The following is a 67,421-nucleotide window of genomic DNA, read 5'->3' as shown; positions in this document are numbered from 1 at the left end:
CCCAGCCCCGGGGTGCCCAGCTGGCTCCAGCCCCCACGGGACCAGAACCTCCCACTGGAGCCAAATAATTGCTCGGTGCTTTGTTGTGCAGTGTCTATGGCCGCGGGGCCTTCATTTGTGGGAACTTGCTGTGGCGAGTGCCTCCCTTTTAATTACCTCCCCTCCTCATGCTCCTGCTTACTCACCGCCTGGCACCGGCGCCTCGACCCCCGCCCCGGCCCCCCAGCCCCGAGCGGGGGGTCCTGCCAGCGGCTCTGGGGGGGCCGGTGGCGCGCGAGTGGATGGGGAGAGGGCTGGCAGCGCCTCGCTCCTCGTCCTGCTGTGGGGTGCGGGCTGGCGAGGGTCCCGCTGCGGGGCGCAGGTGGATGGGGAGCGAAAGGGAGTGATGGGGAGCGATGGAGAGTGAAGGGGAGCGATGGGGAGCGAAGGGAAGCAATGGGGAGCGATGGGGAGTGATGGAGAGTGAAGGGGAGCGATGGGGAGCGAAAGGAAGCGATGGGGAGTGATGGAGAGTGAAGGGGAGCGATGGGGAGCGGAGGGAAGTGATGGGGAGCAAAGGGGAGTGATGGAGAGTGAAAGGGAGCGATAGTGAAAGGGAGCGATGGGGAGCGAAAGGAAGCGATGGGGAGCAAAAGGGAGTGATGGGGAGCAAAGGGGAGCGATGGGGAGCGATGGAGAGTGAAGGGGAGCGATGGGGAGCGAAGAGGAGCGATGGGGAGCAATGGGGATAGATGGGGAGGGAAGGGAGCGAAGGGGAGTAAAAGGGAGTGATGGGGAGCAAAGGGGAGTGATGAAGAGTGAAAGGGAGGGATGGGGAGCGAAAGGAAGCAATGGGGAGCAAAGGGGAGTGATGGGGAGCAAAGGGGAGCGATGGAGAGTGAAGGGGAGTGATGAGGAGTGATGGGGATAGATGGGGAGGGAAGGGAGCAAAGGGGAGCAAAAAGGAGCAAAGGGGAGCGATGGGGAGCGAAGGGGAGCAATGAGGATCAAAGGGGAGTGATGGGGAGCGAAGGAGAGAGAAGGGGAGCGACGGAGAGCAAAGGGGAGCAATGAGGAGTGATGGGGAGTGAAGGGGGGCAAAGGGGAGCGATGGAGAATGAAGGGGAGCAATGAGGAGTGAAGTGGGGCAAAGGGGAGTGATGGAGAGTGAAAGGGAGTGAAGGGGAATGATAGAGAGCAAAGGGGAGAGAAGGAGAGCGAGGAGGAGCGATGGGGAGGAAAAGGGAGAGATGGGGAGCGAAGGAGAGCGATGGTGAGGGAAGGGGAGTGATGGGGAGCAAAGAGGAGCAATGGGGAGTGAAGGAGAACGATGGGGAGCGGTGGAGAGTGAAGGAGAGTGATGAGGAGCAAAGGAGAGAAAAGGGGAGCGATGGAGAGCGATGGAGAGCAAGGAGAGCGAAGGAGAGAGAAGGGGAGTGAAGGAAAGTGGTGGGAAGCAAAGAGGAGCGAAGGAGAGCGATGGAGAGTGAAGGGGAGCAAAGGAGAGCAATGAGAAGCAAAGGGAAGTGAAAGAGAACAATGGAGAGCAAAGGAGAGCGATGGGGAGCAAAAGGGAGCGCTGGGGCTGGGTGTCCAGCAGGGTCCCCCAGGACCCAGCTCTGGCCAAGCTCGTAAAGACTTGGGGTGGCATCGATGCTCCCGACGCCGGCGTCGTCCTCCCCGTGGGAATGGGGATGCACGTGTGTGGGCCCTGCACCCCATTTCTCACCCCACTGCCCCAGAGCGGGACCCCCACAGCCCAGGGGGTGCCGGGATGCCCAAGCGGCATCGCAGAGGGGACCCCACGGTGGGTCTGACGGCAGCGGGGCGAACGGTGCCGCCCCTGGGATGTGGGGGGCTTGGGGTGGGGTGCGTGGGGCAGAGCTGTACGAGGGGGCTGGGGTCACGGGTGCGCCCCGAGACCCCGGTGTGAGGTCCCCAGGGGATGTGGAGCTGGCCCCCCAGCCTTGTGGGGGCGAGGGGAGCGGGACCAGCCCCACGGGGGGGACCCCCCGGGCAGGCGGGGGGTGGCAGGAGGGAGCGATGCCCAAAGGCCACCGCCTGGCTGGGTGCCCACGCGGCCTCGGCTCCGCTCCCGGCGCTCCCGCCCCGGCTGCCGGGACAAGTCCCAGCCTGCCGCTCCCTGCCTCAGTTTCCCCAGGCGGGCAGTGACGCGGCTTTCGGCTGGGAGCCCGGCGCGGACGCGAGCGCGGGCACGATCGCTGTCACCAGCCCTGGGAAAAGCCATCTGGATGGTTCCAGCCGTGTCACCGCTGTGCAGCGAGCGGGGACGAGGACGCGGGCCCGAGGGATAAGGGGCTGTGCAGCAAGAGGGGGACGGGGACCTCAGCAAGGCTGGGATGGGGACACGGGGACATGGGGCACAGGTCCTTGAGACTGGGACAGGGGCACAGAGTGGGATGGGGACAGGGACACGCAGGTTGGCACAGAAAGACTGGGATGGGGACACGGGTTGGGACAGAGGGACATAGGGACATGGTGACACAGGTCCATGAAGTGAGACTGGGATGGGGACACGGGGACATGGTGACACAGGTCCCTGAAGTGATATTGGGATGGGGACACAGGCTGGGATATGGACAAAGGGACGTGGTGACACAGGTCCATGAAGTGAGACTGGGATGGGGACACTGGCTGGGACATGGGGACGTGGTGACACGGGTCCAATGAGGTGATACTGGGATGGGGACGCTGGCTGGGACATGGGGACATGGTGACACAGGTCCCTGCGGCGAGACTGGGATGGGGACACAGGCTGGGATATGGACAAAGGGATGTGGTGACACAGGTCCATGAAGTGAGACTTGGATGGGGACACGGGTTGGGATATGGACAAAGGGACATGGTGACACAGGTCCGTGAAGTGAGACTTGGATGGGGACACGGGTTGGGATATGGACAAAGGGACATGGTGACACAGGTCCGTGAAGTGAGACTGGGATGGGGACACGGGTTGGGATATGGACAAAGGGACATGGTGACACAGGTCCGTGAAGTGAGACTGGGATGGGGACACGGGCTGGGAAGGGGACACGTACGCAGAGCGAGGCGGGGGACAGGGGCGCACGGGTTGGTACGGCAGGGTTGGGATGTCGAGATGGGGACGCAGGTCCAGCAGCCAGGACCCCCGCAGAGCCAGGTGGCACCGGGAGGACCCGGAGCGGGGACATGCCATCGCCCACGGTCCCCGAGCCTCCTGCCACCTCCCTGTGCCCCGTGCCAGCTGGATGCGCCGCGGCGGGCAGCGCGCCCGAGCCCACGCGCAATTACAGCAATTACAGCACCTCCTCAGCCGCCAGCTCGTCCCGTCCCGCGCCCGGACGAGGTCGTTAACCATTCCTAATGGTTTCTGCGCAGAATTAGAAAGTGGATTTGCCAAGGCTCTTCCCGGGGCGCAGCGAGAGATGGGGGACAGCGCTTTCCTAGTTTCATCCATGTGGCCCCTTTCCCAGTGCATCCCAGTGCCCCTTTCCCAAAGCGTCCGTGTGTCCCATCTCTAGTATATCCCAGTGTCCCTTTCCCAGTGCATCCCAGTTTCCCTTTCCCAAAGCATCCGTGTGTCCCATCTCCAGTATATCCCAGTGTCCCTTTCCCAAAGCATCTGTGTGTCCCATCCCCAGTACATCCCAGCATCCCATTCCCAATACATCCCAGTGTCCCTTTCCTAGTGCATCCCAGTGTCCCATCCTCAGTACATCCCAGTGTCCCTTTCCCAGTGTATCCCAGTTTCCCTTTCCCAAAGCATCCGTGTGTCCCATCCCCAGTACATCCCAGTGTCCCTTTCCCAAAGCATCCGTGTGTCCCGTCCCCAGTACATCCCAGTGTCCCTTTCCAAGTACATCGTAGTGTCCCTTTCCCGGTGCATCCCAGTTTCCCTTTCCCAAAGCATTCATGTGTCCCATCCCCAGTACATCCCAGCGTCCCATTCCCAGTACATCCCAGTGTCCCATCCCCAGTACATCCCAGCGTCCCATTCCCAGTACATCCCAGTGTCCCATCCTCAGTACATCCCAGTGCCCCTTTCCCAAAGCATCCGTGTGTCCCATCCCCAGTACATCCCAGCGTCCCATTCCCAGTACATCCCAGTGTCCCTTTCCCAAAGCATCCGTGTGTCCCATCCCCAGTCCATCCCAGTGTCCCATTCCCAGTACATCCCAGTGCCCCATTCCTGTTACACCCATGTGTCTCATCTCCAGTACATCCCAGTGTCCCTTCCCCAGCACATTCCAGTGTCCCTTTCCCAGTACATCCCAGTGCCCCATTCCTTTTACATCCCAGTGCCCCATTTCTTTTACATCCCAGTGTCCCTTTCCCAATACATCCCAGTGTCTCTTTCCCAGTCCATCCCAGTGTCCCTTTCCCAGTCCACCCCAGTGTCCCACCCCATCCCGCATCTCCGGGCTCTCCGTACCAGGCAGGATTTCCCCACGCGGTGACTGACAGCCGGGCCGGTTGAGCTCAGATCAAGAAACCCGATTACACGACGCTAATTAAACGCCGGAGTTCAACCTACGCCAACCCAACAGCTCCATCGCCGCGTCGTAAAGGTCGAGTCCCGACACTCATTCCTCTTCCCGGTGAGAAACGCTCCCTCGGGGCACCGTGGGCAGGGGAAACCCGTCGCGATAATCCCAGTAGATATCTCTGATGGGTGGATTCCCTACTTTTCGCTTCTCCTTGGGGACAAACGGACAGCCCCGTGCCAGCCGTCGTGCCCCCGGGGACGCAGCGGTAGCTGCGTCCCCGGGGGCACGACGGCTGGCACGGGGCTGCTCGATCATCCCCGTGATGGCACAGCTTGGGGACAATATTTTGTCCCCATCTTGGTCATGGATTGTGCTTTCCCAAGGATTTGGGGGTCTCAGTTGGGGTAGAGATGCTGGGTGCTGGTCCTTGGGTGGTCAAGGGTGCTTGGGGCTGGGGGCAGCCTATGGGGAAGGATGTGAGCATCTTATGGGGCTGGGAGACCCCCATGGGGTCTGGGAGCATCCTATGGGGCTGGGAGCATCGTATGGGGCTGGGAGACCCCACAGTGGGTCTGTGAGCATCCTATGGGGCAGCGTATGGGGCTGTGAGACCCCTCCCCACCATGGGGTCTGTGAGCAATCTATGGGTCTGGGAGTCCCTCATGGGGTCTGTGAGCATCCTATGAGGCTGTGAGCATCCTATGGGGCTGGGGGCAATCTATGGGTCTGGGAGACCCCCATGTGGTCTGGGAGCATCCTATGGGGCTGTGAGCAGTGTGTGGGGCAGTAAGACCCCCTACCACAGGGTCTGTGGGCATCCTATGGGGCTGCGAGACCCCCATGGGGGCTGTGAGCATCCTATGGGGCTGGGAGCATCCTATGGGGCTGCGAGACCCCCATGGGGGCTGTGAGCATCGTATGGGGCTGGGAGCATCCTATGGGGCTGTGGGCATCTTGTGGGGCTGCGAGCAACCTATGGGGAGGGGAGCATCCTATGGGGCTGGGAGGCATCCTATGGGGAGGGGTGTGAGCATCTTATGGGGCTGGGAGACCCCTATGGGGCTGTGAGCATCCTGTGGGGCTGGGGGCAGCCTGTGGGGCTGTGAGACCCCCATGTGGGCTGTGAGCATCCTATGGGTCTGTGAGCATCCTGTGGGGCTGGGGGCAACCTATGGGGCTGGGAGACCCCCATGTGGTCTGGAAGCATCCTATGGGGCTGGGAGACCCCCCACCACGGGGGCTGTGAGCATCCTATGGGTCTGTGAACATCCTGTGAGGCTGTGAGCAACCTATGGGGCTGGGAGACCCCCATGGGGGCTGGGAGCATCCTGTGGGGCTGGGAGCACTCGTCCTCCTCCCGCTAATCCCTGATCCAACTGGAACCATTCCCACTGTGCCAACACCAGCAGGCTCAGGGTCACCCCTAGCTCTGGCTGTGCCCCATGGGGCTGTGAGTGCCCCAAATCCCTGATCCAACTGGAATTATTCCCAGCAGGTTCAGGGTGCCCCCCTGGCTCTGGCTGCACCCACAGGGCTTCCAGCACCAGCGTCACCGCCTTGGGGCTGTCTGGGCGCAGCACCCCCAAAACCTCCCGGGAGGATCCAGGCTCTCCCTGTCTGAGCCCCACGGCTGCTCCTGGGGCTCCCCTGGGGCTGGGGCGACCCAGACGGCGCAGCCCCACGGCTCCCGGGCACCCCAATCCCACACGCGTGGGTGCATGCACGCACGTGGGGAGGACCTGGTGCAGCGTGGGGGGCTCACACCCCCCTGCACACGCGTGGATGTGGCACCCCCAGCATGCACACACATGCACACACATACACATGCATGTCTAGAGGGACCTGGTGCAGTACGGGGGGCTCAAACCCCTCTGCACACGCTTGCACATGCATGGATGTGGCACCTGCAGCACACACATACATGCACACACATGCACATGCATGTCCAGAGGGACCTGGCACAGTACAGGGGGCTCACACCCCCCTGCACACACGTGTACACGCGTGGATGTGGCACCTGCAGCATGTACACACATGCACATGCATGAAAATGCATGCACAGGGGGAGCTGGTGCAGTACAGGGGGCTCACAACCCCCTGCACACGCATGGATGTGGCACCCCTAGCACGCACACGCATGCACACACGTGCACATGCATGTCTAGAGGGACCTGGCACAGTACAGGGGGCTCAAACCTCTCTGCACATGCTTGCACGTGGCACCTGCAGCACACACATACATGCACGCCCGTGCACATGCATGTCCAGAGGGACCTGGCACAGTACGGGAGGCTCAAACCCCTCTGCACACGCATGCATGTGGCACCCCCAGCACGCACACGCATGCACACACGTGCACATGTATGTTCACAGGGACCTGGCGCAGTACCAGCCGCCCCGCTCCCACAAACACCAATTTCTTTTATGGCAGCGGAGGAAATTGCCGCCCCTTCCCCAGGCCCGTTTGAAGTTTGCTGCCCCGGGGCCAGGAGGGGCCCCTTCCACCCCCCAACATCCTCCCAGGGCCTGGGGGGGGGGGGGCGTCCCCTCCTCCTTCAGCCCCCAGGCCCGGGAGGACCAGGAGGCGCCTCTCCTCTTCTGTCTGTCCACACCTCCATCCATCCATCCATCCATCCATCCATCCATCCATGCATCCATGCATCCATCCCTCTGACCCCCTGTCCCTCTGTCCCTTTGTCCCTCTGTCCCTCTGTCCATCCATCCCGTCCATCCATCCCTCCGACCCTTTGTCCATCCATCCCCTGTGCATCCATCCCTCTGTCCTTCTATCCATCCATCCATCCATCCGTCCATCCGTCCATCCGTCCCTCTGTCCCTCTGTCCATCCATCCCCTGTCCATCCATCCCTCTCCCCTTTTGTCCATCCATCCCCATTGGGATGTCCATTAGGATGGGGTTTGGGATGGGGACTGGGATTGGGATCAGGACAGGGACTGGGATTGGGAAGGGATTGAGATGAGGATGGGGACAGGGATCACTATGAAGACTGGGACTGGGATGGGGACTGGGATCGGTATGGAGCCTGGGAGTGGGATGGGGACCGGGACTGGGATTGGGAAGGGATTGGGATGAGGATGAGGACTGGAATCGGGATGGGGACTGAAACCGCATCCTCATATCCCCATCCTGATGTCCCCATTCTGGGCTCCCCATCCCAGTGTCCCCATGCTGGTGGCCTCATCCCAGAGTCCCCACCCCAGTATCCATATCCTGGTGTCCCCATCCTGGTGTCCCCATCCTATGGTCCCCATCCAGGGGTCCTTATCCCAAAGTCCCCATCCTGGTGTCCCCATCCCAGTGTCCCCATCCCAATGTCCCCATCCTATGGTCCTTATCCTGGAATCCCATCCCAGTGTCCCCATCCCAGTGCCCCCATCCCAGTATCCATATCCTGATGTCCCCATCTTGGTGTCCTCATCCCAAAGTCCCCGTTCTGGTGTCCCCATCCCAGTGTCCACATCTTGGTGTCCCCATCCTATGGTCCCCATCCAGGGGTCCTTATCCCAAAGTCCCCATCCTGGTGTCCCCATCCCAATGTCCCCATCCTATGGTCCCCATCCAGAGGTCCTTATCCCAAAGTCCCCATCCTGGTGTCCCCATTCCAATGTCCTCATCCTATGGTCCCCATCCAGGGGTCCTCATCCCAAAGTCCCCATCCTGTTGTCCTCTCCCATTGTCCCCATCCCAGCTCCTGGCCCGAGCCGTGAGGCCACTCTCACCCCACAGAGCGCCACGTTTTTTTTGCGGCGCTGGTGGAGCCATTGCTGGGATGACGATGATGAAAACCAGGAGAGTTTTCCCTAGGGCGAAGGAGTTCCCCGCGCCCTCCTCCGCCCTGTCCAGGAGATGTGGGATCCCACGCGCCGCCACGCCGGACGCGCTCGCGGTGCTGCCGGAGAGATCCCAGCTCTGGGGAGACACCAGCACCTCGTGGTCCAAGGGGAACCCACCCCGCTCCAAAGCCCTTTGGGCTTTGGAGCGGGATGGGTTCCCCAAGGACCACAAGGGTCTCCATGGGGCTGTGGCCACCAGTAGCCAACAGGTGCTGGAATGGGGACACGACTCCTCTGGCCTCGGCGTTGCCATATGGCACCATCAGAGCTTCTCCATCCTGGAAACTCCTCGTGATGGGGTGGTCGGACACCTCCAGGATCTCCTGCCCCAACCCCAGGTGGGTGGTGGTGCCACCACCATCCTGATCCTTGCTCGGTGACCCCAAAACTCATCCCCTCCACCCGTCCCGTTTACCCCGTGGAAATGGGATGAGATGCAATGAGGGGTGACCATAGGATGGGGACATTGGGATGGGGACACCAGGATGGGGACTTTGGGATAAGGACCCCTGGATGGGGACCATAGGATGGGGACATTGGGATGGGGACACCAGGATGGGGACACCAGGATGGGGACTTTGGGATAAGGACCCCTGGATGGGGACCATAGGATGGGGACATTGGGATGGGGACACCAGGATGGGGACTTTGGGATAAGGACCCCTGGATGGGGACCATAGGATGGGGACATTGGGTTGGGGACACCAGGACATGGACACTGGGATAGGGGCTCTGGGATGGAGACACTGGAAGGGGACACCAGGATGGGGACTTTGGAATAAGGACCCATGGATGGGGACCATAGGATGGGGACATTGGGATGGGGACACCAGGATGGGGACCATAGGATGGGGGCTCTGGGATGGGGCCCATAGGATGGGGACATTGGGATGGGGACACCAGGATATGGACACTGGGATAGGGGCTCTGGGATGGAGACACTGAAGGGGACACCAGGATGGGGACTTTGGAATAAGGACCCATGGATGGGGACCATAGGATGGGGACACCAGGATGGGGACACTGGGATGGCAGGAGGGGATGTCATGGTGGGGTTACAACAGGGGTGACAGAAGGGGTGACAGGAGGGGGTGACAGAGGGGGTGACAGGAGAGGGTGACAGAGGGGATGACAGGATGAGGTGACAGAGGGGGTGACAGGAGGGGGTGTCAGAGGGGGTGACAGGAGGGGGTGACAGAGGGGGTGACAGTTGGAGGGTGGCAGGATGGGGTTACAACAGGGGTGACAGAAGGGGGTGACAGAGGGGATGACAAGAGGGGGTGGCAGGAGGGGGTGGCAGGATGAAGTGACAGGATGGGGTGTCAGAGGGGGTTACAACAGGAGTGACGGGGGTGACAGAAGGGGGTGACAGAGGGGATGACAAGAGGGGGTGGCAGGAAGGGGTGGCAGAGGGAGTGACAGGAGGGGGTGACAAGAGGGGTGACAGAGGGGGTGACAGTTGGAGGGTGGCAGGATGGGGTTACAACAGGGGTGACAGAAGGGGGTGACAGAGGGGATGACAAGAGAGGGTGACAGGAGGGGGTGAAAAGAGGGGGTGACAGGATGAGGTGACAGGATGGGGTGTCAGAGGGGGTTACAACAGGGCGACAGGGGGTGACAGAAGGGGGTGACAGAGTGGATGACAGGAGGAGGTGACAGAGGGGGTGACAGAGGGGGTGACAGTTGGAGGGTGACAGGATGGGGTTACAACAGGGGTGACAGAAGGGGGTGACAGAGGGGATGACAAGAGGGGGTGGCAGGAGGGGGTGACAGAGGGGGTGACAGGATGAGGTGACAGGATGGCGGGTCAGAGGGGGTTACAACAGGGGTGACAGGGGGTGACAGAAGGGGATGACAAGAGGGGGTGACAACAGGGGTGTCAGAGGGGGTGACAGGAGGGGGTGACAGTTGGAGGGTGGCAGGATGGGGTTACAACAGGGGTGACAGAAGGGGGTGACAGAGGGGATGACGAAAGAGGGTGACAGGAGGGGGTGTCAGAGGGGGTGACAACAGGGGTGACAGAAGGAGGTGACAGAGGGGGTGACAGGAGGGGGTGACAGAAGGAGGTGACAGAGGGGGTGACAGGAGGGGGTGACAGAGGGGGTGTCAGAGGGGTGACAGGGGGTGACAGAAGGAGGTGACAGGGGATGACAAGAGGGGGTGACAGGAGAGGGTGGCAGGAGGGAGTGACAGGAGGGGGTGATAGAGGGGATGACAAGAGGGGGTGACAGGAGGGGGTGTCAGAGGGGGTGTCAGAGGCGTGTGGGCCGGTCCCCCCCCGCTCTCTCCGCACGGGTTAAAGGCACCTGGGCCGGGCGGGGCGGGGCGGGGCGGGGGCAGCGCCGGGGCCGGGCTGGGACCGACCCGGCCATTCCTGCTCTCCCGGCCCGGTGGGTGCCCGGTCCCTCGGGTCCCTCCGAGCCCCAGCCCCAGCCCGGCCCATGCCGAGGGTCCCGCGGGGAGCCCGCAGCCTGCACGCCCGTACGTACCCGGGGAACTCCCCGAACCGCCCCCCCGGGACCCCCCCCCGGGACCCCCGAGCGCTGGGGAGAGGGTGCAGGGTGGGATGGGACCCCCCGACGGGAGACGGGTGCCCCCCAGACCCCCTTTTCCAGCCCCTCCAGCCCCGCAACTGCTGCCGGGTGCCCCCCAGACCCCCTTTTCCAGCCCCTCCAGCCCCAAAACCAGTGCCGGGTGCCCCCCAGATCTCTTTTTCCAGCCCCTCCAGCCCCAAAACCAGTGCCGGGTGCCCCCCAGATCCCTTTTTCCACCCCCCAAACTGGTGCTCTATGCCTCCCAGACTCCTTTTTCCAGCCCCCCAGCCCCCAAACCGGTGCCGTGTGCCCCCTAGACCCCCCTCTTCTAGCCCCACAACCGGTGCCGGGTGCCCCTCAGATCCTTTTTTCCAGCCCCTCCAGCCCCAAAACCAGTGCCGTGTGCCCCACGACTGATGCTGTCTGCTCCCCCAGCCCCACAACCGGTGCCGTGTGCCCCCCAGCCCCACTTTTCCCAGCCCCCCCAGCCCCACAACCGGTGCTCTATGTCCCTGAGACTCCCTTTTCTAGCCCCCCCAGCCCCACAACCGGTGCTGTGTGCCCCCCCAAACCCTCTTTTCCAGCCCCCCAGCCCCACAACCAGTGCTCTATGCACCTCAGACCCCCTTTTCCAGCCTCACAACCAGCACCGTAACCCCCCCCCGCCGGATTCTCTCTGCTCCCCCAGCCCCATAACCGGTGCCGTGTGCCCCCTACACCCTCTTCTCCCCCTCCTTCTCTCCTCCCGACCTTGAAAACGTTGCCATGTGCCCAGAAGCACCCCCTCCGACCCCCCGTCGGATGCCGCAACTGGTGCCGTTGTCCCCCTAGCCCCCATTTTCCAGCCCCCCAGCCCCACAACTGGTGCTGTGTGTGTCCCCCCCGCCCCGTCCAACAGAGCCCCGGGGAGTTTCGCTCCGGCCCCGGGCAGCTTTGCTGTGGGTTGGGCGGTGGGATGAACGGGCGGCATCGCCCTAAACCCAGAACTTCATCCCCTAAACCTGAATTATCACCTCCCCCAATCCAAAACTTCATCCCCTAAACCTGGAGCATCACCCCCAAACCCAAAACTTCATCCCCTAAACCTGGAGCATCACCCCCAAACCCAAAACTTCATCCCCTAAACCTGGAGCATCACCCCCAAACCCAAAACTTCATCCCCTAAACCTGGAGCATCACCCCCAAACCCAAAACTTCATCCCCTAAACCTGTGGCATCACCCCCCAAACCCAAAACTTCGCCCCCTAAACCTGAATTATTACCCCCCAAACTCAAAACTTCGCCCCCTAAACCTGAATTATTACCCCCGAAGTCCAAAACTTCACCCCCCAAACCTGAGGCATCACCCCCCAAACCCTAAACTTCACCCCCTAAACCTGAATTATTACCCCCCAAATCCAAAATCTCACCTCCTAAACCCAAATTATCATCCCCTAAACCCAAAACTTCATCCCCTAAACCTGGAACATCACCCCATAAACCCAAAACTTCACCCCCTAAACCTGGAGCATCATCCCCGAAACCCAAACCTTGGCTCCCTAAACCCAAAATATCACCCCCCAAACCCCAAACATCCCTCCCTAACCCACGACTTCACCCCTAAACCCACAACTTCACCCCTAAACCTGCGTTATCGCCCCAAACCCACGGCATCGCCCCTAAACCCGCAGAATCCCCCCACCCCAGGGGTCCCGTTCCCCAGCCACGCGTCGGGGGCTCCCCGAAACCCGCTGGGGCTGCGGGTAGCACCCGTTCCCAAAGCCGCCGTGGGGCGAGGCACTTGTGGGGCTGGGAGACGGGTAAAGCCGCCTCTGCCCAGCCTGGACCGTGACTCACGGGACGCAGCGCTTGCCCCGTGCCTCAGTTTCCCTGCGGTGAAATGGCCAGCGCGTCGCCAGGGAGGAGGAGGAGGGGGGATGGGGTGGGGGGAAACACCTTGGGGATTTTTGTCATCATTCCCGGATGGAAAAATGCTCCGGGAGGTTCCGTGAGTGGCTGCGGCAGGTGGACAGGGTAGGGACGAAGTGAGGGGATCCCTCCCAAAAACTCCATCCCAGAAAAAAACCATCCCCAAAAAACACCCCCATCCCCAAAAAACGTCCCAGCACCCCCCCATCCCAAAATCCCCATCCCAGCACCCTCCATCCCAAAAAACCCATCACCAAAATCCCCATCCCAGCACCCTCCATCCCAAAAATCCTGTCCCCAAAATCCCCATCCCCAAAATCCCCATCCCAGCACCCTCCATCCCAAAAAACCCATCCCCAAAATCCCCATCCCAGCACCCTCCATCCCAAAAACCCCATCCCCAAAATCCCCATCCCAGCACCCTCCATCCCAAAAAACCCATCCCCAAAATACCCATCCCAGCACCCTCCATCCCAAAAATCCTGTCCCCAAAATCCCCATCCCCAAAATCCCCATCCCAGCACCCTCCATCCCCAAAACCCCCTCCCCAAAACCCCGTCCCAGCACCAGGTTATTCCCTGGTTATGGGATGAATTTCCAGCAGAGCAGGACAGGATGCGACCCAGCTGGGGGGGGGTGTCTCAGTCCCAGTGGCACCCCCAAACTGGAAGGGATGTCGGGGTGCACTGGGAGGGCTGCAGCAGTCAGCTCTGCGATGGGAGGGTCCCTCTCCTCGGGGTTGGGGGGCTGGGGGACATCCCTGCCTGATCTGGGGGGCCCCGTGAGGCGCTGGCTGCCACCCCGTATTCCCATAAAGGGTCAGGACTTTGGGGGTTCACGGTTGTGACCCCAATCTGGCACCTGGAGGGGGGGTTGGGGGCTGGAGAGGGAGCTCAGGACCCCGCTGGGGTGAGAGCTGGGACCCCCAGGAGGCAGAGACGGTCCCCACCCCCCAAATTGGCACCAAGTCCCCCCCCAGGGTTGGGGTGGGCAGAGCTGACCCCCCCCCACCATGAGGAGCAGCACCCCAAAACCTGCCCTGACCCTGGGGGGCTCATCCTGGCACTGGTGCAGGACCAAGCCCCCCTGGCATTGGTATCACAGGTGGGGTGCATCCCTTTGGGGGGGTTTGGCACCCCCCGACTCCCACCCCAATCTTTGGGGTCCCCCCATCCTCCCCAGTGCAGCCTGGCAGGGAACAGCAGTGCCTGCACACAGCTGGGGGGGTCTTCGGTATCGGGGACCCCCTCCCTGCCCTGGGCGCACTGTGCTGGGGTTTGGGGGGGTCCGAGCCCCTTGGGGCAGGGGAGTTCCCCCCCCCCCCCAAAATGCTTCATCCCCCCTGGGTGTCCCCCTGGGGTCTGCGCCGTCCTGCGTGGGCTGGGGGTGTCGGGGAGCTGGTGGGAGGGTCTGGGGGGGTTCTGGGGGGTGGGTGGGAATTTGGGGGGCGGGAGCCGGTGGCGGCAGGTGGATTTCGACACCGGGGTGCGGCTCGTCCCCAGTGGGGTTTGCGCAGCTCCCGGTGAGTCACGCTCTGCCGGGGAGGCAGCGGCTGCCGGGGGGTCCGGGGGGGGCTGGGGGGGCCAAGGCAACTAGAACCTGGCTTCGAAGGGCTGCTGGGGGCTAAGCCTTGGGGGTTCACTGCCTCCCCGCAGCCTGCTCTGCGCCCCATCCCGCCGCCAGCACATCTCGGGGTGCAAATCCACCCCCTCGATGCCTTTCAGCCCCCCCCCCCCCCAGCAGCCTGGGGGTCTCCCTGTGGGGCTGGGGGCTCGGGGAAGGATGGGGGATGGCGAGGGTTTCCCAGCAGAGCTGAGGTGTTGGGGAACAGGGGGCTTGGGGACCCCCTTGGGGACCCCAGCTTGTTGCGGAGCCGCGATGGGACGTTGGAGGTGACGAGGCAGATGGTGGCAGCTTCTTTAGGGTTTGGAATCATGCACAATCCCTTTGGGGCTGGCACGAGGGTCCGCAGGGCGATGGGTGCCAAGGGGGGACCCCTGCCTGGTGCCACTGTCCTGGGGTCACGCGGGGCTGCGGAGCAGAGAAAACTGCTTAGTGGGGCAAGGGTGTCCCCAAATCATGGGTGTCCCCAAATCATGGGTGTCCCAAAATCGAGGGAGTCCCAAAATTATGGGCATCCCCAAATCATGGATGTCCCCAAATCCATGAGTCGTGGGGACCTCATGCCAGTGCAGGATGGGAATCGGTGCCAGGTTCGCCCTGGTGCCAAACCTCTCCGTGTGCCAACGCGCACCGGGGAAAAGAGTTTTGGGGGTGCCCCCCCTTTTCTCACAGCTCTCCTCTCCCCCCCCCCCCCACTCCTCTTTGGCCCCTCCAGGTGTGTCTGCGCCGCCGCCCCGCAATGCTGACAGCGGTCTGCGGCTCTTTGGGGACCCAGCCCTCCGATGCCCCCCGCGCCTCCCCGACCCACCTGGATCTCCAGCCGCTCCAGCCCTTCCAGCCCCACGGCAGCGCCCCGCTGGGGGCCTCCCCGCACCCCGACTTCTCCTCCCCGCTTCCAGCCCCGGAGCTGCCGCTGGCAGGGCCCGACGCCACCGCCGCCTTCGCCAACCCCGGCACCTTCGAGCCCCATGGCGCCGCGCGGTTAGAGCTACCCTCCGAGGGCGCTTACGCCAAGCTGCTCCCTGCCACGCCGGACATGGCGCATCCCTACGATTCCTGGTTCCGACCCCCCCATCCCGGCCCCCCAAGTGAAGAAGGAGGCATCAACTGGTGGGATCTCCACGCTGGAGCCAGTTGGATGGAGCTACCCCCAGCTCAGGGCGCGGGGCTGCAGGTACCGGGGCACCCGGGGCTGCCGCCGGCCCTAGGGGGGTACGGCGGGGGGGAGCCCCAGCTCTGTGCTCCCCCAAGCCACCTGCTGCCCCCTCCGAGCCAGCACCTCCTGGGAGCCGAGGGGGCGAAGGCGCTGGAGGGGCCCGCGGAGCCGCGGGGGCCGGAGGCGGAGGGCGGGGGGCGCCCCAAAGGTGCCCGTCGCGCGGTGCCGCGGGGCGGGGGGCAAGCGGCGTGTCGCTGCCCCAACTGCCAGGAGGCGGAGAGGGGGGGGGCCGTGCCCGGAGGGGGCGAAACGCAAGCACCTCCACAACTGCCACATCCCGGGCTGCGGGAAGGCGTACGCCAAGACGTCGCACCTGAAAGCTCACCTGCGCTGGCACAGCGGAGACCGACCCTTCGTCTGCAACTGGCTCTTCTGCGGCAAGCGCTTCACCCGCTCCGACGAGCTCCAGCGGCACCTCCAGACCCACACGGGGGCCAAGAAATTCGCCTGCCCCGTCTGCGGCCGCGTCTTCATGCGCAGCGACCACCTGGGCAAGCACGTGAAGACGCACGACGCCGCCAAGGAGGGCGGCGAAGGCGAAGCCAAAAGCGCCGGGGAACCCAGCGCCGCCAAGGGAGGAGGCAAGCGGGAGGCCGAGGGGGGCAACGCCGCCCCCACAAACTGAGCCACCCAACCCCTGGGGGGGCGCGGGTGGGGAGCACCCCAGGGTGGGAGCCGCTTGGGGGGGGACCCTTCGGGCTGGTCTCTGAAGGGCGTCGGGGTGTTTGGGGGTGCAGGGCTGGCACCTTGTGCGTGAAGTCGGGGGGGACGAGGCTTGCGGCCGATGTGGGGCTCGGGGAGCGCCCGGAGGTGCCCGGCGGCGGTTTCGCTTGTCCCGTTCCCCTTCTCCCGCCCCGGTTTCCCCCTCCCTGTCCTCCCCCGGTTTCCCAAATCCCTTTTTTATTTTTTTTTGGTTTATTTTTTTTTTTTTTCGGGAGGCTGCTGGCAGGCGTGGGGCTGCTTGGGAGGAACATCAAGGGGAGCCGAAGGAGCGGGCGCTGCCCGGGCACGTCCAGCCCGGAGGGGAGGAAGGAGACGGAGAAAGGGAGCGAGGAGAAACCCGGGAGCCTTCGCTCCCGCGGCCCCCGTCTCCCTCCCCGTGATCCCCACAAAATCTTGGCCTAACTCCCCGCTCTTGTGTCACCCGTGAGGTTTCAGCACCCTCGGGGGGCTCCGTGGTGCCCGCGTCCCACACCCCAACTGGGGATGCTGGGCTGGCGCGGGTGCTGGGGGCTTGGGGGTGGCCAAAGCCTTTTTTTTTTTTTGGCCCAAACGAGGGTCCGAATGGGGCAAAAGCGAAATGCTGCTGGGCCGGGGGTGGCGGGGGCCGCAGCGGGCGCGTGGCGTGACGGAGGGTGGTTGCCCAAGCGCACACCTGCAGCTTTCCCACACCCACCGCCGCGGCCCCGGGAGAGCCGGGGAGGCCACATTCCTCCAGCCTTGGCACGGGCGCCACGCGGACACCCCTCCTGGGGACCCCGGCATGGTGGGGGGACCCTCTGATGGTGCCATCCCTCTTTGGGGATCCCATGAAGGCGGGGGGACCCTCTGACCGTGCCATCCCTCCTTGGGGACCCTGTGAAGGCGAGGGGACCCTGGTCATGCTGTCCCTCTTTGGGGATCCCAGGATGGTGGGGATCCCCCTGGCCATGCCGTCCCTCTTTGGCGACCCCGGGATGGTGGGGAGACCCTCTGACCATGCCATCCCTCTTTGGGGACCCCATGAAGGCTGAGGGACCCTGGTCGTGCTGTCCCTCTTTGGGGATCCCAGGATGATGGGGATCCCCCTGGCCATGCCATCCCTCTTTGGGGACCCCGTGAAGGCGAGGGGACCCCGGTCGTGCTGTCCCTCTTTGGGGATCCCAGGATGGTGGGGATCCCCCTGGCCATGCCATCCCTCTTTGGGGACCCCATGAAGGCGAGGGGACCCCGGTCATGCTGTCCCTCTTTGGGGACCCCAGGATGGTGGGGGGACCCCATTGATGTCCCTCTTTGGGGATCCCAGGATGGTGGGGATCCCCCTGGCCATGCCGTCCCTCTTTGGGGACCCCAGGATGGTGGGGGGACCCCACTGATGTCCCTCTTTGGAGATCCCAGGATGGTGGGGATCCCCCTGGCCATGCCGTCCCTCTTTGGGGACCCCAGGATGGTGGGGGGACCCCACTGATGTCCCTCTTTGGAGATCCCAGGATGGTGGGGATCCCCCTGGCCATGCCGTCCCTCTTTGGGGACCCCGGGATGATGGGGGGATGCCTGGCTTTGCTGTCACTCCTTGGGGACCCCAGGATGACGGGGGGATCCTGGTCACACTGTCCCTCTTTCAGGACCCCGGTGATGTCCCTCCTTGGGGACTCTGGGATGGTGGGGATCCCCCTTGGCATGCGGTCCCTCCTTGGGGACCCCACTGATGTCCCTCCCCAGGGAGCCGGTGATGGTGGGGGGACCCTGGCCATGCTGTCCCTCTTTGAGGACCCCAGGATGGTGGGGGGACCCCACTGATGTCCCTTCTTGGGGACCCCAGGATAGTGGGGGGACCCCAGCCATGCCATCCCTCCTTGGGGACCCCAGGTCAGTGGGGGGACCCCGGCCACGCTGTCCCTCCTGGGGACCCCATGAAGGTGGGGATCCCCATGGCCATGTCATCCCTCCCTGGTGACCCCACTGATGTCCCTCCCCAAGGACCTGGTGATGGTGGGGGGGACCCCTGGCCATACTGTCCCTCTTTGGGGACCCTGTGATTGTGGGGGGACCCCACTGATGTCCCTCTCCAGGGACCCTGTGATGGTGGGGATCCCCCTGGCCATGCTGTCTGTCCTTGGGGACCCTGGGATGGTGAGGGGACCCCAGCCATGCTGTCCCTCCTGGGGACCCCACTGATGTCCCTCCTTGGGGACCCCATGATGGTGGGGGGACCCCTGGCCATACTGCCTGTCCCTGGAGACTCCTGGGGACCCCGGTGCCATCTCCTGGGGACCCCATGACTGCAGGGGACCCTCCCAGCCATGCTGCTTATCCCTGGGGACCCTTGGGGACCCCGCTGCCAGCCCCCCCCCTTGGCCATTGCTGTCCTTCCCCAGGGACCCCTTGGGGTCCCCCCATCTCCAGGGGACCCCGCCCAGGTCCTCCTGGGGACCCCCTGGGACACCCCCACCAGGGACCCCAACTCTCCCCTCCTATGGGGCTGCCCCCCCCCCTCATTCCCCAGGGGACCCCAGATCTTCCCTCCCTCCCCCCCCCAGGGATGTCAGCCCATGAAATTTGGGGTTTGGACCTTTTTTGGGGTCTCATCACCCCCCCAAAATCCCAGTTTAACCCTTTGGACTCCGAAGACGATGCTGATCTGGGGGGGGGGCGGCGAGATGAGGCTCACAGGGTGTGTGTGGGGGGGTGGGTGTCGCCCCCCAGTCTGCACCAGTTCACACCAGTTGGGAATCCGGGGAGGTGGGGGGAGATTTGGGGTGCGGGGGTGTGTGTGATCTCCTGGCATCCTGGGGTTTGGGGGGGCCCTGGGGGGGCTTGGAGCCCCCCGGGGGGGGGGAAGGGGTGGAGGTGAAGTCGATGGGGCCGTAGCCAGAGAGTGCCCTGATGCCTTTGGGTTTGTTTGTTTGATTATTAATTATTATTATTAATTATTATTATTATTAATATTATTAATTATTACTATTTTATTAAGATGAAGCCAGGCTTTGCCACTCGGGCAGAGGGGGCGTCTGGGGGAGGGGGTGGGGACCTCGCACCCCAAAACCCAGCTGGGATATTGGTAGCCAAGCCGGGATTTTGGTAGCCAAGCCAGGTTTTGGGTAGCTGAGCCTGGCTTTTCGGTAGCCAAGGCAGGGTTTTAGTAGCTGAGCCTGGATTTTGGTAGCCAAGCCAGTATTCTAGTAGTCAAACTAGTTTGATTTTGGTAGCCAAGCCTGGATTTTGGTCGCCGAAGCTGAGGTTTGGTAGCTGAGCCTGGATTCTGGTAGCCAAGCCAGTATTCTAGCAGCCAAACCACTTTTATTTGGGTAGCCGAGCCTGGATTTTGGTAGCCAAAGCTGAGGTTTGGTAGCTGAGCCTGGATTCTGGTAGCCAAACCACTTTTATTTGGGTAGCCAAGCCTCCATTTTGGTAGCCAAAGCTGAGGTTTGGTAGCTGAGCCTGGATTCTGGTAGCCAAGCCAGTATTCTAGTAGCCAAACCACTTTTTTTTGGGTAGCCGAGCCTGGATTTTTAGTAGCCAAGCCTGCGTTTTGGTAGCCACACCTGGGGTTTGGTAGCTTGAGCCTGGATTCTGGTAGCCAAGCCAGTATTCTAGTAGCCAAACCAGGTTTTTTGGTAGCCAGGCCTGTCTGCGGCGGCAGCCCGGGGCCCTGGCGTGTTTCGGGGGGCTCCTCGGGGCTCAGCGCCACCGAGCTCGTCCCCCGCGGCCCCCGGGGCATCGGCTTGCCGCGATGGGGCAACCGAGGCGGTAAAACCGGGTGGGGAAGGCGGGTGCCGGGCTCCCAGCGCCGAAACCAGTCCAGCCGGACGCCAACTGGGGCGCCTGCACCCCGACCCGCGCCCCCACCCCAGGGCGAGCCCCGCGGGGGCCAGCGCACCTCGATCCCAGCCCGAGGGTGACGGGGGGGCCCCCCACCCTGCGAGGGGCGTCGAGGGGGGCTGCGGGGATGGGGGGGTCAGATTGGAATAAACGCCGCGTGTTTTCCATGTGCCGGTGCTCTGGGTGCGTCAATGAGGGGGAGCGGGCACCCCCACCCTGGGAAAAGGACCCTGGGGACACCACCCAGACCCCCACCCTGGGAAAAGGACCCTGGGGACACCACCTAGACCCCCATCCTGGGAAAAGGACCCTGGGGACACCACCTAGACCCCCACCCTAGGAAAAGGACCCTGGGGACACCACCTAGACCCCCACCCTGGGAAAAGGACCCTGGGGACACCACCCAGACCCCCACCCTGGGAAAAGGACCCTGGGGACACCACCTAGACCCCCACCCTGGCCAAGGGATCCCAGTGATGGCACCATGACCCTCATCCTTGGAAAAGGACCCTGGGGACACCTCCCTGACCCCCACCCTGGCCAAGGGACCCGGGGGACACCACCCAGAGCCCCACCGTGGGAAAAGGACCCTGGGGACACTCCCCAGACCCCCACTCTGGGAAAAGGACCGTGGTGATGCCACTCAGACCCCCACCTTGGCAAAGGGACCCTGGGGACACCCCCCTGACCCCCACCCTGGGAAAAAGGACCCTGGGGACACTACCCAGACCCTGGTCGATGGACCCTGGTGACACCCCCCTGACTCCCACCCTGGGAAAAGGGACCCTGGGGACACCACCCTGAACTAAGGGACCCTGGGGACACCCCCTTGACCTCCATCCTGGCCAAGGGACCCTGGGGACACCATCCCGACCCCCACCCTGGGAAAAGGACCCTGGGGACACCACCCTGCCCTCAGAGGGGGGGGTGTCTCTGCCCTCAGAGGGGGGGTCTCTGCCCTCAAAGGGGGTGTCTCTGCCCATAGAGGAGGGGTCTCTGCCCACAGAAGAGGGGTCTCTGTCCACAGCGGGGGGTGTCTCTGCCCTTGGGGGGGGGTCTCTGCCCTCGGGGGGTGTCTCTGCCCACAGAGGGGGGGTCTCTGCCCACAGAGGAGGGGTCTCTGCCTACAGAGGGGGGTCTCTGCCCATAAAGAGGGGTCTCTGCCCATAGAGGGGGGGTCTCTGCCTACAGAGGGGGGTCTCTGCCCATAAAGGGGGGTCTCTGCCCATAGAGGGGGGGTCTCTGCCCACAGAAGAGGGGTCTCTGTCCACAGCGGGGGGTGTCTCTGCCCTTGGGGGGGGTCTCTGCCCTCGGGGGTTGTCTCTGCCCACAGAGGGGGGGTCTCTGCCCACAGAGGAGGGGTCTCTGCCTACAGAGGGGGGTCTCTGCCCATAAAGGGGGGGTCTCTGCCCACAGAAGAGGGGTCTCTGCCCTCGGGGGGGTCTCTGCCCATAGAGGGGGGGTCTCTGCCCATAAAGGGGGGTCTCTGCCCATAGAGGGGGGGTCTCTGCCCACAGAAGAGGGGTCTCTGCCCAGAGGGGGGGGTCTCTGCCCTCGGGGGGGGGTGTCTCTGCCCACGGAGGGGGGGTCTCTGCCCAGAGGGGGTGTGTCTCTGCCCTCGGGGGCGCTCTCTGCCTACAGAGGGGGGGTCTCTGCCCTCGGGGAGGGGTCTCTGCCCTCGGGGGGGGTGTCTCTGCCCTCAGAGGGGGGGTCTCCGCCCCCGAGGGCCCCTCCCGCCGCCGTGCGCCCTCCGGCCGCGAGGAGCCGCCACCGGGAGCTCGGAGAGCGAGAGCCGGAGCGGGTTTGGCTGCGGGAGCGGGTCGGTGCGGGGGAACCGGGGCCGGGGGGGGGGGGGGGGACCGGGACCGGGGAACAGGAGGGGCTGGGGGGGCTCCGGACCCGGGGCTGAGCAGGTGGGGGTCCCAGGAGCCAGGTCTGTGGGGCTGGGGGTCCCTGGACCCGGGGCTGAGAGGATGGGGGTCCAGGAATGGGGTCCACGGGGCTGGGGGTCCCTGGGACCGGGATGGATGGAGGTCCTGGGATCCAGGTCCATGCGGTGGGGACCGGGACAGGTGGGGGTGAGGGAACAAGGTCCATGGAGCTGAGTTTCTAGGAATAGGAGGTGAGCGGGTGGGGGTCCTGGGAAATGGGTCCATGGGGATGGGGGTCCCAGGGCTGATCCCGGGGGGCTGGGAACTGGGTCTGTGCGTATGAGGGTCCCACCTGCCATGGGCACAGGGAGGGGCTGGGAGCTGGGGTGCTGCGGGTGGGGGGTCCCGAACGCCAAGGCTGAGCGGGTGGGGGTCCTGGGAACCAGCTCTGTGGGGTGGGTGTGGGTCCTAGGTGCTCAGTTTTGCAGGTGGGGGTCACATTCTCCATGGATGCAGGGGGTCCCAGTTACTCAGAGTGTGCAGACAGGGGTCCTGGGGCAGGAGGTGCCACCTGGGGGGGTTATTCCTGATGTCCCCCCACATCCAGGGACAGCATCATCCCCTCCGAGAGCCCCGTATCCTCAAGGTTGCCAGCCCCACAGGGACCCTGAGGTCCCCCCGTCCAGGAGAGGGACAAGGGGGTCATTCCCCTCGGTGCCCCCTGTGCTGGTTTAGGATGGAGGGGTGGGAACCCTCGTCCTGCAACTGCTTTGTGGCACTGCCGCCACACACCGCGACCCCCGCCGTCATCTTCGCCAAGAACGCCGACCGGCCACGCCATGAGGTCCAGGAGATTGTCTACGTCCCCGCCGCCGTCCACCAGCCCGGGGACAAAGTCCAGGTGAGGCTGCAGGGGACGGTTCAGCGAGAAGGACCTGGGGGTGTTGGTTGACAGCGACTGACCATGAGCCAGCAGTGGCCCAGGTGGCCAAGAAGGCCAATGGCATCTTGGCTTGGATCAGAAACGGCGTGACCAGCAGGGCCAGGGAGGTTCTTCTCCCTCTGGACTCGGCACTGGGGAGACTGCTCCTCGAATCCTGGGGTCAGTTCTGGGCCCCTCACCACAAGAAGGATGTTGAGGCTCTGGAGCAAGTCCAGAGAAGAACAACAAAGCTGGTGAGGGGGCTGGAGAAGAAGAGGAGCGTCTGAGAGAGCTGGGAGTGTTTATCCTGGAGAAGAGGAGGCTGAGGGGAGACCTCATTGCTCTCTGCAACTCCCTGAAAGGAGGTTGTGGAGAGGAGGGAGCTGGGCTCTTCTCCCAAGGGACAGGGGACAGGACGAGAGGGAATGGCCTCAAGCTCCACCAGGGGAGGTTCAGGCTGAACATCAGGAAAAAATACTTCATGGAAAGGGTGATTGGGCCGTGGCAGAGGCTGCCCAGGGAGGGGGTTGAGTCCCCTTCCCTGGAGGGGTTTAAGGGACGGGTGGACAAGACGCTGAGTGACATGGTTTAGTGATTGATGGGAATGGTTGGACTTGATGATCCGATGGGTCTTTTCCAACCTGGTGATTCTATGAGTGCACCAGGTCTCAGCCCTGCTCTGCGTTCCCCCCGCCCCAGTGCACCTACCTGGAGATCGAGCAGGCGGAGAAGACCCACGCGGTGGTGCTGAGCCGCCCCGCCTGGCTCTGGGGTGCCGAGATGGGCGCCAACGAGCACGGCGTCTGCGTGGGCAACGAGGGCGTCTGGACCCGCGAGCCTTTGGGCAAGGATGAGGCGCTGCTGGGCATGGACCTGGTGAGGTGAGGGCAGCGTCGGGTCCCCCCCAGCTGCCCCCACGCCGTGCCCCACGGCTGACCCACGGCGTGGGCAGGTTGGGTTTGGAGCGCGGCAGCTCTGCCAGGGAGGCCATGGAGGTGATCACGGCGTTGCTGGAGCGCTACGGCCAGGGTGGGAGCTGCAAGGAGGAGCCGGTGCCCTTTGTCTACCACAACACCTTCCTGCTGGCCGACCGCACCGAGGCCTGGGTGCTGGAGACGGCCGGGCGGTACTGGGCAGCCCAGCAGATCCGAGGTGAGCCAGCACTGGTTATACTGGGAAAAGCGAGTCCAGAGAAGAGCAACGAAGCTGGTGAGGGGGCTGGAGAAGAAGAGGAGCAGCTGAGAGAGCTGGGGGTGTTTAGCCTGGAGAAGAGGAGGCTGAGGGGAGACCTCATTGCTCTCTACAACTATCTGAAAGGAGGTTGTGGAGAGGAGGGAGCTGGGCTCTTCTCCCAAGGGACAGGGGACAGGATGAGAGGGAATGGCCTCAAGCTCCACCAGGGGAGGTTCAGGCTGGACATTAGGAAAAAATATTTCATGGAAAGCGTCATTGGGCACTGGCAGAGGCTGCCCAGGGAGGGGGTTGAGTCCCCTTCCCTGGAGGGGTTTAAGGGACGGGTGGACGAGGTGCTGAGGGACATGGGTTAGTGTTTGATAGGAATGGTTGAACTTGATGATCTGATGGGTCTTTTCCAACCTGGTGATTCTATGATTCTGAGACGGGGAGCCCTGCTCCCCCTGTAGCCTGACTCCCTCCGCCTTCACAGAGGGCAGCCGCAACATCTCCAACCAGCTCAGCATCGGGACGGAGATCACAGCCGAGCACGCGGGGCTGCGGCAGCGAGCGCGCAGCCAGGGCTGGTGGAGCAGGGACAGCGAGTTCAGCTTCGCCGAGGTCTTCTCCCTGGCACAGCAACCCCCTCGCATGGAGGCTGCCAAGGCTCGCTACCATGCCGGGAAGGAGCTGCTGCGGCAACACGCAGGTGGGAATGGGGACAAGGGACACGGATGGCCACCCGTGGCTCACCCCGGCATCACCACGCTGCCCGGAGAAGCTGTGGTTGAGCTGCCGGTGGTGACGTGGTTGCCCCTTGCCTGCCAGGTCACATCACAGCAGAAACGTTCATGGCCATCCTGCGGGACAAGAGCAGCGGGATCTGCGTGGACTCGGAGGGTTTCCGCACGGAGGGCAGCATGGTGTCCGTGCTGCCCCAGGACCCTGCGCTGCCCTGCATCCACTTCTTCACCGCCACCCCGGACCCCTCCAGGTGAGCACACTGAGGGGACACTGAGGACTACTGGGTGAGGGAAAGGCTGTGGATGGATCTTCTGGACTTCAGGAAAGCCTTTGACACAGTTTCTCCCAGCATTCTGCTTCAGAAACTGTCACCTCTGGCCTGGACAGGCGCACACTCTCCTGGGTGGAAAACTGGTTGGCTGGAGGGCCCAGAGAGTGGTGGGAAATGGAGTTAACTCCAGCTGGAGGCCAGTGACAAGTGGTGTCCCCAGGGCTCAGTGCTGGGTCCAGCCCTGTTCGATGTCTTTATCAATGACCTGGATGAAGGCATCGAGTGCACCCTTAGCAAGTTTGGGGATGACACTGAGCTGGGTGGAAGCTGGATCTGCTGGAGGGTCGGGAGGCTCCAAAGGGATCTGAACAGGCTGGACCCATGGGCTGAGACCAACGGGATGAGGTTTAACAAGGCCAAAGGCCGGGTCCTGCACTTGGGGCACAACAACCCTGAGCAGCTCCAGACTAGGAGAAGTCTGGCTGGAAACTGCCTGGAGGAGAAGGACCTGGGGGGGTTGGTTGACAGTGACTGAACATGAGGCAGCAGTGGCCCAGGTGGCCAAGAAGGCCAATGGCATCTTGGCTTGGATCAGAAACGGCGTGGCCAGCAGGGCCAGGGAGGTTCTTCTCCCTCTGGACTCAGCACTGGGGAGACCGCTCCTCGAATCCTGGGGTCAGTTCTGGGCCCCTCACCACAAGAAGGATGTTGAGGCTCTGGAGTGCTGGCTGAGCCCCGGTGCTCCTCTCTGGCAGGTCCGTCTTCAAGCCCTTTGTCTTCGTGGCCGGCCTCAAGCCTGTGCCGCAGGTGAGATCTCCCACCTTTGCTGATGACCCTGCCAAACAGATCCCACGGTTCCAGCGCGTGGTCGATCGGCGGCACGAGCTCTATCGACGGCATCAGGCGGCGTTGGAGCTGATGGAGAAGGACCAGGTACTGCAGACCCTTCCCCAGCCCCCCAGGACCCTCACGCTGCCCCTTGGTGATGTGGGAGGCCGATGAATTCCCTGAAAGCACCCGGTCTCAGCTCTCCTCCCTCCCCGACCCCACCAGGAGCAGGGCCAGAAGCTCCTGGAGACGCTGCGGGAGCTGGAGAAGCAGGGCCTGGAGGGGATGAACGCGCTGCTGGAGGGGGTGGTGGCCCCTCACCCTGAGGAGCTGGCCGACCTCTTCTTCGACTGTGTGGAGGCAGAGATGAAGTTTTACACATAAACCCCACGCAGGCGGGTGGGATCTCATCCCTCCCAGCATTGCTCCTGGATAGGGGATGAGAAAACCTTCCCGGTGCCCAACCCTGGCTCCTTGCCTCTTCCCAACACGGATCAGCTGAGTGGTGAGGAATGGCTGGACCAGCATCTCCAGCCCTGCCTGGAGCCGCGGAGCCTCCAGCCCCCCTAACTTGCCCCGGAGGAATCAGAACTTTCGAGAGGTGGCCATGCCCTGAAAGACGGGTGCGGTGGGAAAGGAGGAGGACTTGGAGAGGGATTTGGAATCCTGCCTGCAGCACGAGGTGTCTTTTCCCACCACCGGGCCCCTCTGGGGCTGGCTGCAGGGCTGGGGCTCTGTGGCAGACAGGTGGATTGCTGTAGGAATAAAGAGGCTTTAATCCCAGCCGCGCGGTGCCGTGCTGCTGCGGGGTATTTTGGGTAACAGCCTATTTCTAGCTCCTCTGGCACGAATCTCCTCCTCCAGAGCCTTGGCCCGGGGCTGGCTCTTGCTGGGACCTTGCTGGGGCTGCAAGCAGGCGTGTTGTCCTCTGGCTCCCGGCAGCAGTGGCAGCCGCGTCTCCAGGTTCGCGTGGGTCCAACGCTGAGACCGTTGGGGTCGTGGGGCTGCGATAGCAGCTGCTCCCTCCCTGCCTGAGCTCAGCGGTACCGGAGAGAACAACAGGCCCTGATGCTCCTGAAGCTCTTCCAGCTCCTCCAGACGGCTCTGGTGTTCCTCCAGGGCTTCCTTCCGCCTCTGTCGCGAGCGCTCAGCCAGCTCCCGGGGCAGATCCACAAAGAAATCTGGGATGGAGAGAGGGAAGGAGAATTACAGGAGAGCCAGCATGGCCACACAAGCTCCCTGTCACCCCTGGGGACAGAAGGATCATCCTGCTTAACCCCCAAGCGTGCATCGTGTCCTGCCTCCATCTGGGCACCTTTGTCTGCAGTGAAAGGGCCGCTGGGCTCAGTGAGTGACTCGTCATCTTCATCCTCACTGCTGGAAGAGCCTCCTTCCTCCTCTTCCTCCTCCTTGCTGCCAGGGATGGGCTGGCCGTCCAGCTGCAGGAGCTGAGGCAGGGCTCCCACCACCAGCTCTCTGCAAGCACCAAAGGAAGGTCAGATGTTCCCCTGCCACGGGGCATCACCGGTTGTGCCCTGCTGTGGGGCTCGTGGGGTTTGGGGGGCTGCCTCTCCCCCTCCGCTGCCCCCGTGGCTGCCCCCTCACCCACCTGTATCCACGCTGCTGGGTGCAATTGTTTCCCCTTAAGTCGAGGAGACGGAGGCTGCGGGGCAGCTCGTCTGCGGAGATGGAAAGGAAGGCAGAAAGGTGCTGAGGTGGGGCCTGAGCACCCCCCTCCACCAAACCCCCGTGCCCCCCATCTCCTGCAGCTCTTCACCCACCCCCAAAGCAGCAGCCCTGCTGTGCGAAGCCGTCTCTTGCCTCGCAGCTGGGGAAACTGAGGCAGGGAAGGGGGCAACACGTGTTGCACGTGTTTCTGTGTGAGAACAGAGGGTTTTCCTCTTCCCAGCCTCTCACCATTCCCTTTCTCGCCCCTGTCTGCCAGCAGAGGGGCTGGTGCCACAACAGCAGTGCTGCAGAGGTGGGGAGGGAGTTGTTATCCCTCCCTCTCGGGTCAAAAATCATCCCCAGGAGGAGCTGGCTGAAAGATGCACGAAGCAGTGGCAGGGCTGGAGCGGCTTTGCCTCAAGATTGGAACCCTCAGGTCTGCTCTGAGCCGCTGAAATGTTCTGCTGAAGCAGTACACAAGGTGGAAGCAAACCCTTGGAGTCTGCTGACACAAGGACAGCTCAAACCTGGCCACGGGGCTCCTCAGGTGTGACACTGGGACACGCAGGAAAGCCCCAGGGTGGCTCCATTGGGAGCTGAGGGTCAGAGGCTCTGGTGGAGCCTGCACCAAAGGTCTGTTGGTGTTTCCCTGGTAGCCAAGTCACCTCTCAGGCAGCCCCAGGTCACGCTGGGACCCGTTCCTGCCTCTCACCTGGGTCCAGCGTCTCTATCCTGTTGTGGGCCAGGTCCAGGACACACAGATGTCGCAGGGGCTGCAGGTTCTCCACTCTGCGGATGCGGTTTCCAGCCAGGGAGAGGAACCTGTGGAGCAGAGGGGGAGCAGCGGTGTGACAAGGGGGACACTGCAGCCCCCAGGGTCACAGCCAGCGGCAATGGGCGACCAGGGGCTGCAGCTCGGACCCCCTGAGCTCTGCCAAGGGAAGGAACGAGCTCTGCTCTCCTCTGTCCACAGAAAATGATCTTGGAGCAGGAGCTGCCCGTACCGCAGGTTGGGGAAGCAGGCCAGATTCTCAATCTTCTCAATTTGGTTCTGAAAAACAAAAACAGTCAAAAAAATAAGACACACACACCCTGCAGAAAAAAAGGAACCCTGCTGAAGGAAAAAATCAGGGTTTGGGAGCACCCTGGAATCACTCCAACCTCATGCAGGGAATGGGATGTTCCACTGCTGCCACAGGAGCTTTATGGAAAGGGTGTGGGGCTGAGGCAGCAGAGATCAGGAGGACCCCAATGCTCCTCATGTGGGTTTGAAAAACACCAAAAGGGTCAGCCAGCCCCTCACTCCAATGCAGTCGGTGGTGTAGCCATGGGAGGGGAGCGCTGCAAGCTCCCCTGGCCATGCAGGGAGGCAAAACGCTGGAGCAGAACTGAAAAAATCCTCCTTGAGGAGGGCTTCACCCTTTTTTTACCCCCTTTTTTTTTACCTTTATGGGGGCTGAGTTCCGCTGTAGCATCTTACCTGTTGCAGGTAGAGGCTGTGAACCCCTGGCAGGCTCTGGAGCTTCCCAACAGCGCAGATGCTCTGCCGGTCCAAGCGGAGGGTTGAGGGGAGCGGCAGGTCGATGGATCTGGAGGAAAAGGGATGCTCAGGGGGTCCGAGTGCCCAGACACCCTCCCTACCAGCCTGGGCGGTGGAGGTGGGCTCTGCGTGGCCCCTCACCGTCTCTCTGGGCATGGGGGCTCCCCCAGGTTCCTGATGGTGGGGAGGCTGTCGGAGAGGGTCACCCCCGGGGACGTCTGCTCGCAGCCTGTGGGAAAACCAAGGTGAGGGGGCTCAGGTGAGTGGGGTCCCCGTATCCCCCCCGCCTGACCCCTGAGCAGCCCCCGCAGTGGCTCCCTCACCCCCAGGCAGGGTCTCCGCCTGCCCAGGCATGGCAGGAGGGTGGTTCAGGTCCTCGTCCCCTCCTTGAGCTCCCTGGTGGGTGCGCGGTGGGCGCTGGGCTGGCCCTGCAGTGCTCTGCAGCAGGGATGGGGCTGGGGCGATGGGGGGCAGGAACCTGTGGGCTGGTGGGGGTGGTGGGGACATCACTGCTGGGCTGGGGGGCGTCAGCGCTGGGACCCCTGTGTGGGGCTGAGGGACCCCAGAGTCTGCGGGGACCATGGGGCTGGGATCTCCAGGCGGCAAAGGGGTGCTGGAGGGTGCAGAAACCCCTGGGCTGGGACTGGGGGGGTCACAGGGACCAAGTCCTTGGGGCTGGGGGGCACAGAAACCCCTGGGCTGGGATGGGGGGGGTCACTGGGACCAGGTCCCTGGAGATAGACCTCAGGGCTGGGGCAAGGAGGGGGTCACTAGGACCAAGTTCTTGGGGGCTGGGATGGAAGCGGGTCACAGAGACCAAGTCCCTGGGTGCTGGGGGGGCACAGAGACCCCTGGGCTGGGGGAGGGGGGGCAGTGGAACCAGGCCCTTGGGCTGAGGGGGGTCACCAGGACCAGGTCCTCGGGAGTTGGGCGTGCAGAGACGCCCAGGATGGGACAAAGGGGGGTCACCGGGACCAGCCCCCCAGGGCAAGGGGTGTCCCTGGGCCTGGGTCCCCTGGGCTGGGGTCACAGGGCGCCCCGGGCAGGGCCACAGGCCGCGGCGTCCCCGTTGCTAGGAGACGGGAGGACCGGAAGGGGCGGGGCGGGTTCCGCCACCTTCCCAGAGGGCTTTGCGCCGCCGCCGCCGGTTCCTCCGCCTTCCCAGAGGGCTTTGCGCCGCAGCCAACATGGCGGCGCTGCGAGGCGGCGGGGGGGCGCCATGGCGGCGCGGTGAGGGCTCCTTACCGGGGCCAGGCGGCTCCACGGGGCTCGGAACGGGGCTGGGTGGCGGGTTCGGGTGTGTGTGCGGCCCGGCCTGGCCTCCCCCGGGTCCCGCTACCCACCCCCGGCTCTGCTGCCGTGCCGTTCTCGCCCTCTCCCCGCATCCCCGGTCCCGTTCTCGGCCCCCCCCTATCCCCGGTCCCGTTCTCGCCCTCTCCCTCAATCCCTGGTCCCGTTCTCGCCCTCTCCCCCCCATCCCCGGTCCCGTTCTCGCCCTCTCCCCCCATCCCCGGTCCCGTTCTCGCCCTCTCCCCCCATCCCCGGTCCCGTCCTCGCCCTCTCCCCCAATCCCCGGTCCCGTTCTCGCCCTCTCCCCCCATCCCCGGTCCCGTTCTCGCCCTCTCCCCCCATCCCCGGTCCCGTCCTCGCCCTCTCCCCCAATCCCCGGTCCCGTTCTCGCCCTCTCCCCTCATCCCCGGTCCCGTTCTCGCTTTCTCCCCCCATCCCCGGTCCCGTTCTCGCTTTCTCCCCCCATCCCCGGTCCCATTCTCACTCTCTCCCCCCATCCCCGGTCCCGTTCTCGGCCCCGCCCCCGCCATCCCCGGTCCCGTTCTCGGTCCCCCCCACCCCATCCCCGGTCCCATTCTCGCCCCCATCCCCAGTCCCGTTCTCGGCCCCCCCCCCATCCCAGGTCCGTTCTCGGCCCCCCAGTCCCGTTCTCGCCTCCCCCCGGTCCCGTTCTTGGCCCCTCTCCGTCCCGTTCTCGCCCCCCACCGGCCCCACTGCCCTCCCGTTCTCACCCCCCAGGCCCCTCACCGCCTGGGTTCTGCTCCCCTCTAGGTCCCCCACCCCGGGTCCTGCCCCACCCAGTGCCAGCCCTGAGTACCATCTGTGTCCCCTCTGTCCCCAGGCTGGCTGCCCGCCCTGCAGCTCGTCCGCCGCAGCTCCAAGGCCGTCACCCGGCACTGGAAAGCCATGCACTTCCAGCGCCAGAAGCTGATGGCTGTGACCGAGTACCTGCCCCCGCGGCCGGCCATCCCGCCGTGCTGCCTGCCCCGCGCAGAGGAAACCCGACAGGAGGTAAATCCCGTGGCTGTTGTGAGACCTCGGTGTCCGAGGAGCTTTTTCAAGCCCTGTCTGTGCTTTGCTCTGCGGGTTTAACAGAGGCTGCGCAGTCCCCACCGAGCCCCGGGACAGCCCTGCCCTGGGATTAGCACATCTGGCCTCTTCCTGAGGTGTTTATGCTGGTTTTCATAATATCACCAGGTTGGAAAAGACCCATTGGATCATCGAGTCCAACCATTCCCGTCAGTCACTAACCCATGTCCTTCAGCACCTCGTCCACCCGTCCCTTAAACCCCTCCAGGGAACGTGACTCAACCTCCCTCCCTGGGCAGCCTCTGCCAGTGCCCAATGACTCTTTCCATGAAATACTTTTTCCAGGCTGACCCTCCCCTGGTGGAGCTTGAGGCCATTCCCTCTCGTCCTGTCCCCTGTCCCTTGGGAGAAGAGCCCAGCTCCCTCCTCTCCACAACCTCCTTTCAGGAAGTTGGAGAGAGCAATGAGGTCTCCCCTCAGCCTCCTCTTCTCCAGGCTAAACACCCCCAGCTCTCTCAGCCACTCCTCTTCTTCTCCAGCCCCCTCACCAGCTTCGTTGCTCTTCTCTGGACTCGCTCCAGAGCCTCAACATCCCTCTTGTGGTGAGGGGCCCAGAACTGAACACAGGATTCAAGGAGCAGTCTCATGCTGGGGGTAGCTGGGAGAGGCACCAGCTGGTAGAGAAGTGCTGGAGACCCGGTGTGTCCCCATCCACGGCAGCAGGTCCGTTTGCAGGGTTGGAGCTGGGGGAGGCAGCAGCCGTTGCCGCTTCCCCTGCATCCGCATCGCTGCTCGCTCCCTGCAGGACGACGGTTACGCTCGGCTGTTGCGGCGGCAGGTGGAGGAGGCGTTCCGGGAGAACCGGATGATCGCTGTCTGTCAGTACAACTCCATGCCTGGTGAGGACGTGGTGATGATGAGGCACTACCTCCGCAAGCACAACATTGAGGTCAAGTTCTTCCTAAACGAGGTAGGGGCACGGTGGGATGGCAGGCAAGGGTCGGGACGAGGAGATGAAAAGCAGCCTCTGTGCTCCCTGCTGTGTTTTGAGAGCTCTCTCTCTTCCACAGATTGTCAGACCGGTGCTGTCGCAATCCAAATACAAGAACCTCCTCCCTCTCTTCGTGGGGCGCAATGTTCTGCTGGTGAGCCGGGAGACAAAGGCGAAGGAGATGCTGCGGGTGCTGAAGGGAGTTCCGCAAATCAACCTCCTGGGTGAGCGCCTTCCCTGCATCCCCGCTGGCTCGCGCTGGCCTGGGGGCTCCATCCAGTGCTGGGGAGAGGGGATCCATCCAGCAGGATCCACACTGATGGAGCCGTATCTGCGGGATCGCTGTTGTGTCCGTTAAAATGAAGAGAAGGTTGGCAAGGGGCAGGCGTCCTTCCTTACCTGTCCATGAGTCTGGGTGCCCTTCCCTGCTTCTCTGTGGGTGCCGTTCCTTGCCTCTCTTTGTACCGTGGGAGTCCTTCTCGGCCTCTCCATGTGCACAGGACGCCTCCCTCCCTTTCCCTGTGCTCCTGTGGGAGACCGAAGGACTCTGGCTCTCGCACCCGTGCTGAGCTCTGCTCCTCTGTTTAGGCTGGAGAAGAGGAGGCTGAGGGGAGACCTCATTGCTCTCTCCAACTCCCTGAGAGGAGGTTGTGGAGAGGAGGGAGCTGGGCTCTTCTCCCAAGGGACAGGGGACAGGATGAGAGGGAATGGCCTCAAGCTCCACCAGGGAAGGTTTAGGCTGAGCATTAGGAAAAAAATTTTCATGGAAAGGGTGATTGGTCCCTGGCAGAGGCTGCCCAGGGAGGGGGTTGAGTCCCCTTCCCTGGAGGGGTTTAAGGGCCGGGTGGATGAGGCGCTGAGGGACATGGGTTAGTGTTTGATAGGAATGGTTGGACTCGATGATCTGATGGGTCTTTTCCAACCTGCTGATTCTCTGATTCTCTCCCCCAGGCGCCTGCATCGATGACACCATCCTGAGCAGGAAGGGGGTGGAGAACTTTGCCCGGTTGCCACCGCTGGAGGCTGCCCAGGGGCAGACGGCGGGTGCCCTGGCGCTCCTGCCCTCCCAGACGTCCTCCCTGCTCCAGCGCAGCTCTGCGTACCTCACGGCTCTCCTGGATCGGCACATCCAACACCTGCAGGCAGCGGAGACGGGGAGCCCGGCTGAGCCCAGCCCTCCCCAAAGCTCCAGCGATCGCTGATGCTGGCTCCCAGCCGGGCCTGGGAGTCATCTCCTTCCTGGGCCTTGGTCAGGGGGGGATCAGGGATGGAAAGTGGCTCCGTGGAAGGAGGCTGCGATGAGACCGAGGGTCCCGAGTGTCACCAGCCCTGTTAGGGAGCTCCGGCCTTTCCTTTTACTCCCTGCACCTACAGCACCCGCAAACATCCTGGCTTCTTTTTTTTTTGGCTCTGTGGGGCCGTGCTTGGAAGTCACTGGGATCAGCTGGAGTGTGGGGGGAGCCGTGGTGGAGCTGGTGGGGAGGGGATCCAGCGCTGCGAGCCGCTGTGCCCTCTGGAACTGGAGAGCGAGGCAGAGCGGGATCTAACATCTGTGGAATCACCATTAAAGGGCTGTGCGTGGCGGTGGAGATGCTGGAACCCGCGTCTTGGATTTGGGGAGTGGCTGGGGGGGCTTCCTGCCCTTCGGTGCTGTGAGGAGAGGCTGGGGGTGTCTGAGAGTTGGGGGCAGAGTGGGACTTGGGGGCCTGAGTGAGGGGAAACCTGGAGGTGTTCAGTTGTGGGCCCCTCACCACAAGGAGGATGTTGAGGCTCTGGAGCGAGTCCAGAGAAGAGCAACGAAGCTGGTGAGGGGGCTGGAGAAGAAGAGGAGCGTCTGAGAGAGCTGGGGGTGTTTAGCCTGGAGAAGAGGAGGCTGGGGGGAGACCTCATTGCTCTCTGCAACTCCCTGAAAGGAGGTTGTGGAGAGGAGGGAGCTGGGCTCTTCTCCCAAGGGACAGGGGACAGGATGAGAGGGAATGGCCTCAAGCTCCACCAGGGGAGGTTTAGGCTGAATATTAGGAAAAAAAAATCCCAGAAAGGGTGATTGGTCCCTGGCAGAGGCTGCCCAGGGAGGGGGTTGAGTCCCCTTCCCTGGAGGGGTTTAAGGGACGGGTGGCCGAGGTGCTGAGGGACATGGGTTAGTGATTGATGGGAATGGTTGGACTCGATGATCCGGTGAGTCTTTTCCAACCTGGTGATTCTATGAATGAGCCTCCCCCGCCCCTTTTCCCATAGGATTGAGCCCCCCCTTTTCCCAGGAGGTAGCAGGGGTGGGTCCCCGGGAGGGTCCCGGTGGCTCCGGTCCTCCACGGAGCAGGGGGCAGAGCCGAGCGCCTCCCGCCCGGTGCCGCCTCCTCCCGTTCCGCTTCCTGCAGCCGCGGGGCAGGATGCGATCGGTGCCGGTCCCGCTGCTGCCGCCCGGCCAGGTGAGCACGGGGACGGGAGGGGGGTTCCATCCCCGAGACCCACCCCCCCCCCCGTCACCCCTCCGGGACCCCCGGCTGCCCCGAGCATCCTCCGCCCCTCGGAGCAGGGATGCTCCTTCCTTTGGCTGCGATGCCAGCGTTATCCCTGGATAACCGTGATGCCCGGGGGTCCCCCCCATCTCCCCGTGCCTCAGTTTCCCCCTCCGGTACTTGAGAAGGACACGGAACGGCCTGCTGGGAGGGTGTGTTGGGGTTTAGGGGGGTCACTCCCTGGCTTGAGGATGTCAGAATGGACCAGGACTGAGCCCGGTTTCTGCTGGGATGCGCTGGGAATGATCCGTGTCCCTTTTCCCAAGATCAGGGGATGTTGGGATGGACCAGGACTCATCCCGGTCTCTGTTCCCTGGATCAGGGGGTGTCAGGACTGATCCTGTTCCCTTTTCCCCAGATTAGGGGATGTTGGGATGGACCAGGACTGATCCCGTTCCCTTTTCCCCAGGTCAAGGGGTGTCAGGATGGACCAGGACCGATCCCAGTTCCTTTTCCCCACATCAGGGGATGTTAGGATGGACCAGGACTCATCCTGGTCTCTGTTCCCTGGATCAGGGGGTGTCAGGACTGACTGGGACTGATCCTGGTCCCTTTTCCCCAGATCAGGGGGTTTCAGGACCGATCCCGGTCGCTTTTCCATGGATCGGGGTGTATTGGGACTGATCCCAGTCCTTTTTTCCCAGATCAGGGGGTGTCGGGATGGACCAGGACAGATCCCAGTCCCTTTTCCCCAGACCAGGGGGTGTCAGGACTGATCCTGGTCCTTTTTCCCCATATCAGGAGGTGTCAGGATGGACCAGGACTGATCCCAGTCCCTTTTCCCCGGATCAGGGGGTGTCAGGGATGATCCCATCCCTTTCCCCACGCTGCCCTCCGTCCCGTGCCCGCTGTGGGGCCGCCCCATGGCACGGAGCCCGTGTGGCACTGGACTCTGGACCCGCCAGGCGGGCGATGGCGATAAGGCTGGGTGCGTCGAGGGCTCCATCCTGCGCGGGAGCTGCTGGATCCCTTCTCGGGGGGTTGAGGGTGGCCAGGGTGATCCCCCCACCCCAACTTCTCGGGGTCCCTGGTGGGGCAGGAGAGCTGCGGGCACAGTGGGTGATGCCCTCCTGCCCCCCCTTGACGTGTCGTTCCCTCCTTGCAGCATCTCCCACCACCCGGACCGTGACGGCCGAGCTTGGACCCCCAGCCCCCCCAGCACAGGCAGGAGAGGTGGGGTGGGGGGCTTAGCTTTGCCCCCCAAACCCCTCTCTGCTCCCCAGCCATGGGCAGCCACGAGAAGGACCCATCCTCTCCAAAAAGAGCCCCGTCGCGCTCCAGCAGCACCGTGTCCTCCAAGCACAGCAGCGTTCAGCAGGTTTGGGGGGCTCTGAGCTGGGGTGGGGGGCACTCAGTGGGACCCCTGTGGTGCCAGCGGGATGGTCTGGGGGGGCTGAGGTGCCTGGCGGGGGGCACTTTGGGAAGGATGATAGAGGGATGCTCTATCCCCTAGGGTGTCCCTGCCTGGGGATGAAGTGGGGAGCGCCCCGGGGACCCCCACGCTGATCCCTGTTCCCTCCAGGGCTCCGAGAGCTGGGAGGTGGTGGAGGAGCCGAGCGTGCGGGGCAGCCCGGGGCAGGAGCCGCCGCGGCACGAGGGCTACCTGCTCAAGAAGAGAAAGTGGCCACTGAAGGGCTGGCACAAGGTAATGGGGGAGAGGTGGCCCCGAGAGCCACACGGCTGGTCCTGGGCTCCATCCCATCCTTGGGGTGATTTGGGATCAGTCTCTATCGTAAATCCACACAGATCTGTAAAAATACTGACGCCCACAAAGCCAAAAATATAAACTCAAAGAGCAAACAATATTTACAGGCAAACATGGGAACAATATACTGATTATATATTATAATATATACTTTATATATATATAGACGTTATATTATAATATATATTATATTCTATGATTGCTTGGTACAGAGCACACGCGTTTGAAGGACCTAACTTTCATAAAGTTTCCATTTCCCCAATAAACAGTTAGTTCTAGGTTAGGAAGTAATTTCTGCAACAAATTTGGAAGAGGAGCCAAAAGGAAAAACCAAGTCAAGTCGTAAATAAGTTGTCACAGAAAGTATCATCAAGAAATAATACGCAGGATGTAAAAACATCATCAGCAGTTGATAGGAATGGTTGGACTCGATGATCCAGTGGGTCCTTTCCAACCTGGTGATTCTATAATTCTATGATTTTACCCCCGCGATGTCCCTCTCCGTCCCCAGAGATACTTTGTGCTGGAAAACGGGATCCTGAAATACGCCACCACGCGCCAGGACGTGAGTGTGGGGCTGGGCTGCATCCACACAGCCCCCTTGAGACCCCAGGACCCCCGTGGGGTTTTGTGAGGGGGTCTTCCCCCCCCACCCCCTCCTTGACAGGGCTTCCCGGGCTCCCCCAGGTCCTCAAGAGCAAACTGCACGGAGCCATCGACGTCCGTCAGTCCGTCATGTCCATCAACAAGAAGGCGCAGCGAGTGGACCTGGACACAGAGGACAACATCTACCACCTCAAGGTGCTGGAGATGGGGGGCTTGGCTGGGGCCGGGGGCATTGGGGTGTAGATTGAGATGAGATCTTGGGGAGAAATGTTTTCCTGTGAGGGTGGGGAGGCCCTGGCACAGGTTTCTCAGAGCAGGGGTGGCTGCCCCATCCCTGGAGGGGTTCTAGGCCAGGTTGGATGGGGCTTGGAGCTCCTAATGCAGTGGGAGGTGGATGGAACTGGATGGGCTTTGAGGTCCCTTCCAACCCAACCCATCCCATGATTCCATCACCTTATCCCACAGATCAAGTCCCCGGAGCTCTTCTCCAGCTGGGTTCGCAGCCTCTGCTCCCACCACCGCGGGGCGAGGCCGGAGCTCTGTCCCTCGGGGAGGACGCCCCCCAGCACACAGGTGAGTGTGGATCTGCTGGAGGGCAGGGAGGCTCCAAAGGGATCTGAACAGGCTGGACCGCTGGGCTGAGACCAATGGGATGAGGTTTAACAAGGCCAAATGCCGGGTCCTGCACTTGGGGCACAACAACCCTGAGCAGCTCCAGACTAGGAGAAGTCTGGCTGGAAACTGCCTGTAGGAGAGGGACCTGGGGGTGTTGGTTGACAGCGACTGAACATGAGGCAGCAGGGGCCAGGGGGCCAAGAAGGCCAATGGCATCTTGGCTTGGATCAGCAACGGCGTGGCCAGCAGGGCCAGGGAGGTTCTTCTCCCTCTGGACTCGGCACTGGGGAGACCGCTCCTCGAATCCTGGGGTCAGTTCTGGGCCCCTCACCACAAGAAGGATGTTGGGGCTCTGGAGCGAGTCCAGAGAAGAGCAACGAAGCTGGGGAAGGGGCTGGAGAACAAGAGGAGCGTCTGAGAGAGCTGGGGGTGTTTAGCCTGGAGAAGAGGAGGCTGAGGGGAGACCTCATTGCTCTCTCCAACTCCCTGAGAGGAGGTTGTGGAGAGGAGGGAGCTGGGCTCTTCTCCCAAGGGACAGGGGACAGGATGAGAGGGAATGGCCTCAAGCTCCACCAGGGGAGGTTCAGGATGGACATCAGGAAAATTTTTTTCACGGCAAGGGTGATTGGTCCCTGGCAGAGGCTGCCCAGGGAGGGGGTTGAGTCCCCTTCCCTGGAGGGGTTTAAGGGACGGGTGGACGAGGTGCTGAGGGACATGGGTTAGTGATTGATGGGAATGGTTGGACTCCATGATCCGGTGGGTCTTGTCCAACCTGGTGATTCTATGATTCTATGACACTTTGGGGTGACCCTATGAGGCTGCTCAGGGCTCCTGATGGCCCCTTCTTCACTGCTGCAGGGCCCCTGGACGCGGATCCTGCCCTCGGGCAGCGCCCCTGCTCTCTCCACCCTGGCGCGGGACGAGGTGGGCGCGTGGCTGGAGGACAGCGAGGGGCTGGAGCGCTGCTCGGCCGGTGAGTGGGGGGCTTGGAAGGCTTGAGGGGGGGATGATGCCTGGTGACCCCTCACTGATTGCACTTGCACAGAGCTCTCGGCGTGCCAGGCGAAGCTGCAGGAGCTGACGGCGATGCTGCAGAGCCTGGAAGCGCTTCACCGCATCCCCTCGGCACCCCTCATCTCCGGCAGCCAGGTAAAATGGGGGGGTCCTACTGGGTGATGCCCCCCCCTTTCCTGGGAAGGGTCTGATTCCAGCCCCCTCCTCATCCTCACAGCCTTCAGCCGCCCCCGAAAGGCCGAAGAAGGGCAGGAGGAGCACCAAGATGTGGTGCACGCAGAGCTTCGCCAAGGATGACACCATGGGCAGGGTGAGCGGCACCCCCCGAGCTCTGCCCCACGGATGGAGCCCCCCCAGGGCCACGCTGACCCCCGTGGTGTCCCCCCCAACTCAAGGTGGGGCGCCTGCACGGCTCCGTCCCCAACCTCTCGCGCCACTCGGAGCAATCGCAGAGCCACCTGCCCTTCAGCCTCCCCCCGGAGTACGGCCAGCTGCAGCGGAATTTCTGGGTCCTGGCCCAGAAGGGTGAGTTTTGGGGGTTACTGAGCCCTCCTGGGGACGCACAGCAACAGCTCAGGGGGTGCTGAGCCCCTCTTGGGGTACCACAGCAGCAGGGGGGGTGCTGAGCCCCTCTTGGGGGTCCCACAGCAACAACTCAGGGGGTGCTGAGCCCTCTTGGGGATCTCCTTGGCAGCCTGGGGGGTGCTGAGCCCCTCTTGGGATACCATAGTAGAACAGGGGGTGCTGAACCCTACTGTGGGTCCCACAGCAACAGATCAGGGGGTGCTGAGCCCCTCCAGGGGTCTCGCAGCGGTACAGGGGGTGCTGAGCTTGTCTAGGGGTCCCACAGCAACAGCACAGGGGGTGCTGAGCCCTATTGGGGGTCCCATAGCAGCAGGGGGGATGCTGAGCCCTTCTTGGGGTCCCACAGCTGCAGGAGGGGTGCTGAGCCATACTGGGGGTCCCACAGCAGCGGGGTGTGGGGGGGGTGTGGGTGTGGGTGTGGGGCCACATCCTGACCCCCTGAGTGTCTCTCCTGCAGTGCACGGCTCGCTCAGCAGCGTGGTGGCCGCGCTGGTGGCCGAGAGGACCCGTCTGGAGGAGCTGCAGCAGGTGCTGGACCGGCGGCGTTCGGCCCCGTGCGCCCACGGTGACGGCAGCGCCAGGGTGAGAAGGGGGGTGTTGGGTGCAACGAGTGCACGGGGTCTCAGCCCCTCGGTGGGTGCAGCGAGTGTGCAAGGTCTCAGCCTCTGAGTGGATGCAATGAGTGTGTGAGGTCTCAGCCCCTTGGTGGGTGCAGCGAGTGTGCAGGATCTCAGCCCCTCGGTGGGTGCAGCGAGTGTGCAGGGTCTCAGCCCCTCGGTGCAGCGAGTGTGCGGGGTCTCAGCCCCTGGGTGGGTGCAACGAGTGTGCAGGATTTCAGCCCCTGGGTGGGTGCAGCAAGTGTGCAAGGTCTCAGCCCCTCGGTGCAGCGAGTGTGCGGGGTCTCAGGCCCTGGGTGGGTGCAACGAGTGTACAAGGTCTCAGCCCCTCAATGGGTGCAGTGAGTGTGCAGGATCTCAGCCCCTCAGTGGGTGCAGAGAGTGTGTGGGGTCTCAGCCCCTGTGTGGGTGCAGCGAGTGCGTGGGGTCTCAGCCCCTCAGTGGGTGCAGCGAGTGTGCAAGGTCTGAGCCCCTTGGTGGGTGCAGCGAGTGTGCAGGATCTCAGCCCCTCAATGGGTGCAGCGAGTGTGTGAGGTCTGAGCCCCTGGGTGGGTGCAGCGAGTGTGCAGGGTCTCAGGCCCTGGGTGGGTGCAGCGAGTGTGCAAGGTCTCAGCCCCTCAATGGGTGCGGCGAGTGTGCAAGGTCTCAGCCCCTCAATGGGTGCAGCGAGTGTGCGAGGTCTGAGCCCCTGGGTGGGTGCAGTGAGTGTGCAGGGTCTCAGCCCCTGGGTGGGTGCAATGAGTGTGCAAGGTCTCAGCCCCTCGGTGATTGCAGCGAGTGTGCAGGGTCTCAGCCCCATGCTGGCCAATTCCCCCCATCCCAGTCAGGGGTTGGGGGGCACGGGCTGGGCTGGGGGGCTCAGCTCAGCATTGTCCCGCCCCCCCCCAGGCTACCCTGCGCCACATCCACTCGCTCTCGGTCTCCTCGGACACCACGCTGGACTCCTTCTCCTCACTGCACCCCGATGAGGTCAGGGGGTGCTGGGATGGGTTGGGGGGCTCGGAGGGGTCCTGGGACGGGGTGGCTGAGGCGATGTGTCCCCCCCTGCAGCCGGACACGCTGCCAGCCAAGGGCCGGGAGCCACAGCTCTCCAATCGTAGCATGGTCTCCCTGGCTGATTCCCACACCGAGTTCTTCGACGCCTGCGAGGTTTTCCTCTCCGCCAGCTCCTCCGAGAACGAGGTGTGTGGGGTCGGGGTGGGGGGCTGTGCTGGTGGGGTGCTCTGCAGACCCCCCCCACCTCTTGTTTCTTTGGGCTCATCTCTCCCTTCTCTTTCCCCATCCTGTCCTTGTTAGCCAGCCCGCGAGCTGCCCCCCCAGCTCCCTATGTCCCCCCCAGCCCCTGTGTCCCCCCCCAGTCCCCATGACCCCCTAGTCCCCACATCCCTCCGCAGCCTCTGTTTTCTCCTTGTCCCCCCCAGCCCCTGCATCCCCACATCCCCCCAAAACCCCGTGCCCCCCGTAGCCCCCCTCATCCCCCCTGTAGGCGCTCAGGGTCTCTGCAGTCTCTGACCCCCCCGTACCCATCTCTTGTGCCCCACCGGTACCCCCCACCCCCTCCCCATCCTGGCCCCCCCATCCCATCCCTTCCCATTCCAAATACCCAGGTCCCATCCCATCCTCCAGGGGGGCCCTGCTGGTACTGCCCTGCCTCCCCAACCCTTCCTATGGGGTAACCCCCCAAGCCCCCACCCCCCCCTTCCCTCCTTCCGAGACCCCCGACGGCTCCCCTGCGCCTTCCCAGCCCTCGGGTGATGAATCCTGCATCAGCGAGGTCCCCAGCGCCTGCGAGGACACGGCCGAGCCGGGGGGGCCAGGGGACCCCCCAGCAGGTACAGGGAGAGGAGGGGGGACACTGATGTGGGGAGGATAAGCAGGGATGGAGAGAGATGGGTTGGGGACAAGGAGCGGGGGCAAGTGGGGATGGAGACAGATGGGATGGGGACAGGGAGTGGGAACAAGCAGGGATGGGGACAAGGAGCGGGGACAGATGGGATGGGGACAAGGAGTGGGGACAAGCAGGGATGGAGACAGATGGGATGGAGACAGATGGGATGGAGACAGATGGGATGGGGACAAGGAGTTCAGACAGTTGGGATGGGGACAGGGATTGGGGACAAGCAGAGATGGAGACAGTTGAGATGGGGACAAGGAGTGGGGACAAGCAGGGATGGAGACAGTTGGGATGACAACAAGGAGTGGGAACAAGCAGGGATGAAGAGAGATGGGTTGGGGACAAGGAGCGGGGACAAGCAGGGATGGAGACAGATGGGATGGGGACAAGGAGTTCAGACAGTTGGGATGGGGACAGGGATTGGGGACAAGCAGAAATGGAGACAGTTGAGATGGGGACAAGGAGTGGGGACAAGCAGGGATGGGGACAAGGAGCGGAGACAAGCAGGGATGGAGACAGTTGGGATGACAACAAGGAGTGGGAACAAGCAGGGATGAAGAGAGATGGGTTGGGGACAAGGAGCGGGGACAAGCAGGGATGGAGACAGTTGGGATGGAAACAAGCAGGGATGGCACCAGTTTGGGGTGATGGGGTTGGCAGGAGCAGCTCAGGGGGGCACTGGGGTGGGATGTGACCGGTTTAGGGTGGCTTGTGGGGCGCAGGCGGTGTGGGGTGGGTCACCCCTGGCACCCCTTCCCGCAGGCTCCCAAGCCCCGGTGCCCTCTGAGCCGCCGCCGCTGGAGCTGCCGGGGCCGGTGCCGGTGCCAGGACGGCGCAGCCGGCTGCCCGCGCCCCCCGCGCCGCCCGCGGACCTGAGCCTGTGGGGGCTCCTGCGCAGCAGCGTGGGCCGCGACCTGGCGCGGGTGGCACTGCCCGTGCAGCTCAACGAGCCCCTGGGCGCGCTGCAGCGGCTCTGCGAGGAGCTCGAGTACAGCTGCCTGCTCGACCGCGCCAGCAGGGCCCCCGACCCGCGCCAGCGCATGGTGAGGGACAGCGGGGACACCGGGGGGATCGAGGGGCACGGGGGGATACAGGGGGATCGGGGGGCACGGGGACGTCAGGGGACTCAGGGGGATCTGGGGGATAGAGGAGGATCGGGGGGCACGGGGACACCAGGGGACCCAGGGGGATCTGGGGGATAGAGGAGGATTGGGGGGCATGGGGACACCAGGGGACCCAGGGGGATCTGGGGGATAGAGGAGGATTGGAGGGCACAGGGGCACCAGGGGACCCAGGGGGATCTGGGGGATAGAGGAGGATTGGGGGGCATGGGGGCACCGGGGGACCCAGGGGGATCTGGGGGATAGAGGAGGATCAGAGGGCATGGGGACACCGTGGGACCCTGGGGGATCTGGGGATACAGGAGGATCAGGGGGCACGGGGACACCAGGGGACCCTGGGGGATCTGGGGGATAGAGAAGGATTGGGGGATATGGGGACACTGGGGACGTGGTGAGGATCAGGGGACACAGGGATTGGGGGCATGGGTGGGTTGAGGGGTACACAGGGGGATTGGGGGGACACAGAGGGATCAGGAGACACGTGGGGACATGGGGATTGGGGGGACACAGGGGGATCAGGGGGATGGGGGACACAGGGCTATAGGGGGACACAGGAGGATTGGGGGGACATGGGTGGATTGGGGAGGACAGAGAGGGGTCAGGGGACACATGGGGACACGGGGATTGGGGGGAGGATTGGGGGACATGAGTGGATTGGGGGACACAGGGGGACACGGGGATTGGGGGGACATGGGTGGATTGGGGGATATATAGAAGGATTGGGGGACATGGTGACTGTGGGACATGGGGAGACATTGGGGACACGGTGAGGATCGGGGGACATGGCAGGGACTGTGGGACACGAGGGTGATGGGGAGGACATAGGAGGATCAGGGGACTTGGGGCGATTGGGAGGGTGGATTGAGGGGCTTGGGGGTCACGGGGAAGCCTGGGGCCGGGGGGTCCTGGTGGCCGTGGTGGCCGCAGGGTGACGGTGGCCGTGGTGGCCATGGTGGCCGCGGTGCAGGTGTACGTAGCCGCCTTCGCCGTGTCCGCCTACGCCTCCACCTTCTACCGGGCGGGCAGCAAACCCTTCAACCCGGTGCTGGGCGAGACCTACGAGTGCGTGAGGCCCGAGAGAGGTTTCCGCTTCATCGGCGAGCAGGTGGGACAGGGACACGTGGGGACAGGGGATGAGGGGTGATGGGGATGGAGGGGATGGGGACAAGGAGTGGGGACAAGCAGGGATGGGGACAAGGAGTGGGGACACGCAGGAATGGGGACAGATGGGATGGGGACAAGGAGTGGGGACAAGCAGGGATGGGGACAGATGGGGTGGGGACAAGGAGTGGGGATGAGCAGGGATGGGGACAGTTGGGATGGGGACAAGCAGAGATGGGGACAGATGGGATGGAGACGAGCAGGAATGGGGACAAGGAGTGGGGACACGCAGGGATGGGGACAAGGAGTGGGGACAAGCAGGGATGGGGACAAGCAGGGATGGGGACAGATGGGATGGGGACAAGCAGGGATGGGGACAAGGAGTGGGGACATGCAGGGATGGGGATGGATGGGATGGGGACAAGGAGTGGGGACAAGCAGGGATGAAGACATGAGATGGGGACAAGGAGTGGGGACAAGCAGAGATGGAGACATAGGATGGGGACAGATGGGATGGGGACAGGGAGTGGGGACAAGCAGGGATGGAGACATGGGATGGGGACAGATAGGATGGGGACAGGGAGTGGGGACAAGCAGGGATGGAGACAGATGGGATGGGGATAAGGAGTGGGGACGAGCAGGGATGGGGACAAGCAGGGATGGAGACAGGTGGGATGGGGACAAGGAGTGGGGACAAGCAGGGATGGAGACAAGGAGTGGGGACAAGTTGGGATGGAGACAGATGGGATGGGGACAAGCAGGGTTGGGGACACTTGGGGTGGAGACAGAGTGGGGACGAGCAGGAATGGAGACATGGGATGGGGACAGGGAGCAGGGACAGAAGGGGACAGGGATGGAGCTGGCTGGGAAATGGAGAGATGGGATGGGGGTGGATCGAGACGAGGACGGATGGGACAGGGACAACAAGTGGGCACAGTGATGGGAATGGATGGGATGGGGATGGATGAGGTGTGGGTGGGGAGCAGGGACAGATGGGGACAGGGCTGGAAGGGATGGGGAGTGAGGACAGGATGGGGACGAGGACAAACAGGGCGGGATGGAGCTGGATGGGGAGCAGGACCAGGGATGGAGAGGACAGGGAGCAGGGATGGAGCTGGATGGGGATGGAGCTGATGGGATGGGCACTGGGTACCACGTCCCTCTCCATCCCTCCAGGTCTGCCACCACCCCCCCATCTCCGCCTGCCACGCCGAGTCCGACAACTTCATCTTCTGGCAAGGTGGGCGCCCAGGGAGGCGTTTTGGGGAGGGGGACACACGGGGACCCGCGGATCTCACCTCCTCCCACCCCCCCAGACATGAGGTGGAAGAACAAATTCTGGGGCAAATCTCTGGAGATCGTCCCGGTGGGCACCGTGCACGTCCAGCTGCCCAGGTGAGGCTGCGGGTGGTGGTCCCCATGTGTCCCCCCCCCCTACACCGTGTCCCCCCCCGCATCCCCAGCTGATGCTCGGCGCTGCCCGCAGGACCGGGGACCACTTTGAGTGGAACAAGGTCACCACGTGCGTGCACAACGTGCTCAGCGGCCCCCGCTGGGTCGAGCACTACGGGGAGGTGCTGATCCGCAACACGCGCGACGCCTCCTTCCACTGCAAGATCACCTTCTGCAAGGTGACCCCCCCCTTCCCTGTGAACCCCCCCATTTCCCGTTGCCTCCCTACGTTAGGACCCCCCCCTTTCCAATTCCCCACTCCCCCTTTTCCCAATACCCCCTTCCCCCTTTCCCAATGTCCCCCTTTCCCAATGTCCCCCCCTTTAAGACCCCCCTTTCCCAATGCCCCCCTCCCTTTCCCAGTGCCCCCCACTTTACGACCCCCCCTTTCCTATTGCACCCCTACTTTGGAACCCCCCCCTTTCCCAATGACCCCCACTTTAAGACCCCCCCCCTTTCCCAATGCTCCCCCCCCCTTTCAACCCCCTTCCCCAATGCCCCCCCACTTTAGGGCACCCTCCCTTCCCAATGCCCCCCCACTTTTGACCCCCCCCTTTCCCAATTTCCTCCACTTTAACACCCCCCCTTTAAGATTCCCCCTTTCCTAATGCCCCCCTACTTTAAGACCCCTCCCTTTCTCAATGCCCCCCCACTTTAGGATCCCCCCCTTTCCCCAATGCCTCCCCACTTTAGCCCCCCCCCCTTTCCCAATGCCCCCCACTTTAGGAACCCCCCCCTTTCCCAATATCCCCCTCCCTTTCCCAATGCCCCCCCACTATAAGACACCCCCCCTTTCTCAACGTCCCCCTCCCCCTTTCTCAACGTCCCCCTCCCCATTTCCCAATGTCCCCCTCCCCCTTTCTGAATGCTCCCCCTCCCCATTTCCCAATGTCCCACTCCCCATTTCCCAATGCCCCCCAATTTTAGGACCCCCCCCCTCTTTCCTAATGCCCCCTCACTTTAGTAACCCCCCCTCACTTTAAGACCCCCCCCCCTTTCCCAATTCCCACCTTCACTCAGGACCCTCCTTTCCCACTACCCCCTCCTTCACTCAGAGCCCCCCCATTTCCCCATACCCCCCCCCTCACTCAGCCCCCCCGTTTCTCCCCGTCCCCCCCCACCCTTGCAGGCGCGGCCGTGGGGCGCGGGGGGCACGGAGGTGCAGGGCGCGGTGCTGAGCCGCAGCGGGGCCGTGGTGGAGCGCCTGGTGGGCAACTGGCACGAGGGGCTGAGCCGAGGGCCCCCCCCCGGGCGCTGCGTCTGGAGAGCCAGTGAGGACAGGGGCTGGGGGCATCTTATTCTGGGGGGGGGGGGGGCAGATAAGCCATCCGAGGGGGGATACCCCATCTTTTTGGGGGGATACCTCATCTTTGGGGGCGGATGTCCCATCTTTGGAGGGGCGATACCTCATTGTTGGGGGGACACATCCATCCTGGGGGGGCGGATTCCCTGCTCTGGGGGGAAATTTCTGCTCTAAAATGGGGTTACCCCATCCTGGGGGGGGCAGATAACCCATCCTAGGAGAAGATTCCCTGCCTGGGGGGCAGATAACCCATCCTGGGGGGCAGATAACCCATCCTAGGAGAAGATTCCCTGCCTGGGGGGCAGATAACCCATCCTGGGGGGCAGATAACCCATCCTAGGAGAAGATTCCCTGCCTGGGGGGCAGATAACCCATCCTGGGGGGCAGATAACCCATCCTAGGAGAAGATTCCCTGCCTGGGGGGCAGATAACCCATCCTGGGGTCAGATAATCCATCCTGGGGGAGGATTCTCTGCCTGGGGGAGGTGTTCCTGCCCTGGGGGGGCAAGATACCCCATCCTGGGGGGCAGATAACCCATCCTGGTGGGGCAGATAACCCATCCTAGGAGAAGATTCCCTGCCTGGGGGGCAGATAACCCATCCTGGGGGGCAGATAACCCATCCTGGTGGAGGATTCCCTGCTGGGGGGTCAGTTCCTGCCCTGGGGGGGCAAGATACCCCATCCTGGGGGGCAGATAATCCATCCTGAGGGGCAGATAACCCATCCTGGGGGAGGATTCCCTGCCTGGGGGGGGAGTTCCTGCCCTGGGGGGGCAAGATAACCATCCTGGGGGGCAGATAACCCATCCTGGGGGGGCAGATAACCCATCCAGGGGGGTCCCCGTCCTGGAGAGGGATTCCCTGCCCTGGGTAGAGGGGGGTGCACCCCATCCTGGGAGTTGATTCCATGCCCTGAGCTGGGGGGACTCCCTTCCCTGGGGTTGGGGGGGGGATGTCTCAGCATCACTTCACCCCCCACCACCCCAAGACCCGATGCCCCGTGACTACGAGAAGAACTACGGCTTCACGCAGTTTGCGCTGGAGCTGAACGAGCTGACGCCCGAGCTACGACGCGTCCTGCCTTCCACCGACACCCGCCTGCGCCCCGACCAGCGGTGAGTGACACCCCCCCCACCCCAAACCCCCCAGCACCCCGGGGTGCTGAGGCCGCCCAGCTCGTGCCACCCAATTCTCAGGTACCTGGAGGAAGGGAACGTGGCGGCGGCCGAGACGCAGAAGCGACAAATCGAGCAGCTGCAGCGCGACCGACGCCGCGTGATGGAGGAGAACAACATCACCCACCAGGCTCGCTTCTTCAGGTCCTGCACGGGGAGGGGGGGTTCGAGGGGGCTCTGTGGGGCTGCTGGGGATGGGGGATGGGGCACAGAGAGATGGAGGGGTCTTGAGGAAGGGAGGAGACCCTTGGGGGTCTTGATGGCACAGACGTGACCCCCACACTCCATCCCTTGGAGGAGAACATCACCCACCAGGTTTGCTTCTTCAGGTCCAACATGAGGGGGTTGGGGGAGCTTGATGGGGCATGGGGCATCTGGATGGGGCACGGGGAGATGTGGGGCTCTTGGGGAATGGAAGAGGCTCCTGGGGGTCTTGATGGCACAGACATGACCCCCACACTCCATCCGTTGGAGGAGAAGAACATCACCCACCAGGCTCGCTTCTTCAGGTCCTACACGGTGGGGCTTGGGGGGTACTGTGGGGCAGGGGGGGCTGGGGCAGTGGATGGGGCACAGAGAGATGTAGGGTTCTTGAGGAATGGAGGGGTCTTGAGGAATGGAGGAGACCCCTGGGGGTCTTGATGGCACAGACATGACCCCCACACCCCGTCCCTTGGAGAAGGAGAACATCACCCACCAGGTCTGCTTCTTCAGGTCCGACATGTAGTGCCTGGGGAGGTTCTGTGGGGCTCCTGGGGCATGGGGAGATGTGGGGCTCTTGGGGAATGGAAGAGGCTCCTGGGGGTCTTGATGGCACAGACGTGACCCCCACACTCCATCCCTTGGAGGAGGAGAACATCACCCACCAGGTTTGCTTCTTCAGGTCCAACATGAGGGGGTTGGGGGGGCTTGATGGGGCATGGGGAGATGTGGGGCTCTTGGGGAATGGGGGAGACCCTTGGGGGTCTTCAAAGCACCGACATGACCCCCACACCCATCCCTTGGAGGAGAACATCACCCATCAGGCTCGCTTCTTCAGGTCCAGCATGGGAGGCTTGGGGGGTCCTGTGGGGCTCCGGGGGCTGGGATATGGGGCAGGGGGGGATGCGAGGAGGGGTCTCAAAGCCACCCAGACTTGGCACTCCCCCATCCTCATCCCCTTCCCATGGAGGAGGAGAGCATCGTGCACCAAGGTCACTTCTTCAAGTCCAACACAGGGATGGTGGTGGGGGGTTGTCTTGGGGCGGGGGTACAGGAGGAGGGGATGCGGGGCTCTTGGGGGATGATGGGGACCTCTGGGGGTCTTGATGGCACCCAGCCGTGACCCCTACTCCCCATCCCATGGAGGAGGACATCATCCCCCACCAGGCTCGCTTCTTCAGGTCTGGGACGGGGGCAACACGGGGAAGCTTGAGGGACGTGAGAGTAGGGGGAGATGAGGGGATTGGGGGACAGGGAGGAGTTTGAGGGTGTCGGGGAGTTCGAGGACTGGTGAGGAGTGGGGGACTTGGGGAGTTCAAGAACTGGGGGGACAGGAGGGGTTCAAGAACTGAGGGGACTTGGGGACATCAAGGATGGTGAGGATTGGGAGACATGGGGGGGACTCAGGCATGGGGCAATCCAAGGGGCACCCCACGGCTTATGGGAAGGTGGGGCTCTCAGGGGGATGGGGGAACCCCTTGGGGGGTATTCCTGGACTCCCTAATCCAGCTGTGACCCCCCCCCCAACCCCACGCAGGCGGCTGACGGATGCCAGCGGCAAGGAGTCGTGGGTCACCAACAACACCTACTGGAAGCTGCGCCTGGACCCTGGCTTCGCCCACCTGGACAGCGCGGTGCTCTGGTAGCACGCCCCCCCCCCATTCTTTGGGCTGAACCCCCCACTCCCTGGGCTGAGCCCCCTCCTCATCTGAGCATCCCCCCCAAGCTGAGCCCCCCCCCAGCTCATCACAGCAGTGGGGCTGGTACCCCGGTGTCATGCCCCCCCCAAGCCATTTTAGCCATGTTTAAACCCAAACTGTGCTATAAAAGGGGGGGGGGGGTGCTGGGGTGCCCGCAGGCGGGAGACCCCTCTGCCCCCCCCCCCAACTTTGCAAGAGGAGCTTCTCTATAATAAAGGCTGCAACGAGCTGGGGTATGTGGAGAGGGTTCTTTGCCCCCCCCCCCCCCCCCCCCCCAGTGCTCAGCAACCCCTTCCTCGCTGAGGATGCTTGGGTCCCCCCAGCAAAGGGGTGGGGGGGGCCTCAATTCCCTTTCCTCCCCTCCTCTGCCTCAGTTTCCCCTCCCGCGTGCACCCAGAGACCACAAAGCCGTGCCCCACAGTGTCCCCTTTATTGCGAGATATGCTGCTGCCCCCCCCCCAAGCTGGGCACGCGGGGGCTCAATAAATACTTCAGCGTTAACCCCCCCAACCCCCCAAAACTAAAAACCACTGACAACAAAAAAAAAAAACCTGCCCCCCACCCCCATATCCCCTCCCTGCTTGCCCCCCCTGGCCCCACCGGGGCGGCACTGGGGGCTGATTGTCGGCTGCAGCCCCCCCTCTGCTAGATATTAAACTTGGGGGGGCACCCAGGACCCCTTCCACCCCACTTCCATGGTCTTGGGATGCCTGGGGTGGGGGTTTGACCCCCCCAAGGTGGCTCAGGTGCCATAGAAGCCATAGTTGGGGGGCACCAAAGCCCCCTTGCACCCCACTTCCATGGCCTTGGGGTGCTCAAAGTGGGGGTGCAAGCCCCCCAGGGCGGCTCGGTTGCCATAGAAGCTGTAATTGGGGGGCACCAAAGCTCCCTTGCACCCCACTTCCATGGTCTTGGGGTGCCTGGGGTGGGGGGTCCAACCCCCCAAGGTGACACAGTTGCTGTAGAAGCCGTAGTTGGGGGGCATCAAAGCTCCCTTGCACCCCACTTCGATAGCCTTGGGGCGCCCAGGGTGGGGTTGCAAGCCCCCCACGGTGGCTCCGTTGCCGTAGAAGCTGTAGTTGGGGGGCACCAAAGTCCCCTTGCACCCCGCTTCCATGGTCTTGGGGTGCGCGGGGTTGGGGTTTGAGCCCCCCAGGGCGGCTCAGTTGCCGTAGAAGCCGTAGTAGCTGCTGTCGGTGCCCGGGTCCTTGTCGTAGAGGTCCCCGTTTCGGGGTGGGGGGGACCCCTCGCTGCTGGAGGGGTACGGGGACACCCGCCGCCTCTTGCACTCGTAGAGCCCCGAGTCCGAGGAGTCTCCCGAGACGGGGGGCTCGGGGTTCCAACCCTCCTTCTCCTCCCGGGGGTCCCGGTACCAGCCCAGCGCCCCGGGGCTACCCTTGGGGCTGAACTGCCCTGGGCTCCAGCCCCCACCCCCGGCCCCAAAAGCCCCCCCTGGCCCCTCGGGGTAATAGGGCAGGGGGGGATGCGGGGCGGGGGGCAAGGGGAAAGGTTTCACCCCGTAAGGTACCAGCTTGCCCCCCCCGTACCCCGCTTCGTAGCCGCCGTATTCCAGGGTCCCCGCGGCGGCGGCTGGAGGCTGCTGGGGGGGGAAGAACCAGCGGGGGGGGTCCTTGGGGGGCAGGGGCAGCGCAGCCCCCCGCTCCCCCCCGAAGAAGCGCCCCGGGGGCAGCGGGTACTGCTCGGGTAAGAAGGGTTGGAAGCGGGGGGCTGGCAGGAGCTGCTGGCACCCGGCACCGTCCGGAGGAGATGGGGTGAAGCGGTCGCTCTCCGAGGCTGCGTACATCCTTGGGGGGGGGGGGGACATGGGGGGGATTAGAGGTTGGGGGGGGACACACACAAACCCTCCTGCCAGCCAGGGTGGGAGAATTGGGGGGACACTCACGAGTCAAAGTTGTCCCGGAAGCCTTTGGCGAAGGGGTTGTGGTCGATCTTCAGCTGGGTGATCTGGGGGGGTCACAGGGGTCGAGGGGGGGGGCTGTGACCAACATGACCCCCCCCACACACACACACACGCCAGGGAGGGACCCTCATCCCTCAAGCGGCACCCACCCCACCAGAGCCCCCTGCCTGTCCCAGGATGCCCACCCCAGCGCTGGGGGGGGGACTGGGATACTGGGGGGTATTGCAGGATGCTGAGGGAATTGGCGGGGGGGGTTACTGGGATGCTGAGGGGATTCAGGAGGAGGTACTTGGATGGGGGGATGCAGGGGGTTACTGGGATGCCAAGGAGATTTAGGAAGAGGTACGTGGATGAAGCAATGTGGGGGGGTCACTGGGATGCTGAGGGGATGCAGGAAGTTACTGGGATGCTGAGGGGATGCAGGGGGTTACTGGGATGCTGAGGGGGTTACTGGGATGCTGAGGGGATGGAGGGTATTACTGGGATGCTGAGGGGATTCAGGGGGTTACTGGGATGCTGAGGGGATGCAGGGGGTTACTGGGATGCCAAGGAGATTTAGGAAGAGGTACATGGATGAAGCAATGTGGGGGGGTCACTGGGATGCTGAGGGTATGCAGGAAGTTACTGGGATGCTGAAGGGATGCAGGGGTATTACTGGGATGCTGAGGGGATGCCGAGTGGGTTACTGGGATGCTGAGGGGATGCAGGGGAGTTGGTACCAGGGGGTTGCAGAGATGCTGCAGGTGGGTGGTGGCAGAGAGGGGACCTGGGGAGATGCTTTTGGGGTTTCCTTGATGCTGGGGGCCCAGCGAGGAGGTCCTCGGGGGGACTACCAGGCGCTGCTTTGCGGGGTGGGTCCAGTGTTGTGATACTGGGGCCATACTGGGGCTGTAGCACTGGTTTCTGTGGCCCTGGGGGGAGGGATGCTGGGGCTCTTGTGTTGCTGGTGGGCTGCTCAGGGGAGGGGAATTGCGTTTTGGGGTGCAGAGAGGGGGGTCCCCACTCACGTCGGCGTTCTGGTAGGCCGTGACGGCGATGAACTGGGTCTCGGGGAAGGCGAAGGTGTGGGTGTGTGGCGAGGGGTGCCCATCCTCGCTCTCGCCCTCCTTCACCTCCGTGACGTGCAGCCGGGGCTGGTACTTGTGCAGCGACTGCAGGACGATCATCTGGGGGGGGCAGCGGGTGGTTATGGGGGGGATGGACACAGGCGTGGGGACGCGGCACAGCCCGGCGAGGCGGTGAGACCCTCACCTGGCCCATGTTGTTGGCTGCACCCTTGTTGTTGGTGAGCTTGAGCTTGCCGAAGGAGACCTCCTGGCGCATCCAGTGGGCACCGGTGTTGGGCGAGTCGGGGTGCAGGTAGAGGCGGTTCCCTAGGGCGGGGGGCGCACAGGATGGGGATGGAAGGGGGGGTTACCCCTTTTTCTCAGCCCTTGGAGGATGAGGATGGGGATGAAGGCGCCGTACCTGGCATGTTGCCCTCGGCTTTGCCGCACTGCACCCACTTGCCACCCTGGTAGCGCCAGTGGTGCTGGTCGACCAAGACCACGTCCACGCAGACGCTGTAGTGGGCGACGGGGTTGAGCCCCGACAGGTTGAAGCTGAGGAATGGGAACATGCGCCTGCAGAGGGGACAGAGATGGAGATGCTGTCACACCCCCCCAACCCGGGTACCAAAGCCTGTGGGAGGGGGGGGCACAGCTCTTGCCTCGCAGATGGGGAAACTGAGGCAGGGCAATCGCAGCCTTCGTGCAGCTGGGTGCCTGCGAGGAAGTGAGTGACCCTGGCAGCTGAGGGGCTGCTCTCGGGGCCCAAATATCCCCCCCTACACCTCCTCGGCATCTTCCTCCCCCCCCTCCCCAAGCACCTTCCGGATCGGAAACCAACACCGCTGCTATTTCGGGCTGGGCGCCAGCCTGCGCCAAGGACAGGAAGGGGACAGGACGGGATGGCCAAGACGGGGGGGACAAGGACCCTGCGGCTGCAGCTGCCACCCCCCCTCCTTGGGGCTGCGCCCCCCTGTCCCCCCGCAGCTCAGGGAACTCCCAAATCCCAACCCTGGGGTGCGAGATCTCCCTCAAGCCCTTCTGAGTTCAGTCCCTCTTTTTCCATCAGGAGCTCCAGTAGCCCCAGTAGCCCCAGTAGCCAGCTCGGGGTCGCACTGGGACCTCGAGTTGTGGTTGGGGGGATTATTCAGCTCCCCCCGGCAGCAGGACTCAGCTCTTCAACCTCAACATTTCTGCACACGTGGAGTTTTGACGTGGCCAAAGCTGGAAACCAGCCCCAGCGCTGGCACCGCCAGCCCCACTGTCCAGCTGCCCCGATAATATCACCCGCGTTAACGAGCTGGTGGGGAGCTGGATGGATCCCCCGCCCAGACCAATGTGGGGGACACAGAGGGACTCAGCTCCTCTCCCTTCGCATGGGTCGGTGCATACGGGGGGGATGGTGGGATTCATCCTGCACCCCCCCTGTTCAGAGGGAGAGGGCTGGGGGGCTGCAGCCCTGCACCCCCTCCCTCTCTCCTCCTCCTCCTTTCCTTGAGCTTTGTCGCTTCCCACCTGCCAGTGCTGGTGGTTGAGGGGAGGCCTGGGTTTGCCCCCTCATTTCCTCGAAGCGCTGGCATTTCTCATAAAGCAGGTGCTGGGGCTTCTCCGAAAGAGCCCCAGAAAAAAAACCAACCTCCTCCAGGGGCTGGGAGTAATGCGGGCACCTAGATGGAGTTTGGGCTGCTCCTCAGAGCTGGCAGCGCTGCTGGGGGGCAGGAATCACCCCTGGAATGGGGGACAGTGATGGATGGGGGTGTGGCGGGGGTTATTTGCCTCCCCCAAAGGGTGGGAAGGGTTTTATAGAATCATAGAATCACCAGGTTGGAAAAGACCCACCAGATCATCGAGTCCAACTATTCCCATCAATCACTAACCCATGTCCCTCAGCACCTCGTCCACACGTCCCTTAAACCCCTCCAGGGAAGGGGACTCAACCCCCTCCCTGGGCAGCCTCTGCCAGGGACCAATCACCCTTTCTGGGAAAAATCTTTCCTGATGTCCAGCCTGACCCTCCCCTGGTGGAGCTTGAGGCCATTCCCTCTTGTCCTGTCCCCTGTCCCTTGGGAGAAGAGCCCAGCTCCCTCCTCTCCACAACCTCCTTTCAGGGAGTTGGAGAGAGCAATGAGGTCTCCCCTCAGCCTCCTCTTCTCCAGGCTAAACACCCGCAGCTCTCTCAGACGCTCCTCTTGTTCTCCAGCCCCTTCCCCAGCTTCGTTGCTCTTCTCTGGACTCGCTCCAGAGCCTCAACATCCTTCTTGTGGTGAGGGGCCCAGAACTGACCCCAGGATTCGAGGAGCGGTCTCCCCAGTGCCGAGTCCAGAGGGAGAAGAACCTCCCTGGACCTGCTGGCCACGCCGGGTCTGATCCAAGCCAAGATTTTCCCCCAGCCCCAAGGCAGAGACCCATGAGCTCATGACACAGATGGCATCCACAGGGCTGCTGAGCCCAGATGAGCCCCTTGGGCCACTAGCCTGCTCCGTGCAGTAGCCAAAGGGTCCAAATCACGGGCGAGGGGCTGGGGGCATTGTGGGGCAGCAGCGTGGCCCCAGCAGGAAGCGATGGCTCGGGCAATGGTGTGCGAAGAGCGGTGGAAAGAGCGCTCATAGCCTGAGCCGCTGACTCAAAATTGCCAGAGAGAGAGAGAGAGAGAAGGGGGAAAAGAAAATGAAAAAGAAAAAGAAAGCAGTGCTCATGGTGAGGAGCTGCACACGTGCTCCCCGGGGCTGGTGTGGATGCTGGCCCCGAGCATCCTGGGTACCAGCAAAGCCCTCGCAGACCCCATCTCACCATTGGTGTTGAGTCCCCTTCCCTGGAGGGGTTTAAGGGACGGGTGGATGAGGTGCTGAGGGACATGGGTTAGTGATGGATGGGAATGGTTGGACTCGATGATCCGATGGGTCTTTTCCAACCTGGTGATTCTATGAAAGCAGGCGGCCTCCGGGGCTGCAATCTCCGCCGGGCGCGAGCGAGACGTGCCAAGGGCGAGGGACGGTGGTTCCTGCCACTGATTCAAAGCTGCAGCCACATCAAAGGGTGGCAGCGAGGGGCTGCGCTGCCTCCAGCCCCCGCCGAGCGCTCGCAGGGTGCTGCCGCGCCACCGCAGCGCTGCGGGTGCCAGCGCTGGGCACGGGCAGTGCCCGGTCCCGGGCTGTTGCACCAACCCTGAGCTGCTGCAAGGAGCAGGGAGGAAGAAAAACAGCCTTTTTTTTTTTTTTTTCTGGTGGTTTTGGTTGCACCTTGCTCCGCGAGCCTCGCGCTGCTGGCAGAGCTGAGACCGAGTCGCAGCTCGAACGCTGCCGCGGTGCAAACCGCAGGGCCCGGCCGGGGCACGGGAGGGTGGGGGGGGTCAGACCCGAAACCATGCACGCCTCGCATTTATTTTTACATCCCGCAGCGCTCGCAGTCCCGGGGCTGCTGCGTGGGCAGGACCTGGCAGCCCTGGCTTCGGGCGGCACCGCAGTGAGGTGCCAGCTCACCCCTCCTTCCCCCGACACCCCCTCGAAAGCCGGTGGGAACCTCTGGTTTCCCCTCCCTTTGCATCTTTGGTTTTGGAAGGGGCTCTCAGGGTGCCTCGAGGTTTGTCCCTGTGTGAACCCCTCAATTGGAGGGGTTGGAGCGAAGAAACGGGGCGTGTGGACATGGGGCAGGGGACCCAGGGGGTGCATCCAGGGGACGTGGGTGGCAAGAGGATGCTAGGTGACACGGGACCCTGGTGACACTGGGGTCATGCGGACGGCACAGACAAGGAAAGGGGGTCCAGGATAAACCCAGAGGATGGGAAATCTGGGGGCCAGCTGCATGCAAACCTGCTGAGGGGGCAGAGGTGCCCCCCCTGCCCAGCCCTGCTGCTCCCTTGCTGCGCCACCTCCTCTCCCAGTGCAACCCAGTGCAACCCAGTGCATCCTAGCCTGAGCAGCCACAAGAATCGTGGCCACGGGCCCCATCACACGGTGCAGCTGCATGGCACGGCTGCACAGCATGGCACAGTGCTACGGCGTGGCTGCACGGTGCCGCTTGGCACCGCTTCGTGGTTGCGTGGCACAGCTGCTCAGCTCGGCACGATGATACGGCACGGCACGGTGCTGCCAGCCTGCTTGGCACGGTTGCACGGCATGGCACAGGGACATGGCGCGGCTGCATGGCACAGCGTGGCTGCACGGTGCAGCTCGGCACCGCTTCATGGTTGCATGGCATGGCACGGCTGCTTGGCACAGCTTCGTGGCTGCACGGCCTGGCTGCTTGGCACGGCACGATGCTGCGGCGTGGCTGCACGGTGCCGCGTGGCTGCATTGCACACAGCACGGCATCGGCGCACGGCACAGCTACACGGCACGGCTGCACCGCTGCCTCCCAACTTGCAGAGCTGCCAGCCGGGCACCGGGTCCCCCCAACCCATCCTAGAATCATAGAATCACCAGGTTAGAAGAGACCCACCAGATCATCGAGTCCAACCATTCCCATCAATCACTAACCCATGTCCCTCAGCACCTCGCCCACCCAGCCCTTAAACCCCTCCAGGGAAGGGGACTCAACCCCCTCCCTGGGCAGCCTCTGGCAGTGCCCAGTGACCCTTTCTGTGAAAAATTTCTTCCTAATGTTCAGCCTGAACCTCCCCTGGTGGAGCTTGAGGCCATTCCCTCTCGTCCTGTCCCCTGTCCCTTGGGAGAAGAGCCCAGCTCCCTCCTCTCCTGCATGGGAAGAGCAGCTGCCAGCCTGGCCAAACCATCCCCGAGTCCCCCCAGAAAGGCAAAACCAGCCCTTGGGTTCCCCAAATGCGCAGCCACTGCCCGCACCCCTCAAACCAAAGCCAAGCTTCCCATTTGCTAAATGCAAACCCTGCCTTTGTGTCCCCAAATCCATGTCCCACGTCCTCCTCAAGAGCGGCACCAGCCCTCGTGTCCACCAAGCGCAAACCATCCTCAGAGTCCTCTCCAAAGTCGGTGCCAGCCCTTGGGTCACCAAACGCGGAGACAGACCCTGCTCCCCCTGAACAGCAGCACCAAGTGCTCCCCACAAAGCCAAGGCAGCCGCCACGTTCTCCCAGAAGACACCAGCTCTGGCTCTGCCGCAAAACCCATGGCAGGAATTCCCCGGACCCCTCGCAGCGGGCACGATGACGAGTCCTTTTTGGGGGTTTCCGCAGAAATCCTGCCCCGGTGGAGCCGGAGAATTGCAGGGGTGAAGGAAGGACCCGCGTGGGACACCAGCGGGAAACCAGTTGGGCTGGGGATGAGTGGGTGCGGGATGGTGTGGGATGACAGCGTGGGACGGCACGTCAGAGGGTGGGAAGGTGGCAGGGGGGGTAAATCCCAGCACCTAATCGCACCCCAGTTCCATCACCTCCCACCCAGGCTCAGCTCCTCGCTGTGGGGGCGCAGCGGGCTGCACCCCAGAGACACCAACCAGCCTGGAGAGACCCACGTAGCCCAGCGAGATGGGTACCCACAGCACCAGTGGCACAGGATGCGCCCCCTGCGCTGCCCTACAGCCCCCCAGGTGCCTGTTTTGGGGCGCACACACCCCCCCGAGCCCCCACTGTGGGGGTTTTCCTGTGTCTCAGCCCCGCTGCAGCCTGGCCCTGCACTCAGATCTTTGCAAAAGCAGCTCAGGGTCAGGTGAAACGGATGTTTTGCGGCTCTGAGTTCGATGTCTCCCTGGAGCTGGGTTTGCTGTGAGCTCCCCCCGGTACAGCACAACCCCCCAGCCCCTCTGCAGGGTCTTCGACAGGGAGGGAGCTGCAAAAAGAGCCCTAAAACTGCCTGGTTTGGGGCTGGGAGCTGCAAAAAGAGCTCAGACGTGTGCAACGGGGCCGAGAGGATGAGATTTCTAAGGGCACCCCAGTTTGCAGACCCTCAGCGCTGGCTCCTGAGCAGCCCTGATGCAGCGGGGATGGGCACCACGGCCGGGAAAAATAGAGGAGAGAAAGCAACTAGGCAAATTTTAGCAGGTTGCCCTAGGATGCGAGCGATGGTGGTTGAGAAATTAAGATTTTGGGGGCCCAGCACCCCTGCCCTCCCCTTGGTTGGGGCTGGGGACCCATCACCCGATCCGTGCCGGTGCCCGCTGGCTGCCGCAACGCCCCGAGCCCAGCGGGAGCAGCAGGACTGGGAAGGGCCGTGGCAAACGAAGCGACCCTAACGCGTTTAGACTTCCAACACGTTACGCAGGTTGGTCGCAGCATCGAAGTGACACCGTCTGTCTCAGCCTAGGGAAGGAAAGGGGAGAGCGCGCGGAGCATCGCTGCCGGGGCACAAAGAGCCCCCCTTGGGCAAGGGATGATGGCAAGGGGGTGGGGGGCACTGCAGGAGGAGCTGGGGGGGCTCTGAATGTGCCCCACCTGCACCGCTTGCCCCTTGGCATGGGGTTTGGGGAGCCAGGGCATTGCCCCAGAGCCCGATCTGGAGGGTGCTGAGCATCGCTGCTGGGGCAGAAAGAGCCTCCTTGGGTGAGAAATGATGGCAAGGGGGTGGGGGGCACTGCAGGAGGAGCTGGGGGGGCTCTGAAGGTGCCCCATGTGCACCGCTTGCCCCTTGGCGTGGGGTTTGGGGAGCCAGGGCATTGCCCCAGAGCCCGATCCGGAGGGCGCTGAGCTCCGAGCCCAGTCCTGCCACACTCACAGCCCCCTCCTCACCCCAGCAAGACCCCAACGACACCCCCAAACTGCAGCCCCACACATAAACCAGCATTTCGGGCTCGCCTTGCTCCAAGCCAGGGGGACTCCAGGGCCTCCCAGAGCTCCTTTTCGCACCCAGTTCCCCCCAGACGCTACAAGAAGAACTGTTGGTAAACGTGTGGGGGGGACTTTAGCTCCCCAAACATCCCACAACCCTGCCCCACAGAGTCGGGGGGGGGGGTTGTACCCCAGCGGGGGTGTCACCCACCCACCCACCGTGCTCGTAGGGTGGCAACAACCTGGTTCTCGCTACTTGTTGCGCAGCCCGTGGGTCGAAGCCGGATAAACGGTGTCTCCAGACCCCCAGCACCATCTCTGCCTGGCACGACAAGGGGGTCTGGACCCTCTTCTCCCCCCTCCACACCAGTGGGGACACCCCCAGACCCCCTTCTCCTTCCAACAAGCCTCAACTCCCCTAGAAAACAAGACCTGGAGGGTCTGGTCTGCTTTGCCCCCCCAATTTTATCCTTGCATCCCAAACCCATGGGGATGGGGATCCCTCCCCTTGTTGAGTGGGACCCTCAGACCCACAAACACCCTCCCCGCAACCTCCACCCCTTTGGGGTGAGCACGAAGGAACCTCCAGCCTCTTGAGGTGACAAGGAAGGATCCTCCAGTCCCTCAACTTGCCGGCCACCCCGCAGCACCCCCAAACCTGTCCCGCACCCCTCTCAGCCCCCCGCTGCTGGCACATCCACCCCAGCATCCCCAGGGACCCCCACACTGGACCCCCAGCCTCTCCTCTTCTTTGGGGGGACAATCTAGGAGCCTCCAGACCCTTTTGGGGGGACAACGTGGGAACATCCAACCCCTCTCTGTGCCTTCTACCTCCAACTCACCCCGAAGCCCCTTCAGCTCCTCCACCTGCCTGTCCCCCCCAGCATCCCCAGTGCCCCCTCACTGGACTCCCACTTTGAGGGGTCAAACAGGAGCTTCCAGCCCCTTTTAGGGGGGACAACACGGGAGCCTCCAACCCCTTTTGGGGTGCCACCTACCCACAATCGACCCCAAAGCCCCCACAGCTCCTCCACCTGCCTGTCCCCCCCCAGCATCCCCAGTGCCCCCACACCGGACCCCCACTTTGAGGGGTCAAACAGGAGCCTCCAGCCCCTTTTAGGGGGGACAACACGGGAACCTCCAACCCCTTTTGGGGTGCCACCTACCCACAATCGACCCCAAAGCCCCCGCAGCTCCTCCACCTGCGTGTCCCCCCCCAGCATCCCCAGTGCCCCCACACCAGACCCTCACTTTGGGGGGACAACACAGGTGCCTCCAGCCCCTTTTGGGGGGGACAACACGGGACCCTCCATCCCCTCCCCCTGCCCCCCACCCCACCTTGCAGCCCCCTCGGTTTATCCCGCATCCCCCCAGCATCCCCGGTGCCCCTATCCCCACGCTCTCCGGGGCTCGGGGGTGGGGTGCGGGTCCCACCAAGGTGTCGTGTCCCCCCCCCCCCAAAAAAAAAAGAAAAATCTCACCTGCCCTGCTTGGTGATGATCATCTCGGTCTGATGCTTGTGGAACTTGGCCCAGAGAGGGAAGTTGTTGAGCATCACCTGCACCTTCCCGGCCGCTCGGTACCCGGGGAGGGCGCAAAGGGCTCCGGTTCGGGGGCACAGCGGAGCCGACCCCCCCCCGAACCCCCCCTCGCCGAACCCCCCTTCGGAGAACCCCTCCCCGGGGGCTGCGGGGGGCGGCGGAGCCCGGTAAGGGGGGCAGGGACCCAAAAACCGGTTCGAGAAACCCCCGGGGGCTCCGTAAGGGAGGTGCGGGGGGGGGTCCGGCTCCCGGGGTCACCCCCCCGTCCCCGAAATAAACGGCGTCGCGGGGTCCCGGGGCTTCCTTGGCACCGCTGAGCATGGGGGCGGCGGGGAGGGGGGGTCCGGGACCCGCTTCCAACGCTCCCATGGACGGGGGGGGGGGGGCACCGGCCCCCGCTTCAGCCGCTCATGGGACAACGCGGGGGGGGGGGGGGGTCGGGGGTCCTGGGAAGTGGAGCCGCTCAACGGTGCCCCCCCCGCCGGGGTCCCACCGCCCCCTCCATGCCCGGCGATTTTTTTTGGGGGGGGGGGGATGCTGGGAAAAGCCAAAAGGGGGAAAAAAAAAAAAAAAGGTAAAAAAAAAAAAAAAAGGTAAGGAAAAAAAATACCCGAAAAGACCCCAAAAAGTGCAGCTGGAGGGAAGGGGGGGTTGGAAATCGCCGTGGCCGCCGCCGCCCGGCGCTCACACGCTCCACCTGCCCATCCCCGTGGCCCCGCGCCTCTTATCCAAAGAAGCGGCTCCGCACACAGAGCTCCGCCCCCCCCCGAGCAGGAGCGGCCCCCCCCGGGAGAGGGGAGAGGGGTGGGGGCACTGGAGGGCATGGGGGATATGGGGGACATGGGGGGTATGGGGGACATGGGGCACTGGGGGGGAACGGGGGGGGTGGGAGGGGATGGGGACACTGGGGGAGCATGGGGGTGTGGGAAGGGATGGGGATACTGGGGGACATGGGGGACATGGGGCACTGGGGGGGCACGGGGGTGTGGGAAGGGATGGGGATACTGGGGGACATAGGGGACATGGGGCACTGGGGGGAGTGGGAGGGGATGGGGGACATGGGGGGCATGCGGGGGTGGGAGGGGGTGGGGACACTGGGGGACATGGGGGATATGGGGGACATGGGGCACTGGGGGAACACGGGGGTGTGGGAGGGGATGGGGACACTGGGGGACGTGGGGGACATGGGGCACTGGGGAGGCAGAAGGGGAGTGGGAGGGGATGGGGGACATGGGGAATTGGGGGACATGGGGGGCATGCGGGGGTGGGAGGGGGTGGGGACACTGGGGGACATGGGGGATATGGGGGATATGGGACACTGGGGGGAGACTGAGGGGGCACTGGGGGGCTGGGAGGGGTTAGGAACATGGGGGGCATGGGGGACAGGGGGCACTGGGGGGCACTGGGGGGAGTGGGAGGGGATGGGGGATATGGGGCACTGGGGGGCACTGGGGGGCACTGGGGGTGTGGAAGGGGACGGGGGCACTGGGGGACATGGGGCACTGGGGGGATCAGGGGGGTGGGAGGGGACATGGGGGACATGGGAGATATGGGGGGGCACGGGGGGCGTGGGAGGGGATGGGGAACATGGGGGAATTGGGGGATGGGAGGGGATGGGGGGGCACTAGGGGAGCAGGGAAATAGGAGGGGATGGGCAGGTGAGAGCGGGTGGGGGGCACAGGAGGGGATGGGGACACTTCGGGGGGGGGCACAGGGACAGAGCGAGGAGTGATCGGGGCAGGGGACACACTCCTGCCCGTGTTTGGGGTGCTCTGGGTGACAACCTGTCCCCCCTCCTCCCAGGATGCTTAATTAATCCATTAATTAGCCCACTTGCAAGGGGTGCTGCGGGGACTCTGGGCTGGGGGGGGAGCCCCACTCCAAGCCCCCCCCATCAGAGGCCAGGCCTTCCCATCCCTCGCCCTTGACCCCTCGGGGAGTCCCCATGTCCCCCAGAGCCACCGCGAAGGCGTTTCAGTCCGGGGGGGCCGCTTGGCAGCTCCCCAGCTCGGCACCATCAATATTTTCCATTCCCTGGAAGGGTGGGGGACGGCCGGGTGCGGGATGTCCCCAGGGGGCCCCGCGCAGTGGGGAGAAGAAAGGGTCCCTGGGGGTCTCCATCAAACCCACTTCTGAATCCCTTGGGATCCACAGCCCTGGGGGAACAGGAGATTGGGGGGGGGGGCAGTGGGGGCAGGGGGGGACAAGGATGAGGATGGGGATGAGGAGGGAGGTGGGGATGGGGATGGGGATGGAGGTGGAGGTGGAGGTGGAGATGGAGATGGGGATGGAGATGGAGATGGAGATGGAGATGGAGATGGGGATGGAGATGGAGATGGGGATGGAGATGGGGATGGAGATGGAGATGGAGATGGAGATGGAGATGGAGATGGAGATGGAGATGGAGATGGAGATGGGGATGGGGATGGGGATGGAGAAGTGCACAGAGATGGAGACAAAGATGGAGTTAGGGATGGAGAAGCAGATAGGGATGGGGACTGGGGTAGAGATGGATGGGGATGGAGGTGAAGATGAGGATGGGGACAGGGATTGAGATGGGGATGAAGATGAAGATAGGGCAGGAACCGGGATTGGGACAAGGACAGGGATGGAGATTCAGCTGCTTCCCCCAAAGAAGGGTCTGGCTGTGGGGCAGGAGGAAATGGGGAGTTAAGGATGCGTGGGGCAGAGGTGGTGGCCCAGCCACGGGGGGCGGATGGCCAGGACCCCCACGACCCCTCGGGTCCGGGCTCAGGGGGGTGTGGGGTGTGTATTGGCCCATCAGACACAGTTTAGCAGCCATTCCGGGTGGCTTTTCAGCGGTGTCTTTATCCAGAGGGGTCCTGGGCTTCAATCCCTATGCAAAGCCCCCCCTGCTGACCTTCCCCTCCTGCCTTTCCGGCTCCCTGCCAGCCCCTAATCCCCTTGGAGCCGGGGGAAGAGGGCTGGTGGGATGGGGTGTGGAGGTTGAGGGGGGTCCCCCACTCCCCTAGTGCTCACACCCCCCCTACACACACGCACACGCATGCACGCGTGCACATAGAGGTGCAGGCACCCCTTTACACCCACACACATACCCCCACAAACACACGTGTGCACACGCACACGCGTGCACAACCCCCTGACACCTTTATATGCACACACACACGTGTGTGCATGCAAGCTCTACGTGTGGGTGCGTGCAAACACACGCACACCCCTCCTCTGCACGTGCACACGCGTGCAGAGGGACACGCACGCACTGACACACGTGTGCGTGCACACGCAACCCCCTCCGCACATGCACATGTGTGCACACATACACCTACACCTGTGCAGGTGCACGCACAAGTGCACAAGCAGCCCCCCCACACACCTACACCTGTGCAGGTGCACGCACAAGTGCACAAGCAGCCCCCCCCCACACCTACACCTGTGCAGGTGCACGCACAAGTGCACAAGCAGCCCCCTCGCCACACCTACACCTGTGCAGGTGCACACACAAGTGCACAAGCAGCCCCCACACACACACCTGTGCACACACACGTGTGTTTCCATCCTCCCTGAATCCAGCATTCAGCAAGGAATCTTCCCCCCCTGCCTCCCACCCATCAATCCAGATCCCCCCACCCCCCCCATCCCCAAGTTCCCAAGTGAGAAAAAGAAGGAAAGCAAGGAAATTTCCAGATTATTTTTCTCTAGGAGGCAAATTGAAGATGGGAAGTGGGGGTTAGGGATGGGGGGGGCACTTTGTTAACCTCGGGGGGGGGTAAAAGGAGCAAGTGCTGTGCCACATGCGCTCCCTGACGTCACGCCACGCTAATTCATTCCCGTTATTCCATCGCCTGCGAGGATAAATTCACAAGCGCAGCCCCCCCGCCACGCTCAGCATCACCAGCATCCCCCGGGGACCTGCCACCGTCACCCCGCGTCCCACCCCGCGTCCCACCCCGGGGTCTGGTGAATTGGGGTGGGGGGACACACGCAGCGGAGTTTTGTCCCCCGGGGGTGACATCCTTGAGCCTTTGGCCCCGACGCCAACGCCAAGCGGCACCGGGGCTTCTGGGACTCCTGGGGCCACGGTTGTCACACGTGTCCCCACGCAGGGAACGACTCGCTGGGGGCCAGCGGGGAGGTGAGAGCTGGGAGCCGTGTCCTGACCGTCACCTCGAACAGCCCCGTCTGCAGCCATGCGGATGCTCCGGGGCTTCCTCGGCCCAGGATCCAAGCTCGAGCCCCTCCGATGGGGACAGAATCATCGCCAAGCGGCCTGAGCTCAGCCCCGCGTGGCCAACGTTCAGGAGGGTTCGGGGTCCGAGCCCAGAGAAGGACCCCAACACCTTCACCCACAGGGCCCTTGGTGGATGCTGGGAGCTCTGGGACCTCCCTGGGGCTAAATCCCCTCTTTTCCAGCCCCGTGCCTCAGTTTCCCCTCTGCTTTGCGCACCTGAGCGTTCACGAGAGCCGGTGGCCGGGGGTGGCAGCGTGTCCCCCGTGCCCAGCCCCTCCTGGCCACCCACTCGGTTTCCTCTGGTGCCCGCAGCGAGGCCGAGGAAGAAGCGGCTCGCGCTGCAGGATGCGTCTCGCGAGCTGGTGCTGAGCTCACCCCATGGGCCACGTCCCTCCCAAACCCGCCGCAGCGCCGAGCCCGTGCCCGTCCCTGGTGGCATTTCCAGTCTCCCCAGAGCCGAGCCCCTGCTTGAGCCAAGCCCAGCGTCGCCCCGTGCCTCAGTTTCTCCTCCCGCAGCTGCAGCAGCAAACGTGCCCATCCCTGGGGTGTCCTGCGCCGGCACGGGATGGGAGCAGAGACTTTGCAGGGGGATTATCCTGGACACCCTCCTGCTTTGTGTCACCTCTGTGACATCCTGCATCCATCCTGCATCCATCCTGCATCCAGCCTGCCCGGCTGAGCCCAGGATACGGCAGAGGCACAAGGCAGGAGCCAGATCCTGTCCCCAACACTGCTGTCCCCAAACCCCACTATCCCCAAACCCCACTATCCCCAAACCCCAGTGTCCCCAACCCCGTTGTCTCCAACCCCAGCGTCCCCAAACCCCACTATCCCCAAACCCCAGTGTCCCCAAACCCCACTATCCCCAACCCCATTGTCCCCAATCCCACAATCCCCAAACCCCAGTGTCCCTAACCCCACTGTCCCCAAACCCCAATGTCCCTAACCCCACTGTCCCCAAACCCCGCTATCCCCAACCCCATTGTCCCAAACCTCGCTGTCCCCAAGCTCGCTGTCCCCAACCCCACTGCCCCCAAACCTGACTGTCCCCAAATCCCAATGTCACCAACCCCAGTGTCCCCAATCCCACTATCCTCAAACCCCACTGTCCCCACACCTCACTGTCCCCAAACCCCCTTATCCCCAACCAAAGTGTCCCCAAACCCCATTATCCCCAACCAAAGTGTCCCCAAACCCCGCTGCCCCCAACCCCAGTGTCCCCAAACCCCGCTGTCCCCAACCCCACAGTCCCCAACCCCACTATCCCCAAACCCCACTGTCCCCAACTCCAGTGTCCCCAAACCCCAGTGTCCCCAAACCCCACTGTCCCCACACCTCATTGTCCCCAAGCCCCAGTGTCCCCAAGCCCTCTGTCCCCAAGCCCCCTCCTCCCCAGCCCCCAGGCAGGTGCCACTGTGGGAATTTGCTTTTCCAGCAGGGATTTGGCCTTGGGGACGGAGGGGAAACCTGGGGTGCTTTTCTTCGCGAGCGGCGTCGTTCCTGTTTTCATTCTGACCTGAGCGCGAAGGCGCTGGGCACCCACGGGGGCTAAATTTGGTCTCAGGGAAAACCAGAAACGCTCCCCCCACCCCGGAGGAATTTGCATCTCGGAGGCAGCGCTGCTGAGAAGCTCATGGAGGCATGAACGCAAACCGCAGCGTGGCCAGGCCACGCTGGCCACCTGCCACCCGCCTCGGGTAGCCCAGCACCACCCTCCCTGGGGCCACATCCTGCACCTCCCTGGCCTCCAGTCCCGAGCGTTTTGCAGCCAGAGGGTGCGGGATGCGATGCAGCCTCGGTCCATCCCTGCCAGGGGTCAGAGGGCGCAGGGGAAACTGAGTCACGGGTGGTGACGAGCACTGGGGGACGCGAAGCCAGCCCCCATCCTCGCCACCCGCTGTCCCAGCGCCGTCACCCTCCGTCTTCCTGCCCCAAACCGAACCCAGGAGAGATGCTGCTTCCCCCCTGCACCCCCA

General features: G+C 63.5%; 6 protein-coding genes across 6 annotated transcripts; 4 read left to right on the top strand and 2 right to left on the bottom strand.

Moving 5' to 3' along the window:
- The first annotated feature begins 10,690 nt into the window (after positions 1-10,690).
- Positions 10,691-16,242, top strand: SP6 (Sp6 transcription factor). Its single transcript, XM_069876846.1, is given in 3 exon segments — positions 10,691-10,801; positions 15,101-15,822; positions 15,824-16,242. Coding segments are annotated over 2 exon segments (1,101 nt in total). The 5' UTR covers positions 10,691-10,801; positions 15,101-15,124; the 3' UTR covers positions 16,227-16,242.
- Positions 16,243-22,676: 6,434 nt separating this feature from the next.
- SCRN2 (secernin 2) lies at positions 22,677-26,719 on the top strand. The gene is made up of 7 exons (XM_069876669.1): positions 22,677-22,894; positions 23,615-23,796; positions 23,868-24,067; positions 24,582-24,797; positions 24,917-25,082; positions 25,859-26,036; positions 26,157-26,719. The coding sequence occupies exons 1-7, from the start codon at positions 22,730-22,732 to the stop codon at positions 26,313-26,315; spliced, it is 1,266 nt and encodes a 421-aa protein (XP_069732770.1). The 5' UTR covers positions 22,677-22,729; the 3' UTR covers positions 26,316-26,719.
- LRRC46 (leucine rich repeat containing 46) lies at positions 26,706-29,721 on the bottom strand. The gene is given in 8 exon segments (XM_069876692.1): positions 26,706-27,134; positions 27,137-27,407; positions 27,541-27,610; positions 28,312-28,421; positions 28,604-28,650; positions 29,080-29,188; positions 29,281-29,368; positions 29,463-29,721. Coding segments are annotated over 8 exon segments (1,383 nt in total).
- Positions 29,722-30,287: 566 nt separating this feature from the next.
- MRPL10 (mitochondrial ribosomal protein L10) lies at positions 30,288-34,038 on the top strand. The gene is made up of 5 exons (XM_069876853.1): positions 30,288-30,369; positions 31,271-31,440; positions 32,264-32,428; positions 32,529-32,673; positions 33,401-34,038. Exons 1-5 carry the CDS (start codon positions 30,327-30,329, stop codon positions 33,649-33,651), a joined length of 774 nt encoding a protein of 257 aa, XP_069732954.1. The 5' UTR covers positions 30,288-30,326; the 3' UTR covers positions 33,652-34,038.
- Positions 34,039-34,840: 802 nt separating this feature from the next.
- On the top strand, positions 34,841-50,125 carry OSBPL7 (oxysterol binding protein like 7). The gene is made up of 23 exons (XM_069876827.1): positions 34,841-34,875; positions 36,071-36,283; positions 36,488-36,610; positions 37,182-37,235; positions 37,358-37,471; positions 37,742-37,849; positions 38,750-38,864; positions 38,937-39,040; positions 39,123-39,215; positions 39,301-39,430; positions 39,948-40,072; positions 40,996-41,076; positions 41,158-41,289; positions 41,852-41,939; positions 42,764-43,044; positions 44,090-44,227; positions 45,400-45,463; positions 45,540-45,618; positions 45,710-45,854; positions 46,805-46,946; positions 47,967-48,093; positions 48,175-48,297; positions 49,892-50,125. The coding sequence occupies exons 2-23, from the start codon at positions 36,191-36,193 to the stop codon at positions 49,998-50,000; spliced, it is 2,568 nt and encodes an 855-aa protein (XP_069732928.1). The 5' UTR covers positions 34,841-34,875; positions 36,071-36,190; the 3' UTR covers positions 50,001-50,125.
- A 1,053-nt stretch (positions 50,126-51,178) lies between these two features.
- Positions 51,179-61,637, bottom strand: TBX21 (T-box transcription factor 21). Its single transcript, XM_069876833.1, is given in 7 exon segments — positions 51,179-51,859; positions 51,958-52,019; positions 52,983-53,141; positions 53,227-53,348; positions 53,443-53,597; positions 61,176-61,465; positions 61,467-61,637. Coding segments are annotated over 7 exon segments (1,569 nt in total). The 5' UTR covers positions 61,605-61,637; the 3' UTR covers positions 51,179-51,216.
- Between the last annotated feature and the right edge of the window lie 5,784 nt (positions 61,638-67,421).

The sequence above is a fragment of the Phaenicophaeus curvirostris genome, chromosome 26, assembly GCF_032191515.1.
Source record: "Phaenicophaeus curvirostris isolate KB17595 chromosome 26, BPBGC_Pcur_1.0, whole genome shotgun sequence".
Classification (NCBI taxonomy): domain Eukaryota; kingdom Metazoa; phylum Chordata; class Aves; order Cuculiformes; family Cuculidae; genus Phaenicophaeus; species Phaenicophaeus curvirostris.
This window is presented reverse-complemented; position numbering and strand designations above follow the sequence as displayed.

Bases quoted from the DNA above. Each gene is read 5' to 3' on its own strand.
- SCRN2 (XM_069876669.1), top strand. From the start codon at position 22,730: ATGGAGGGGTGGGAACCCTCGTCCTGCAACTGCTTTGTGGCACTGCCG. The intron at 22,895-23,614 runs GTGAGGCTGCAG...CCCCCGCCCCAG, and splicing joins AGCCCGGGGACAAAGTCCAG to TGCACCTACCTGGAGATCGA. The intron at 23,797-23,867 runs GTGAGGGCAGCG...CGGCGTGGGCAG, and splicing joins CTGGGCATGGACCTGGTGAG to GTTGGGTTTGGAGCGCGGCA.
- MRPL10 (XM_069876853.1), top strand. From the start codon at position 30,327: ATGGCGGCGCTGCGAGGCGGCGGGGGGGCGCCATGGCGGCGCG. The intron at 31,441-32,263 runs GTAAATCCCGTG...CGCTCCCTGCAG, and splicing joins CAGAGGAAACCCGACAGGAG to GACGACGGTTACGCTCGGCT. The intron at 32,429-32,528 runs GTAGGGGCACGG...TCTCTTCCACAG, and splicing joins TCAAGTTCTTCCTAAACGAG to ATTGTCAGACCGGTGCTGTC.
- OSBPL7 (XM_069876827.1), top strand. From the start codon at position 36,191: ATGGGCAGCCACGAGAAGGACCCATCCTCTCCAAAAAGAGCCCCGTCG. The intron at 45,619-45,709 runs GTGAGGCTGCGG...CGCTGCCCGCAG, and splicing joins GTGCACGTCCAGCTGCCCAG to GACCGGGGACCACTTTGAGT. The intron at 46,947-47,966 runs GTGAGGACAGGG...CACCACCCCAAG, and splicing joins GCGCTGCGTCTGGAGAGCCA to ACCCGATGCCCCGTGACTAC.